This window comes from Staurois parvus, unplaced genomic scaffold, assembly GCF_062004578.1.
Source record: "Staurois parvus isolate SC_StPar_1 unplaced genomic scaffold, SC_StPar_1.0 ptg000355l, whole genome shotgun sequence".
In the NCBI taxonomy this organism is placed as follows: Eukaryota; Metazoa; Chordata; class Amphibia; order Anura; family Ranidae; genus Staurois; species Staurois parvus.
In genome coordinates, this window is record NW_028318151.1 from 221,585 (window position 1) to 293,673 (window position 72,089).

Sequence of the window (72,089 nt, forward strand, 5' to 3'; positions counted from 1 at the left end):
GTCACTAGGGATGTCAATGACAGTTAGTCAGTTCCCCCCATTGTCAGAATGCCCGCTGCAGTCCCACTATAAGTCACTGACCGCCATTATTAGTACAAAATAAAAAATTCCAGCATCTATACTGGAATGTGTAGACACTCTCTCTTTCACGCAAATCAATTAATTTACACGTATATGGATTTTTTTTAGCAAAGACATCTAGCAGAATACATTTTGGCCTAAATTTATGCCAAACTTTGATTTTTACATTTTTTTTACTGGACATGTTTAATTGGAAAAAGTAAAAAATATAGTTTCTTTTCTCCAAAAAGTCAGACTGTTTTTTTATAGCGGAAAAAATAACAAATGCAGAGGTGATCAAATACCACCGAAAGAAAGCTCTATTTGTGGGAAAACAAAGTACATAAATTTCATTTGGATGCAGTGTTGCATGACAGTGCAATTGTCAGTTAAAGTAACACAGCGCCGTATCGCAAAAAAAATGGCCTGGTCAGGAAGGGGGGTAAATTCTCTGGAGGGCAAGTGGTTAAATAACAAACGTGTCTATACTTATCTGCTGTGTGCAGTTATTTTGCACAGAACAGCCCCGATCCTCTTCTTTTTGAGTCCTTGTTGGTGCCCCTGGCTCTTCCCCCTCAAGCAGTGCCTCCAGGGAAAGTCACTCAACCTGGGGGCACCACTGCATGCTCATCACCGAGCCACTGCTCTATGCGTCCATAAGACACAGAGCAGTGGTTCAGCCCCGCCCCCCGTGCTCTCTCCTCATTGTCTCACTGGCTGTGATTGACTGTCTCAGCCAATGAGGAGGAAGAGTCCCCAGACAGCAGAGTCTGTCGAGAATGTCACTGGATCGGAGGGGGCTCAGGTAACGTTTGGTGGGGCTGGAGGCACTGCACAAAGCCTTTACAACCACTTTAATTTAATTAATTCTATTTTTATATATATATAATTTTTTTACCTCAGCATAAAATAGGATGCAAAGGGTCTTTTATATTGATGAGACAGCAGCAAGAAAGGTATGCTGCCCTCATATTAAGCACTAAGAAAAGTTAAATAAAGGCATGACAACCAATAAAAAGACCCCCCAAAAAAACTACAAAGGGGGTTGACAACTAGCAAGCAATGACAATTGGTGCTGATACATGTGTCTGTGAAGGTTCTCATTTTTCTAGGTGTAGGGAACTGTTATTTTAAACACTAGTTGTGGTTTGTTTACGTTCATATACAGCCACTACCATAGAGGTCCCATTACAGACAAGTCCCTAGGTGTGCTTCCTGCCCCTACAAGGAGGTCAAGAAACCCCAGGATGTTATATAGTTGTTTTCCAGGAAGTATCAGGCAGAGGGTACCAGCCTGCCATGTGCTATGTATCTGGGGAGAACTGTATGGGGATTCTGTGAGTAATGATCCAGATTAACAAGGCTGTTATCTATCTAGTTGTTACTGAAGCAGATTAGGTCTGCCTCTGTTATATTTCAACTTCTGTATAGGAACCCTAATATCTCTGTAGGAGAGAGATTTGTGGTTCATTATCATTATTCTATTTACACACTGCAGAATCCTTATAGTTGTCTATATAGATAGATAGATCAGTGTTTTCACCTGCATAAGACTGTCAGGTGAACTTTCTGTTAATTGCAGTGTATCTTTGCAGCCTTTTGCTTAAAGCTATAGCATCCTTATTGGTCTGGATCTCCTTTTAGCTAGAATTAGCATAGGGAGCGTTGGATAGATTAGGCTAGAGGTAGGTTAGGCATCCGACGGCCACTTAGACAGATAGAGGCCCGGTTGCAGTGATAGCCCAGTTTAGGGATAGGGACTAAGAGTAAGGATAGATAGGGCATTTTATCCTTTTAGGTGATGCATCGCTGATCTTCAGACAAGCCGTACAATCATCCGCATGTTACTTGGACGCCATCACAGCATCTAAAGTGGAAGCGTGCATCTTATTGACTCTCACCTCTCCAGGGGCCCCTGCAACCGGACTGCGCTATAACTCATGGTTGGAGGTATTCTGTATACTACATGCACATATACCCGGGTATAATTGCAACCTCCCAATTTATGGTAAATTGTAATTCCTGAATGTTATTCTTATGCATCCTGTTTTATATGGCTGCTTTATATAAACTTTGCATTAATCTCATACAGGTGTGGTGACATGTTTTCATGTTAGAAATATAAGCTGGGTGCATTAATACTGCTATGTATAGTTACTTTAAGTTGTCTACCTGTTACATTCCTAGAAAGGGGTGAGTCTCCTCAATTGCAGGATCCCTATTCTAGGTGGAGGCACTGCCATTTGTATTATCACAACCCCCTCTTCCATATAGCGAAGGTTCAGGATTGCCTACTCATATACAGGTTAGCGCCATAGCTTGTTTGGTGTGGGCCATTTCACATAACCCCCCCCAAAACAGGGCTACATAGGTAATAATACAGCTAGGTGTAGTTAGTCCCCAAGGAACACATGCACTCATCCACGATTGGGGTTGATGCGTAGTCTGCACACAAAGACATTTATTTCTTTGGGTTTGTTGTTAATGCCTGAATATTTAGCAGTGTTTGCATCAGTTAAAATTGTGTTTAGCATTAGATCAGTTGATTGTCATCTTCTAGTTCAGTGTTCACATTATCTAGTACAGCATCTTTAAACATGTTCAGTTGCCTGTTTTTGGATTCATGTGTTGTTTAACTGCCTTGTCATAATACATCTATTTAAAGGAGAAGTAGAGATAAAGCTTGTTTGGTTCTACTTCTCTTTTGGGTCACTTTGTTCTGCACTCGTGTGACCCGTTTTCCGCTGACAACAGGCTGAAGCCACTGTTGGCTGATGTCACAGAGCCTGTCTAGGCTCTGGAAAGATTCTGACTTTAATGTCAGGATCCACCCCGATTCCTGACAAGCAGCTGGCTCAGCCTCTCAGCCACAGAGAATGAGCCAGCCAATCCCACCCTCTTCACAGCCCAGCAATTAGCTCTGGAGGGTAACTGCTCTCTGCTCACTTAAGCTCGAGAAGTGAGTGATCAGAAGTGTTTGATTATTCATTTCTCAGTCTTAGAAGTGGCAGGGGACAGATGCAGCATTGGACTGATGCTGCATCCATCTAGGTGAGAGATATAGATATAGATACAGATATACACACACATATACACACACACAGAGTGGTGAAAATAATTATCTGATTTATCTGCTCCCCTGCAGATTTCGTAAGTTTGCCCACATACAAAGAAATGAAGGGTCTATAATTTTTATCATAAGTGTATTTTAAATGATAGAGACGGAATATCAATCAAAACTCCATAAAAAAAAAAAAACACATGATACAAATGTTATAAATTGATTTGCAGTTCAGTGAGTAAAATAAGTATTTGATTCCCAAGCAAAACATGACTTAGTACCAGGGGCGAACTGACCATTCGAGCACTGCCCGAGGGCCTGGGGTCAGTAGGGGGCCCCATGAGATGCTCCTGGTACCTTTCATTGGCTTTTTCATAGGCTTTTTTGGGTATGGGCAAGGACACAGAGGCCCCATGATCCCCTATTGCCCGGAGGCCCCATGAGTTGTCAGTCCGCTCCTGCTTAGTACTTAGTGGAGAAACCCTTGTTGGCAAGCACAGGGGTAAGACTTTTTTGCAGTTGGTTACCAGGTTTGCGCACATCTCAGGAGGGATTTTGGTCCACTTTTCTTTACAGATCTCTAAATTCTTAAGGTTTCTCAGCTGTTGCTTGGCAGCTCAAAGTTTCAGCTCCCTCCATACATTTTCTATGGGATTAAGGTCTAGAGACTGGCTAGGCCACTCCATGACCTTAATGTGCTTCTTCTTGAGCCACTCATTTGTTGCCTTGGTGGCATGTTTTTGGTCATTGTTATGCTGGAAGACCCATCCACGACCCATCTTCAGTGTTCTGGCTGAGGGAAGAAGGCTCGCATCCAAAATTTTACAACACATGGTCCCATGCATTGGCCCCTCAATGTGGCAAAGTCTGCCTGTACCTTTAGCAGAGAAACAGTGCCAAAGCATAATGTTTCCACCTCCGTGCTTGACTGTAAGGAGAGTGTTCTTAGGGTCATAGTCAGCATTTTTTTTCCTCCAAACATGGTAAGTCAAGTTAACGCCAAAAAAGTAAAATTTTAGTCTCATCTGACCACAGCACTTTCTTCCAGTCCTTCTCTGAATCATTTAGATGTTCATTGGCAAACTTCAGATGGGCCTGTACATGTGCCTTCTTGAGGAGGGGGATGGATTTCAATCCATATCGGCATATTGTTTTACCAATGGTTTGTTTGGCGACTGTGGTACCAACTGCCTTGAGATCATTCACAAGAACCTCCCATGTGGTTCTAGGCTGATCCCTCACTTTTCTCATAATCATCCTCACCCTATGAAGCAAAATTTTGCATGGAGCTCCAGATCGAGGGCGATTGATGGTTATTTTGTATTTTTTCCATTTGCAAATAATCGCTACAACAGTTGTCTCTTTCTCACCAAGCTTCTTGCTGATGGTCTTGTAGCTGATTCCAGCCTTGTACAGGTCTACAATCTAGTCCCTGATGTCCTTTGACAGCTCTTTGGTCTTGCCCATGGTGGTGCCAAGAAAGATTCTGTGGACAGGTGTCTTTTATACACATAACGAGTTGTCGTTAGTACCACATGAACACATAGCCAGTCTGTGGGAGCCAGAATTATTGTTGGTTGGTAGGGATGAAATACTTATTTTGCTCACTGAACTGCAACTCAATTTATAACATTTACATCACGTGTCATTTTTCTGGATTTTTGGTTGATATTATGTCTCTATCATTTAAAATACACCAATGATAAACATTATAGACCATTTCTTTTTAAGTGGGCAAACTAACAAAATCTGCGGGGGATCAAATAATTATTTTCCCAAATATATACATTTATATATTTATATTGTGGGAACTCGCTTCAAATGGTAGAGCTTGGTTAAACGCACACAGCAACTCGCTTTCTTTTTTAAGGCCTTTTTAGCCCACTTTTATTTAAAGAAAATGTTCCACAAAGCTTCCCACGCAGGGGTATCCACCATCAATATAAACAAAATTCAGCCTCCTGGCTCTCTCAGATATACACAATCTTCCACTGGCCTTCTTCTGCAGGCTTACGTCTGTCTCCTGCAGACTCTTTCAAAAACATGGCTCTCGCACACAGCTGGCCACTAGTACATAGCTAATCTCATATAGCCCCTTGCTGCTTTTGGCTTCCACCTCTCCTAGGTGGAGCCCTCCTGACTCCTATCTGCCGGGGTGGAGCCCTCCTGACTCCTATCTGCCGGGGTGGAGCCCAGAACCCTGGTCCTGACTCTATGAAAAGGCCTGCACACACCTGTGCAATCAGTCTCCTAGCCATTCCCAAAACCTGGTCCCAGGATTGGAGATTTCATCCCTCCCAGATCTCTTTGAAATCTTCAGGCTCCAGATCCCAAAACAGACCTTACAAACAAAGGAGGAAAGTGAAAAGCCACTTTCCTCCGTATCAAACACTTACCCTGGAGCCCCTCAACCTGCCTTGTTGAGAATCCTGGGTGACAGACCGCCACACTGTCACAATATATATTTCTACATGGCAAATAATTTACTAGCAGGTGTAGAAGAGTAATAGAAATCCAACAGACCCAACAGTCATGACATGAATGCTGCTGATTCTGTGTAATTGAATCACTATTTGAAAGGGGTATGTTAAAAATAATAGCAGTGTGGAGTTCTATTAGTGAGGTCATTCATTCTTTGAAAAACAGGTGGCAATTATTGCCCTTATTTAAGGAAGGAAGGAAGGAAGCAAATGTTGTACATGCTGGTTACAGTGCATTTCTCTCTGAAATTCTGAGGAAAATGGGTCGTTCCAGACATTGTTCAGAAGAACAGTGTACCTTGATTAAAAAGTTGATTGGAGAGGGGAAAACATATAAAGAAGTGCAGAAAATGATAGGCTGCTCAGCTAAAATGATCGCAAATGCTTTAAAATGGCAACCAAAACCTGAAAGACGTTGAAGAAAGCGAAAAACTACCATTCGAATGGATAGAAGAATAGCCAAAATGGCAAGGACTCAACCAACAATCAGCTCCAGGAAGATCAAAGAAGGTGTAAAGTTACCTGTGAGTACTGTTACAATTAGAAGAAGCCTATGTGAAGCCAAGCTATCTGCAAGAAGTCCCCACAAAGTCCCACTGTTGAAAAAAAGACGTGCTGAAGAGGTTACAATTTGCCAAAGAGCACATTGACTGGCCTAAAGAGAAATGGCGCAACATTTTGTGGACTGATGAAAGTAAGATTGTTCTTTTTGGGTCTAGTGGCCGGAGACAGTTTGTCAGACGACCCCCAAACACTGAATTCAAGCCACAGTACACTGTGAAGACAGTGAAGCATGGTTGTGCAAGCATCATGATATGGGGATGTTTCTCATACTACGGTGTTGTTCCTATTTATTGCATACCAGGGATCATGGATCAGTTTGAATACATCAGAATACGTGAAGAGGTCATGCTGCCTTATGCTGCAGAGGAAATGCCCTTGAAATGGGTGTTCCAACAAGACAACGATTTCAAACACACCAGTAAACATGCAACATCTTGGTTCCAGACCAACAAGATTGATGTTATGGAGAGGCCAGCCCAATCCCCGGATCTTAATCCAATAGAAAACTTGTGGGGTGACACCAAAAATGCAATTTCTGAGGCAAAACCAAGAAACAGAGAATAACTGTGGAATGTAGTCCAATCATCCTGGGCTGGAATACCTGTTCACAGGTGCCAGAAGTTGGTTGACTCCATGCAACACAGATGTACAGCAGTTCTCAGAAACAGTGCTTATACAACTAAATATTCATTAAGTGATTCAAAGGAAAGCAAAATCTTCAAACATTTTTCAGTTTATATAGTGAATGTTTGAGTTTGTAAAGATGAATACAAACACTGCTATTTTTTTGAACAGTCTAATATTCACTTTTCTTCAATTATTTTAGAGGAACAACACAAATTTGATATATTTTTCTTCATGTTTTGATTTGGAATAGAATGTGTAGTGTTCCCAATGCATTTGTGTGTATGGAAATAAAAGCTATTAGAAGGATTTTTAGCTTTATTCACTTTTTTCAACACACTGCTATTATTTTGAACACAACTGTACATATATAATGTATTATTTGCAGGCACAGGCACAGAATTACACAGATCACAGATTGTTGCAAGGTCAATAGCCTATTAAAAACAAGAAGCCACTCTTCATAAAAACTTAATCAAGCATGCTGTTGGTTCTACTCCCAACAATTTATCCTATTCAGATGCCAGAAAAGTATCTTATTGTCTCGAATTGATAACAGGTTGTTTTAGTGAGTGAAACTCCCTCCTTTCTATCACTCCTACATTGTGTACATGTGTATGTCTACCAGCGATAGAATGGAATGGAAAAATGGGTCACGTAACTATCCATATACTCCCCCCCCACACACACACACACTATTCACATATAAAGAAAGATTTCTTTTCAACCATACAATATTCTGGATCTACAGTAAGTAAAGGTATAATAGCTTGCAAAATAAGATACTGCTACATATTTATTATGTTTTTAAAGATTTATTGGTCCCTACTGCGTGGTCATTGCACTACATTTATACTTACATCTGAAATTTATGACGTGGCAACGGCAATGAAAGGGGTCTAGAAATGTAAGTGACCAATGGGACCACTTAAGGAAAGCTGATCAATGTGAAAGCAAAAAGATTTATGTGATTGTGGGTGTGGTTGCCACCATCCCTGTTACAATATACCGTATTTTCCGGCGTATAAGACGACTTTTTACCAATTGAAAATCTTCTCAAAAGTCGGGGGTCGTCTTATACGCCGGTATACGGCATACTGACACTTTTTAGGGGGGCGGCATGGTGCCGCCGCCGCCCCCCCTTCCAACGGAAGGGATACTAAGTACAGGGGTGGGCAGGGGCTGTTTCTTACCTGGCTCCGGTCCCACGACGATCCGGTCCAGGAAGCACGGCTGCTCCTTCAGTTCGGCCACTGGATGTTCGCATGGCTGCTCGGCTCCGCCTCCTCACCGGTGATTGGCCACTGGCTGCAGCAGCACCATACTAGAACAGGGTCAGCAAGTGTAATTGGTGTCAGTGGGAGGAATAGTGCCCCATCATTGGTGTCACTGATACTAATGATGAAGCACTATTCCTCCCACTGACACCAATGATGGGGCACTATTCCTCCCACTGACACCAACGATGGGGCACTATTCCTCCCCCCCGCTGACACCAACGATGGGGCACTATTCCTCCCCCCCGCTGACACCAACGATGGGGCACTATTCCACCCCCCACTGACAGCAATGATGGGGCACTATTCCACCCCCCACTGACACCAATGATGGGGCACTATTCCACCCCCCACTGACACCAATGATGGGACACCATTCCTCCCACTGACACCAACGTTGGGACACTATTCCCCCCACTGACACCAATGATGGGGCACTATTCCCCCCACTGATACTAATGATGGGGCACTATTCCTGCCACTGATACCAATGATGGGGCACTATTCCTCCCACTGATACCAATGATGGGGCACTATTCCTGCCACTGATACCAATGATGGGGCACCTATTCCCCCCACTGATACTAATGATGGGGCACTATTCCTGCCACTGATACCAATAATGGAGCACCTATTCCCCCCACTGATACTAATGATGGGGTACTATTCCTGCCACTAATGCCAATGATGGGGCACTATTCCTGCCACTATTACCATTTGAAAAATGCAGACTACAAAATTTCAAAATATCAAAGGCTTAAACTTAGTGGTATCCCCAGCTAAATCTGTTGTTCATATCCAAACTCTACAACCAGTTGGATCTTGATTGTTAGTTGGTCAGCTTGGAGTATCCAGTGTGTTTCAAAGTTCTTTATAATAACTCCTTCCTCAAGGATACAATACAACTATAGCCCATAATTTTGTTGAACATGAATGTCATCTTTCAGAGCTGGAGAACAGTGGATGATTGCCACGGCCACCCCTTTAGCCTCACAAGGACCATTAGGCCATCCTCACCCAAGTGAGTCATCTATGATGTTAGATTGGATAGTCCCTAGATCACCTATATCAGCTGTCTCTGCCTCCAATAAATGTCCAAGGTGACCAGCTAACAATCAAGATCCAACTGGTTGCAGAGTTTGGATATGTACAACAGGTCTAGCTAGGGATACCACTATGCATAAGCCTTGATATTTTGAAATAATATTGTAGTCTGCTTTTTTCAAATGAGGATGTACAATGTTATCTCTTTGGAGAATCAGGGTGTGCAGGAAACATGTATTGTACATTACCAGGCACCTTGTTATGGCTAGTACTCTTTAATGTTGATTAGTTTCTTTTAAAACAAAGAAAGAAGAATAAACTAATATTTTTACAATGTTATTTTTGAGTTTTTTGGTTGCCATTAAAATCCCATTAAGAGGGTGATTTAATTTGTATAGCTGATAAATGTGTACTGCATTATGTCCAAGCTTTAGATATCCTTGAAAGATTAAGTAGAACTCCAGTTATACAATTTTTTTACTTTCACCAGTGCCTCCACCCCTCTTTGAAGCGCTTCTGATCTTAAAAAAAAAAGAAAAAAACCTCCCTATATATATACATAAAGAAGTATCTTTATTGGTCCAGTGACATTATGGGAGCTTCCTCTTCTCCCTACACTGCAGCGGGCAGGGTGGGCCTTCTTCTTGGACTGAGCTGTGTCCATGTAATGACGTGTAAGCAGCACAACAGTTTGCAGATGCTGAATGTGGACAGAGAGTGTATTCTGCACTACCCATGCATATACTGAAAAAAAGATTTTGGGCAAGATAGACAAGCAAAGTCTCTTCTGCAAAAATATATTTTTTTATTCTTTATATCCACTTTAAAGTGGTTCTAAAACATAAACAATTTTTTTTATCTAAATGCATTCACTGCATTCAGGAAAGAAAAAATTTCCTCTAGCAGGAAAACCCCCTCACCCCCCCCCCCCATACCTACTCCCTCTCATTTGATTCAGCGTTGTGCCCATCTGCAGTGGCTCTTTCTTCTCTCGCCACCCTCCCACACTTTGCTGAGGCTCCTGCTGCTGTAAGTCAAATCCTGTGATGAGTAAGTGGGGCAGGGCAGAGCCACATTATGTGTGTCTATGGATCTACACAGCCTGGCTCAAGACATGTGCCCCCATAGGAAACAGCTTCCTGTGGTGGCACACTAAGAAGAGGAGGAGCTAGGAACACCAGCAGTGGACCCCAGTACAAGAGGATTAGGGCTACTCTGTGCAATAACATATTTGTTTGTAAAGTAATACATTTAAAAAAAAAAAATCACTTTAAGCTTCTAAATGCTTAAAATGAGCACATCACAATTAACAGTTATATTAATGATGATTCACCAAAAGTACTACTGTGGCTGAATGACAACCAGGTACAAAAGCGACTGAAGAAACTTAATGTGAACAAATCACCTGGTCCAGATGGCTTACACGCACATGTCCGTAGGGAACTTAGATCAGTTATAGCCAAGCTTTCTAATTTTTAAAGGCATCTTACTGACTGGAATGGTACCAACTGATTGTCATACAGCAAATGAGGTAGCAATTTACAAAAAAGGATGAAGATCAATACCAGTAAGCTGCAGACCAGTCAGCCTAACTTCATTAGTATGTAAGGTATTTGAGGGAATGGTAAGGGACTCGATTTAAAAATTTGTCTGCGATAAAGATATCATAAGTGACAGCCTGCATGGATTTATGAAAGACTGTTCTTGTCAGAGCGACCTGTTATCATTCTATGAGAAAGTAAGTGAGAAATTGTATGGTGGAAGTCTGGTGGATGCAATTTATCTAGCTTCTGCTAATACATTTAATATAGCACCTCATAAACTTTTAAAGTGGTTGTAAAGGCTGAAGGTTTTTACCTGCATTCATGAAGGAAAAAAATTATTCAGTGTGCTGCTCCCCCCACAGCCCCCAATACTTACCTGAGCCCAATCTCTATCCAGTGCTGTGCACAGGAGCTTCAAGTCTCCCGGGTTTCTCTCTCCTCATTGGCTGAAACACAGCAGTGAAAGCCATTGGTTTCTGCTGCTGTCAATAACAACAACTGAGGAGTGAGTGGGGCTGAGCCGCACTCTGTGTGTCTTATAGATACACAGATCTGGGCTCAGGAGCAAGCATGCATGAGTGCCCCCACAGCAAGCAGCTTTCTCTGGGGGCACTCAGCAGGGGGGAGGGGCCAGGAGCATCGGTAGGTGACCTGGGAAGAGGAGGATCAGGGCTACTCTGTGCAAAAATATTGCACAGAGCATGTAAGTACAGCGTTTGTTATATAAGATGCTTCCCGTTTGCCCTATAGCAGAAGTACTGCTACAGGGCGTCACTTGTGCGCAAACTCACATATATATGTGATTTTGCATTTCCGGGTAGGGGGCATGCACAAGGCGCGTGCACGCCCTATCCATGCCGCCATTTGCAGCCGCAGTTGTCAATCACCAGGTGTCAGTGTCAGTGTTTTTTTATTAGCACTGATCCCTGTATTGGTGTCACTGGGGATGTCAGTGACACCAAGTCAGTTCCCCCCAGTGTCTGAATGCCCACTGCAGTCCCGCTATAAGTCACTGATCGCCGCTATTACTAGTAAAAATAAAAATTGTTTTAAAAAAATCCCTGTATATCCCGCCATTTGTAAAAACTATAACTTTCACATAAACCAATTAATTTACACATATTGGGATTTTTTTTTCGCAAAGCAGAATACATTTTGGCCTAAATTTATGATGAAATTTGATTTTTTTTTATTTTTTTTCTGGACATGTTTAAGAGCAAAAAGTCAAAAATATTGTTTTCTTTTCTCAAAATTGTCGGTCTTTTTTTTATAGCGCAAAAAATAAAAAACGCACTGGTGATCAAATACCACTGAAAGAAAGCTGTATTCGTGGGAAAAAAAGGACGTAATTTTCATTTGGGTGCAGCATTGCATGACCGCGCAATTGTCAGTTAAAGTAACGCAGTGCCGTAACGCAAAAAATGACCTGGTCAGGAAGGGGGGTAAATCCTCTGGATGGCAAGTGGTTACAAAAATGTCTGTTGGAGGGGTTGAAATTGTAAATACATGAATAGGAAACTGATTATGTGAAATGTTAAAAGGGAGAAGTGATGAATGATTCATTGTCTAAAAGGTCTGTTGTGAGTGGTGTGCCCCAGGGCTCTGTGTTAGGTCCAATGCTGTTCAATTTGTTTATTAATGATACAGAGTTTGAAATTAAGAGCTTGATTTCAGTGTTTGCGGATGATAGCAAATTTTTACAGTAAATAACTTTACTTACTGTAAATTTTGTATTTTTTACAGTAAATAAGATGAGGTTCAAAACTGGGAGCTGTAAAGTTATGCATACAGGTGCCAAAATACTCCTGCAAAATACACATTAGGAAGGGCTCCCCTGGAAAAGGAAAACTGGGGTCTTTAACAATAGCATGCAACGCCAAGACACAGTTAGCAAAGCCAACAAAATACTGTCATGCATTAAAAAAGGTCAATCAAGGGCATGCAAGAGATATCAAGGGCAATCAAGAGATAAATGAATAATTCTACCTTTACATAACACTGGTTAGGCCTCATCTTGATTTGCAGTTCAGTTTTGGTCACAGGTCCTCAGGGAGGATGTTGCTGAATTAAAAAGAGTTCAGCAAAGGGCAACAAAATTAACGAAGGAGGATGGAGGACCTCAGGTTTGAGGGTCAATTACATAGATTACAGTTATTTACCTTGGAGAAGAGGAGCTTCAAAGGGGATATGATTAAATGTACAAATATATTAAAGGTGACTTCAGTAGCTGTGATAAATTGTTTAAGGTCCCCAAATAGGATGCATGGTCCTGATTTGAGGTTAGAAGAAAGGAGGTTTAACCTTGAGGAAAGTTTCTTTACTGTTAGAGCAGCAAAAATGTGGGATTCCCTCTCCCAGAAGGTGGTACAAGCTGAGATATTGACAACGCCAAGAAATGTTTAGATGTCTTCTTCAGGAATCAGAATATACAGGGCTTATGGGAATTGTTAGGGAATAAAAAATACACACATTCATAAACAGGGGTTTATTTATTAAAACTGGAAAGTGCAAAATCTGGTGCAGCTCTGCACAGAAACCAATCAACTACCAGATTTTATTGCCAAAGCTTAGCTGAACAAGTTGATGTTAAAAGATAATTGGCTACCATGCACAGCTGCACCAAGTTCTGAGTGCACCAGTTTTAGTAAATTTCCCCCCGTAGGTTGAACTAGATAGACCTGTGTAAACTATGTAACTTTGTAACATGCATACAACATACAGACTGCCAAAAATGCAGGATCTGCCAGAAGATCCTGTGTTTTACTTTGTAAAATAGTTATATTCATCTGATTGAGTCCACATATTGTAAAATTGCTTTGCATACATTTAAATTTGGTATATACTAAATCTACTTAGCGTTATAGTAAAATGAAAAGTGTATGAGAAATGTAAGATCGTTGTATATTATGTGTGCAGGCTGTTAGACTTTAACGAAAGCAACATTTATCTTGAAAATGGAACTAATAGCAAAAAGACCATTGAGCAAGGTTAATAGAAAAGGCGGTAACTTCTAGCCTTTGAAGCCATATCAGTATGTACACCTTTCCAAGCAGATTAGCTGTGTAAACTTTGTCACTGAACTTTTCTCTATGAATTCAGTAACATGAGATGAAATACTGTTATATAATGAGTAACTCTATCTTTTCCTAAAGCGGGGTACACATTATAAGTTTTTTTTTTTTATCTGTTGAGCCCAGTCTGCTGAATCGAAAAAAACGTTTAAAATCACTGTACTAACACAAGAGATGTTAGTACAGTGATCTCCCTCGATGCTCTATTGTGTTCTGGCAGGAGGACTGCCCCTACCCCCTCTAGCACACACTGATCAGCGCTTGCAGCCATTGGCTGCGAGCGCTGATTTGATGTCGGTCGGCTGCTGGTGTTCCAGCATGCTTGGTCAACAGATGGACAGGCTGCAGTACACACAGGCCAAATGTGGCTGGTTTTTGTTGAACCAGCTGATATTGGCTGATATTCAGTCAGTGTGTACCAGCATTAAAGCCCATTATCAAAGTTAGAGAAGCATTCAATCTATTGACCAGCCTGACCATGCCTGGTGGAACAATATTTTAATTATGCTAGGCAGATACATAATATTTATCTCAGCACTACAAAGAGTCTCTTTCCTACAGTCGGCACTTAGTATATAGCTGAAGCTAAATACTACTTACAGTTCATAGAGTGCTTAGAGCCAGTGCAGCACTTAGTAAAGGAAATAGTTTGTTTGGACCCAGGGGCGGACTGACAACTCATGGGGCCCCCGGGCAATCGGGGATCATGGGGCCCCTGTGTCCTTGCCAAAACTCAAAAAAGCCAATGAAAAAGGTACCAGGGGCATCTCATGGGGCCCCCTACTGACCCCGGGCCCTCGGGCGGTGCCCGAGTTTCCAAATGGTCAGTCCGCCCCTGTTTGGACCAGCTTGATCCAAACAAACTATTTAACCACCGTTTATGTACATGGGCCGCACAGGAACGGGGCTGAAGCGGGTCGCCATTTATAAATGGCCCCCCGCATTCCCTGCCTGTGCGCACCCCCTGGGAGTGTGCAGCACCGAGATCTGGTGCCTGCTGTGTCCGGAGGACAGAGCGGAACACCAATCGCTGTATGGGACCTCTGTGTGAGGTCCTGATCATGTGATCAGTGATTGGCCAATCAGTGATCACATGAATAGTAGTAAACAAGATGTCACTTCCTGACATCATTGCTTACTACTTGTTAAATCTGTGAATGATCAAGAATGCAGCCAGAGAGAAGGAGAAACAAAAGCAAACATCCCATAGTGTAAAACCATAAAAAACTTTAATGATGGGGAGAAATTATAAGAATAAAACTCACAAGCAAAGTGTCCATAACCTGGCACTCAGTGTATTCAGCCTTGCTTCCTGTGAATAGGAGAAAGTTTAAAAAGGCTCTTTTGAAACTATGCTGTCATTTATATCCACGCTGGTCATCATCCTATTGGTTACTATCAGCCAGATCACATGATTCTCAGGCATGAATTGATGCCATTCTTGCCATCATGCATTGGGCTAGTCCCAAACCAAGTGCTTAAGACCAACCTAGAGATAGGTGGTCCACGGCTAATGGTGAGTGCATATCCATGTGGGGCACTGATTGAGGAGCACCTGTCATTTTTTGCACAAAGTTCACAAATTAGTATTCAACACTTTATTTTTCTGAATTTGGACTGAATGTTACAATTATTCACTTTGTATATGTGAAGCATTATTACTCATGTATTGTCAAAATTAATGCACTGCACTAACATTGCTTATGTTAGGGCGATGTCTCAGTTTTGTTCGTTCAGCACGCTGAACACACAGAAAGTAATAATAACCCAAGAGAGGTGTTCTCTTCCCCATTTTACTGAAAAATGTGTTTTTTGCAGTCTGTGTCCTACCACTTTCTGTCCCTGAATGGAAATATCCACAGTGGGGACTACAAAAAAACTTTTGGCATTCTAACCATTTTCCACTCTGTCCAAAGCAAAAAAAGAAAAAGTTTTGGCTGAAGTTGGGATTTTAATATATTTTAAACAGTACCCCAGCCTGCCTTGTACTAGTGTCCTGAAATATGCAATACATCAGTATTTATACAGCAAGAGGAAGGAGCAGCCCTGTCAGCAAACCAAGCTTTACTACATCTCAAATTGACATGCACTTTGCATAGTACTTGGCAGGGGTGCCTGGACTATGAAACTATTGTAGCACTACCCCATAGGAGCCACTAAAAGGATCCGAGGGTTCTTTTCACAGAAGTTGCCCCACAGCCAGACACATAGTCATTCTTTGGATCAATGAACAGTCCAGGGGTATTCTCATTTTGCTGTTTTTATTTTGAGTAACTTGGATGGAGATAGGGATTTGAGAGGAATACCCAAAAGCTATGGACAAATAGATGGACACTTTCTCTTCTGTATGCGTCAAGTCCTTGCACAAATAAAGAGATGGACTGAGCATTGTAGACATTAACCTTCCTCTCTGGACAGTCCAAGCAAAGTCCTTTCAGTAAGAATGAAATAGAATGAGCTCCTCAGGACACTGGATACTTTGTCCACTTTACACACAACTGACTCTTTAACACCAAAGCAGTGGCAACAGTACACAGTCTCTAGGATTTTTCACACCTGTCTGTACTTACAATTGCCTTCAGACAATTGGCTCTCTCCTTCCAATGCCATCCAGACACTTTCTGAATGTGATACCAGATTAGATCTACAGATGACAGGCCCCGCAGTCAGCTTCAGCAACTTCCAACAAAACCCAGCCCCCAAGTTTGCCCAGCTGGGACCATGATGAACAGCAAACACATGGCAGGTGGGCATAGGGGACAATCAGCCCCCCTAGGCTGTGATTTCCTCTGCAGGAACAAGACAATTCTATTCCAAGTCTCAAACTATTTATACACTTTCCCAGCAACCATATGTGCAATCTTCCAAAGGGATTGGCTTAGACAGTATAAATATTCATGCTGTCTGTCACAGAGTGCCAGGGCCTCTCCCATCCCCCGCCATATTCCTCCACCCCTCCCTTCCCCCTTGCACATTCCGATGACAGCGTAGCTTCCATGGACAGGGCTGGGCCAGCCGTTGCTGAGGCAACCTAGCCTCCCACATGGTTTTCAAAAGACTCGCACAGGAAGCAGCCCTCCTCTCTTTGTTCCTGTCCATGCTGCTGGAATCATCTTGCTCCCAGAAAGATGCTGGGAGGCTCGGGTGAGGGGGACCGAGCCTCCCCAGCCATCCCCCCTGCGCACTCTTCAGACCCCCAAAAGGTCAGGACTGTAGCCCTCTGCAATACCCCAGGGTTGGGAGTCTCCACAGCTCTGCATGAGCCTTCTCCTCAAAGGTCAGACCCCACAGCTGAGACCCTGCCAGACCCTGCAAGTTTATAAGCCTGTCTACTGAGCACCCTTGCACCCTGTCTTCTGCTGTTTGCACCAACCACCCATGTCCTGAACTGTCCCTGTTGTGTGCACTGACCACCTGTGTCCTGAACTGTCCCTGTTGTGCACACCAACCACCCGTGTCCTGAACTGTCCCCGCTGTGTGCACTGACCACCCATGTTCTGAACTGTCCCTGCTGTGTGCACCGACCACCCATGTTCTGAACTGTCCCCGCTGTGTGCACCGACCACCAGTGTCCTGAACTGTCCCTGTTGTGTGCACCGACCACCTGTGTCCTGAACTGTCCCTGTTGTGTGCACTGACCACCTGTGTCTTGAACTGTCCCCGCTGTGTGCACCAACCACCCGTGTCCTGAACTGTCCCTGTTGTGTGTACTGACCACCTGTGTCCTGAACTGTGCCTGCTGTGTGCACTGACCATCCGTGCTCTGAACTGTCCCCGCTGTGTGCACCGACCACCCGTGTTCCAAACTGCTCCGCTGTGTGCACTGACCACCAGTGTCCTGAACTGTCCCTGTTGTGCGCACAGACCACCTGGGTTATGCACTGCCCTACTACACACCTAGACTACCCTTACTTGAACCGCCCTATGGCGTGCCCAGAGTATAGTTACCTGTGGTGCCCCTGAGTGCTTGAGCCATCGCTACCCGTTGAGTCTCCGTGAACCCAATGTCCATAGAAAGCTGGGTGGGAGCTGTGCTGAGGCCAGACTCCACAGCTAGAGTCCCGTTGAGTCCCCGAGACCCCTGCCCAGGGGTAGGTTGCCGCCTGTTGCCCGAGGCCCCTGCCCAGTGGTAGGTTGCCGCCTGTTTCCCGAGACCCCTGCCCAGGGGTAGATTGCCGCCTGTTGTCCGAGACCCCTGCCCAATGGTAGGTTGCCGCCTGTTGCCCGAGGCCCCTTCCCAGTGGTAAGTTGCCGCCTGTTGCCCGAGGCCCCTGCCCAGTGGTAGGTTGCCGCCTGTTGCCCGAGCCCCCTGCCCAGGGGTAGATTGCCGCCTGTTGCCCGAGGCCCCTGCCCAGTGGTAGGTTGCCACCTGTTGCCCGAGACCCCTGTCCAGGGGTAGATTGCCGCCTGTTTCCCGAGGCCCCTGCCCAGTGGTAGGTTGCCGCCTGTTGCTCAAGACCCCTGCCCAGGGGTAGATTGCCACCTGTTGCCCGAGGTCCCTGCGCAGTGGTAGGTTGCCGCCTGTTGCCCGAGACCCCTGCCCTGGGGTAGATTGCCGCCTGTTGCCCGAGGTCCCTACCCAGTGGTAGGTTGCCACCTGTTGCTCGAGATCCCTGGCCAGGGGTAGATTGCCGCCTGTTGTATGAGGTCGCTACCCAGTGGTAGGTTGCCGCCTGTTGCCCGAGACCCCTGCCCGGGGGTAGATTGCCGCCTGTTGCCCGAGGCCCCTGCCCAGTGGTAGATTGCCGCCTGTTGCCCGAGACCCCTGCCCAGGGGTAGATTCTCGCCTGTTGCCCGAGGCCCTGCCCAGGGGTAGATTGCCGCCTGTTGCCTGAGTCTCCAATCCGCTGTCTAGTCACGGAGGGAGCTCGGCTGAGGCCCCAAGCCTAGGGGGGAGATTGCCTGCCTGTCGCCGAAGACCCCCCGTTCCTGGAATCGTCCCTGGTTTGCGCACACATCACCCTCCCTGCCATTTTCCCATTGAGTGTCATTTTGTTGCTTCAATAAAGCTTTGTGTGTTCCCCATCTTCTCCGTGTGCTCTATCCTGCCTACGCTTCCGTTACACTGTCAATTTGCCTTAGTCCACAGCTATGTTTCAGAACCACCCAGAGAGTACTAGAGTGCTGAAGAAGGAGTAATCAAACCTGCAGCCTGCGAAACACAGAAAAGACCTAAACAATCACAAGCAGCCACACTGATTAAAGTGAGCCAAAACTAAATTTGCCTAACAATGAAATGCATATCCACTGGATAAGGTGAGCCAGAATTTACCTAAGCCAAGCACCTATCTAAACTATCTAAACAGATTTTTTTAATTACAAGAAATTAAAACTTAGGTATTACAACATTTGTATTTCAAATGTGTATTTAGACACTTGCCTTCACATAAATCATTTAAACTCCAAGAATAACTCTTTGTTTTTAAATTAAGTGTAAAAAAAGTTGTCTTTTTGTCTTGAGATCTTCTTTAAATTTTAGCAGAAATTGTCAGTCACCGGCTCTCTGCTCTGCCCCTCCAGCGCTCATTCACTGGAGCACTGAGCTGCAAAGGGAACAAGAGGGACTGGCTCAGGCTCTCAGCAGCTGCAAATCCAGGCATCTGGGTGAATTCTGACTTAGTGACACCATCACCTGCTGTTGGCTAAAATGGGTCACAGGACAAGTATAGTAAAAATGGCTATACTTTTCCTTTAATAATAATAGTAATGAGTAATAATAATCATATCTCAGTAAAATGCTTACATATTGATGTGTCCTGTAAAGAATATGATTAAAATGTTCCAGTCATATCTAAGAATTAATAATACTTTGTTATGGCAGTCACAATGATACAGTGAAGGTCGAAATCCATGAGGGAGTCAACTGCTTTGACTTCGAACATCAATGAAAAGAACTGATTCATTAAACAGTGCCAGCACAAACCTAGGAGTCGGACGTCACGAAAATAAACACTCGTGTTTAAAGGTGATATTCCCATCTGAATTCTAAAAGGACAGACTGTCAATGAGCTTTCTCACAGTTTATAACAAGAGCAGGCAATCTACAAAATCCCAGTCTACACCAATCAATATTTTACCAAATCCCTGGTAAATAAATCGCAAAAATGACACAAAGCAAAGAAATTATGTAATCATGCATGCAATCAATAGGACAACAAAATTTATCTGGATGGAGCTTTGAAAATAAATAGCTAAAAAGGGCAATGAAAAAAAAAAAAATATATATATATATACTGTATACAGTGGGGCAAAAAAGTATTTAGTCAGCCACCAATTGTGCAAGTTCTCCCACTTAAAAAGATGAGAGAGGCCTGTAATTGGTATCATAGGTAGACCTCAACTATGAGAGACAAAATGAGAAAAAAAAATCCAGACAATCACATTGGCTGATTTGGAAAGAATTTATTTGCAAATTATGGTGGAAAATAAGTATTTGGTCACCTACAAACAAGCAAGATTTCTGGCTCTCACAGACCTGTACCTTCTTCTTTAAGAGGCTCCTCTGTCCTGCACTCATTACCTGTATCAATGGCACTTGTTTGAACTTGTTATCAGTATAAAAGACACCTGTCCACAACCTCAAGCAGTCACACTCCAAACTCCACTATGGTGAAGACCAAAGAGCTGTCAAAGGACACCAGAAACAAAATTGTAGACCTGCACCAGGCTGGGAAGACTGAATCTGCAATAGGCAAGCAGCTTGGTGTGAACAAATCAACTGTGGGAGCAATAATTAGAAAATGGAAGACATACAAGACCACTGATCATCTCCCTCGATCTGGGGCTCCACGCAAGATCTCACCCCGTGGGGTCAAAATTATCACAAGAACGGTAAGCAAAAATTGGTTGCCTCAAGACTGTCCATAGTTTTAAAAGGGATCCCCATTCTAAAATGTGAAAACAATTCTAGTAGTTTTATATAAGGCAGCAACATCCACACATGTAGGACACCCAACGTTAGAGGCGATTTATTCTTTCAAAGCACATACACTTTTGCAAATTTGTACTGACTAGTATTCCAGTATTTCTCTTCTCCCTCAGTTTTTCTCCATCACTGAGCTAATGTGTCCCCAGCACTGATGGAGAGGGGCAGGGGAGGGTCAAACTAGGATGCTGTGCAGACAACTGATATCCTCCCTATCAACTGATGTAATTGGTTGTCAGAATGCCGGCAGCTTAGAAGGTCATAATGGTGAACAATGAAAACCTGTGGCTTTGTGTAACTAAAAGTCAGGCTTGTTCCACCCGCTGGCTTGTATACACATTTTGGACAATTTTTAGACATTTTGCCAAGGCACCCCTGAAGAAACCTCAAGGCACCCCATGGTGCCTGGGCACCCTGGTTGAGAATGGCTGCAATAGACTAGCCATTGTCAACCACGGTTCTGTGGAACCCTAAGATTCCTCCAGAGGTTGCTAGGGCTTCCTTGGGCTGTGGCTGATTGACCTCCCAGATAGTACCTGCATAGTTTTAATGCTTACACTATATGACAAAACTTGAAACATGATACACTTATCTTTTTAACTGTAAGGGTTCTATTTTCCTACAGACAATGTAAAGGGCATTTTCCCCATTAGGCTCCAAATAACTGGTTTAAGTAAGGGAACCTGAAAATGTTATTAGGGGTTCCTCTGGGGTAAGAAGTTTGAGAAACGCTGCACTAGACTTGACGGTGGCCAACAAACCTAAAAGAGCTGCATTATCACGTATCTGGTAGCAGAGCCTGAAACGATGAGAAAGCCTCTTTTGCACCTCTGCTTTCGGGCCTCTGATACTGTGAATAAAAGGTGCAGGAGTGTAGAGTGGACCAAGTGCCTGTAAGTCTTGATTGTAGCAGAGCAGGTGTCATTGCCAGGCAGGAGAAGTCGCTAGTGATCCTCAGTGAAGCAGACGAGCTGGTAGACAGCTGATGGTCAGCAGACTGAAGCAGACTGGTACTGTCGAAAGCAGGCAGGCAAGGCATGTACAGAAGACTGTAGAACAGCAGGTACTGCAGGATGGTAGATAGATACCAGTGGCCGGAGGAAAAATAGAAGTGTCAGGCAGGCAGGGTCATACAGTGGCAGGGCACAGGCAAAAGCATGGCCAGGGTACAAGCCATGTCAAGAGCCAATCACTTGAACAGTAGCAGATGGAGCAGGCAGAAGCAGAGGTCAGAAGACAAGCCAAGGTCAATGCAGGCAGAGTTCAGGAAGTAGTCAGGCCAAGCCAGGTCAGTAACTAGAGTCAGGACACAGAATCACAGGTTCTCAGGATACACAGAAGGCTGAAGGCAAAGCAGCGCTGATCCTGAGCACTGGCACGTTTTACATAGCCCGTTTGGTGCCAACATCTGTCACAAGTGCATGTGAGCATGTCAGTGCGCAAATATATGCGCACATGTACGTTCACCATTGTCCACAAGAAGGACCATGGATTAACCTGTGGTACACAGAAGTCTGTCCAGAGGAGACATCTTGTCTATGGGCATACCTTTCCTGACATGCATGCAGTTTGGCTTAAATGGCTCTATAATATTGGCTTATATTTATTTTAAGCACTTCAATACTGGGCACTCTTACCCTCTTCCTGCCCGGGCCAATTTTAAGATTTCAGCGCTCTCACACTTCGAATGACAATTGCGCGGTCATGCAACACTGTACCCAAACTAGAGCTTTCTTTTGGTGGTATTTAATCACCACTGGGTTTTTAATTTTTTTGCTAAATTAATGAAAAAAGACCAAAAGTATAAAAAAAAAAAAGTTTTTCTTATTTTCTGTTATAAAATTTTGCAAATAAATAATTGTTCTTCATAAATGTAGGCCAAGATGTCTTCTGCTACTTTTCTTTGGTGAAAATAACCCAAATAAGTATGTATTATTTAGTCTGTAGGAAAGTTATAGAGTCCACAAACAATGGTACAAAAAATGGCTACTGCCCCAGTCTATAACTGGCCTTCACAGCAAGGAGCACATAGAAGGGCGTTGCATGTCAAACAACAAAAAAGAAAAAAATCCTAACTTGCCAGCCAGCCTGCAAAGAAACAGAATTAACCTGTCTAACAGTATGCGTTAAAAGCAGAGGTTTAGTTAGCACACATTTGCAAATCCATGCGTAAGCTATAGAGCCTCGTCACGGCACCGGAGTATTCTGTAGTTCCTAACTCTACAATTTTAAGAGCCCCCATAGTAGAGGCACATGTAATTAATGGATAGACCAAGGGCAGATGGACCTGAGGGAGCCCACCCCTCCTTAAAAGAGTGTACTGGACACCCAGCATGTAGCACAAGGGTAGCTAAGGTGTCAAATGGGTTGCACTTTCGCCCACTGTTTTTTTGGGCGGAAGTGACATTTGTGCGCATGTGCGATGCACGATTACCGTTGGGAGGGGCAGTTTGCTTCTGCCCTATGAGTCACCTGGACGGAATTGCGGTCCCTGATTTATGATATCATTTAAGCGCCCCGCCACATGCCGCTTTTGTCGCCATTGAGGAGACACATACAGTGGGCGGTTTCACGTGACATAGTGGATGGAAAAGTATGAGATATGGTGTTTGATTTTTTTCAATAGATACAGCAGCATTGAGGGATTACTAAGCATGGCTATGTGTTATGTGATTTCAGGAGCAACATTTAGAAGACTTTGTGCACTAACACATATGAGACACTGGATATTGAAAGGAATGTATTTACACTATACAATAATTGTCCGGAATTGCATGTTCCTTATACCTCTTTTGTGGAGGGGATTATCGGGTAATGGTTTGGAAATGAGTTGTTGAATACTATTATGATTTTTTAAAATGTGGACATTTCCAAATTGATTTTCATTGTCGTATCTAGATTATCTTTTGGAACGCATCCAGGGAATGGTTAACACTTGTATATGGATATTTCCGCTGATTGTCTCTTGAGTCAGTGAGTGACTTACTATTAGCTATGCTTGGGATATATTATACCCCTTGCTTTTTTCATTTCCTGTTTCCCCTGCCCCCCCTCTCTCTCTCTATAGTGGGATTGTTTTTGTTTTTCTTCCTGCAGGGTTTCACCTGATTGGGGATGAGGGGGAGGGGGCTCTGGATGTGGATGCTCTCCCAAGACCACAGTTTGACCCTCTATGTGAGTGCTGTCACCCCACATCACCGTCTATGTTGGCATGTGAGTCTGCGGAGAATGATTTTTCGTAGGGTTTATGATGTTTTTATGATATTGCATTTATATTATTAATGGCTGATATGTACTGTATACACATCTTCCAGCTATGGCATTAGATCTCCTTGCCTCCAGTTTGGGGTCCTGAAGAAGCTAATAGGCGAAACGCGTCAACCTCTGGACATTTATGCAATGAAACATAATGCTGTGATTTCTTGGGCTTAGTATCCAAGTATTGATTTTATACTATGTGTTTGGAAGATGCATTTCAATAAATATGTTTAATGTACAACATGAGGTTGTCCACTTTTTGTACCAGTAAAGTCCCATCAGGTTTTGTTTTTCTCTTATTGTATGGTATAATAGGGATGAGGTACACATGCAGTCTGATATAATATATTAATGGAAAACAAATTAAAATATTAATTGTATTCCATATATACTCACTATCTAAAAGTCTATTCACATTTGTTTATTGCTTGTATAGCCCTGAAGTATATATAAAAAAACCTACACTTATTAAGGGTCTCTGATCTTATTAAGGGTCCCTTTTTTGGGAGTATATTTTTCAGTATTGCACAACATGATAATGCATGAAATTGAAGCGAAAAACGCCTTCTGTTATTTGCAAATAACTTTCATGTTATGTACCAGAAAAAACTCACTTTAGTGTTATTTGAAACGGGGCAAATTATAGAATAAAATGTATACACTGAATCTTGGTGTACGCAGGATGCGAGTCAGAAAGGGGGGATTTTTCTCATTTACAGGCCATTGCTTGACATAGCAGACAGCAGGCATAACTGTTTCCACCTTGCATAAAAGGGTATAATAAATGTGTCTCTGGTGGAAGCAAGCGTGAAGATTATGACCAGATGGTATATGGCTCCTCTTCATCTCTCAAAACTATATCCAACTCCTCACCACTGTGTTTTCACAGCTGTCATTTCTTTGGTACCACGTAAATTGCTTGGTGGGAATGCTCTAAGTTATGAGGCTTCTTAATCCCTTGACGCCGACCGTACGCAAGTATGCAGATTCTCGGGGGCTGGGCCATGACGCCGAGCGGCCGCATATTTGCGCACCATTTGAAAACACATATATGCTACTCCCAGCGCATGTTTTCAAATGGTATGTAAATATGCGGCCGCTCGTCGTCAAGGCCCAGCCCCCGAGAATCTGCATATTTGCATACGGTCAGCGTCAAGGCCCAGCCACCCTGCGCGCTCCCAGCACATATGTTGGTGTGTCACAGTAAGGTCCCCTTGCGATCAGGACCTTTTCCGATCATGTGACCGCCGTGACAGCGAATCACGGTGGTCACATGACCCTAAAACCCTGCCCCACCTCCCGGCATCTGAAACCCCTTAAAGGGCCGGGAGGCGCCAGCGTGAAGAGGTTAAAGAAGGTTTTTGCCCTAAAAAGAAGGGTTTCAAGGGTACCAGTTCCTCAACTGCCTTTTATTGCCTCATTGAACGAAATCCTAAAAAAGGTTTCCCAGTCCATGCAAAAACTGCTCTTATTTATGTTCTTGGCGGCCAAGTTCACCATAGCTCATTTGTGGAAGATGCCTACAGTACCTATTTCTATGTATAAGCATAAGGTATCTTGTATTATGCTCAATGAAAAGCTCGCCAATACAATTAAAGGATAAGTTCACCTTTCATAACATGTTACATGTTACACTTATATTCAGGATATAACATGTAGCATGTAACATGTTATGAAAGGACGGACCCCCCATCCCCTGCTAGCTGTCACAATTTTTAAAAAACCGTGTTTGTGTGGGGCTACACCCGCTTGGCCACGTCACTCACTCATAATGTCTTCTGAATGGGAAATTAAAAGTCCCGACAGCCTTTGCAGCTGTCGATTTGTAGCTCTCAATGAACTACCACAACGCTGCTGAGCGCTGTGGTAGTTCATTGATTCTTCCCGTTACAGTGTATCTGCTTACTCGTACGAGGTACGAGCACACAGATACACTGACAGGTCTGCAGGAGTTCTGCATGGCACCAGCGATCTGTTGATCACTGGTGCAATGTTTTCCAGACTCCAAAAACAAAAAATAGCAAATGCACATTTGTTTACCTGCAAAAAAAATGTGCATTTATTATTTTTTGTTTAAAGGTGAACTTTTCCTTTATTGATATTACCAAATGATTTGAAAAGGTCTGGAGCTCATAAGCCAGCTATGTTCATATTGAGCTGTATTCTCTCTTGAGAAGAGGAGATTAAGGGGGGATATGATCAACATGTATAAATACATCAGTGGTTCATACAGTGAACTCGGTGTAGAGTAATTCACCCTGAGGTCATCACAGAGGACAAGGGGGAAAATAAATTTAATCTCCAAATACGGAAAGGTTTCTTTACAGTGAGAGCTGTGAAAATGTGGAACAGACTCCCTCAAGAGTTGGTCCTGGACAGCTCAGTGGATTGCTACAAAAAAGGCCTGGATTCTTTCTTAGATACACAGAATATAACTGGATACTAACATTTATAGGTAAAGTTGATCCAGGGAATATCCAATTGCCTCTCGGGGGATCAGGAAGGAATTTTTTTCCCTACAGGAGCAAATTGGATCAAGCTTTGCTGGGGTTTTTTTGCCTTCCTCTTGATCAACTGTGGGTAGAGATGAGCGAATTATTCAAAAATTTGATTCGGCTGATTCGCCGAATTTGAGGAAGAAATTCGATTCGATGCGAATTTATTCGCTACGAATTCAACTTATAAAAAGGCTTTCTAGGCTTCAGAGAGCCTTTATATTAGTGCAGAACACTGTACTTTTAATTTAAATGCCCTTGGAGATGAGGAAGGAGAAGGAGAAGGATGAGAAGAAGGAGAAGGATGAGAAAAAGGAGAAGGATGAGAAAAAGGAGAAGGATGAGAAAAAGGAGAAGGATGAGAAAAAGGAGAAGGATGAGAAGAAGGAGAAGGATGAGAAGAAGGAGAAGGAGAAGGATGAGAAGAAGAAGAAGGATGAGAAGAAGGAGAAGGATGAGAAGAAGGAGAAGGATGAGAAGAAGGAGAAGGAGAAGGATGAGAAGAAGAAGGATGAGAAGAAGAAGAAGGATGAGAAGAAGGAGAAGGAGAAGGATGAGAAAAAGGAGAAGGAGAAGGATGAGAAGAAGGAGAAGGATGAGAAGAAGGAGAAGGATGAGAAGAAGGAGAAGGATGAGAAGAAGGAGAAGGATGAGAAGAAGGAGAAGGATGAGAAGAAGAAGGATGAGAAGAAGAAGGATGAGAAGAAGAAGGATGAGAAGAAGAAGAAGGATGAGAAGAAGAAGAAGGATGAGAAGAAGAAGAAGGAGAAGAAGAAGGAGAAGGATGAGAAGAAGGAGAAGGAGAAGGATGAGAAGAAGGAGAAGGATGAGAAGAAGGAGAAGGATGAGAAGAAGGAGAAGGATGAGAAGAAGGAGAAGGAGAAGGATGAGAAGAAGGAGAAGGATGAGAAGAAGAAGGAGAAGGATGAGAAGAAGGAGAAGGAGAAGGATGAGAAGAAGAAGGATGAGAAGAAGGAGAAGGATGAGAAGAAGGATGAGAAGAAGGAGAAGGATGAGAAGAAGGAGAAGGAGAAGGATGAGAAGAAGGAGAAGGATGAGAAGAAGGAGAAGGATGAGAAGAAGAAGAAGGATGAGAAGAAGGAGAAGGAGAAGGATGAGAAGAAGGAGAAGGATGAGAAGAAGGAGAAGGATGAGAAGAAGGAGAAGGAGAAGGATGAGAAGAAGGAGAAGGATGAGAAGAAGGAGAAGGATGAGAAGAAGGATGAGAAGAAGGAGAAGGATGAGAAGAAGGATGAGAAGAAGGAGAAGGATGAGAAGAAGAAGGATGAGAAGAAGAAGAAGGATGAGAAGAAGGAGAAGGATGAGAAGAAGAAGAAGGATGAGAAGAAGAAGAAGGATGAGAAGAAGAAGAAGGAGAAGAAGAAGGAGAAGGATGAGAAGAAGGAGAAGGATGAGAAGAAGGAGAAGGATGAGAAGAAGGAGAAGGAGAAGGATGAGAAGAAGGAGAAGGATAAATGGAATAAATGGAAGCATAAATGGAAACAAATACTGTAGATACAATGTTTCAACCGCTGTATGGAGTGAATGTCAGAGAACTGTCAGAAATAGGCTATTTCTGACAGTTCTCTGACATTCACTCCCTACAGCGGTTGAAACATTGTATCTATTTGTTTCCATAAATGGAAACAAATAGATACAATGTTTCAACCGCTGTATGGAGTGAATGTCAGAAATAGCGGAGCTCTGCAGATACACTTAGCGGAGCTCTGCAGATACACTTTTTGCCGGCTTGGAATTCTTCTTATTTTCATCCTACTTCTTCTTCTTCTTCTTCTTCATCCTCATCCTCAGAAGAAGAAGAAGAGGATGAGGATGAAGAAGAAGAAGAAGAAGAAGAAGAAGAGGAAGAAGTAGGATGAAAATAAGAAGAATTCCAAGCCGGCAAAAAGTGTATCTGCAGAGCTCCGCTAAGTGTATCTGCAGAGCTCCGCTATTTCTGACAGTTCTCTGACATTCACTCCATACAGCGGTTGAAACATTGTATCTATTATGGAAACAAATAGATACAATGTTTCAACCGCTGTATGGAGTGAATGTCAGAGAACTGTCAGAAATAGCCTATTTCTGACAGTTCTCTGACATTCACTCCATACAGCGGTTGAAACATTGTATCTATTTGTTTCCATTTCTGACAGTTCTCTGACATTCACTCTATACAGCGGTTGAAACATTGTATCTATTTGTTTCCATAAATGGAAACAAATAGATACAATGTTTCAACCGCTGTATGGAGTGAATGTCAGAGAACTGTCAGAAATAGCGGAGCTCTGCAGATACACTTAGCGGAGCTCTGCAGATACACTTTTTGCCGGCTTGGAATTCTTCTTATTTTCATCCTACTTCTTCTTCTTCTTCATCCTCATCCTCAGAAGAAGAAGAAGAGGATGAGGATGAAGAAGAAGAAGTAGGATGAAAATAAGAAGAATTCCAAGCCGGCAAAAAGTGTATCTGCAGAGCTCCGCTAAGTGTATCTGCAGAGCTCCGCTATTTCTGACAGTTCTCTGACATTCACTCCATACAGCGGTTGAAACATTGTATCTATTTGTTTCCATTTATGGAAACAAATAGATACAATGTTTCAACCGCTGTATGGAGTGAATGTCAGAGAACTGTCAGAAATAGCGGAGCTCTGCAGATACACTTAGCGGAGCTCTGCAGATACACTTTTTGCCGGCTTGGAATTCTTCTTATTTTCATCCTACTTCTTCTTCTTCTTCTTCTTCATCCTCATCCTCTTCTTCTTCTTCTGAGGATGAGGATGAAGAAGAAGAAGAAGAAGTAGGATGAAAATAAGAAGAATTCCAAGCCGGCAAAAAGTGTATCTGCAGAGCTCCGCTAAGTGTATCTGCAGAGCTCCGCTATTTCTGACAGTTCTCTGACATTCACTCCATACAGCGGTTGAAACATTGTATCTATTTGTTTCCATTTATGGAAACAAATAGATACAATGTTTCAACCGCTGTATGGAGTGAATGTCAGAGAACTGTCAGAAATAGCCTATTTCTGACAGTTCTCTGACATTCACTCCATACAGCGGTTGAAACATTGTATCTATTTGTTTCCATTTATGGAATTTTCCTGAAATTCGAAACGAATTCCACTTCGCCTGGTTCGATTCGCTCATCTCTAACTGTGGGTATGGGATTATAACTTTTTTTTTTCTCTATGGTTGAACTGGATGAACTTTTGTTTTTTTTCAGCCAGACTAACTATGTAACTATGTACTGACCACAGCTGCCTTTTGATCAGATTATGCACGACTTGGCCTTCATCCTCTGGGTTTCCTCTTGTCCTTTTATTCCTCTCCCCTCTTTTTCCTTGGCTGCTTGCTCTCCTCTTCTGTTTACCTGCTTTCCTCTACTTCTTTCATCTTCTACTTTTTGGGCATTGCCCTGAACTTTGTACACTGTGGGACTCATGGAGCTCTGGGTCGCAGCTTTTTCATAACCACTTTAGCTATGTGTGGTGAACTTTTTGCAATGATTTTGATGTTAGAATCATATTGTTCCCTACAATAGGCCGATGTTATTCGTAATAACCATTTGATTTTGGACTGTATCCTACTGTTATGACTCTTGACCACTGTTTTGCTCTTTGTCCATGACTTGCCAGTTCCTTGGCTACTATTTGGGTTAATGTTTTGTACCTCAACTTTGATGATGATAATAATAATACAAATATTGAAAATAAAATGTACTGTATGTAGCACACCCTTGGGTGATGCTTGGCTAGATATATAGGTTCAACTCCCACCTGAATCTGGTGATACCTCCGATTATACCCAGAACACTTCGACACTCTGAGAATATTTTTTATGGGTTTTATTGAGGAAGACAAACCCTGAAAAAGAACTAGCTGATTTAACACAAGTAATGTACATAAAATACAGATACCACTTTGCATAACACAGTTAGTAAGAAGTCACAATTCACTCGCCAAAGACTCCAAAAACTGACTAGTATCACACTGACTAGAGTGACATATGAGAGTGACATTGACACATGAAACAATAACTGTTAATGAGGTTTAGCAGCTTATTGACATTTGCTATAGCAGTACGTACCTAGAGCAGAAATGTCCTACCTAACCACTGGCCAGTGAGATGAAACTTAAAGTCTCTCAACGTTGGGGCCCTTTAATCAATGGAAGAGCGCTCACTCTCTGCAAGGGAGAGTATTTGTAATCCAGGGGTAGTAGGATAGCACAGTCCCCTTTAAGCAGAATCTTCCAGTGAACATTGAATTGGAAAAAACAACCTTTCAACAAAATCTTTACCATACATGTGAAATCCTGATATACTGACACTTGCTCAGTATATTCAAAGTAGCAAGCTTCTGTGGGGATTTGGAACTAAAACACACTCTTCAGCCACAGCACAAGTTTTGAGGAGACAATCACTAGTAATATACAGAGACAGAGTTCTCTCATCAATCAGCAGCAGGAATAGCTAATTCTGAGCAGCTTGGGCTTTCCAAGATCTGTGTCACTCTGAGAATTAGAGAGCAGGCTTTCTCATGACCATTCTCCAGAGATGAACAGCAAATGCAGCAATATCAAAATCCCCTTTCATCACAGAGCACTCACTGTTTCTGGATTGTCCTCTAGATAGCATTAGACTGTAGTAGAAATCCTCTCTCTTACAGCAGCTCCAAACTCTGAGAGACACATGCACTTGTGTGGCTGTAATCCTGAGTGTCAGGCAGGACAATCCTTGGTTTGCACACTGTCCTTCTGCAACAATTCCTCTGCTACACACTCCCAGCCCAGCCCATGGGCTCTAGCAGCACAGAGAGTGAGACTTCTGTCACTTTACCCCAGGAGCCCTTGCTCCATGCGGTCCCCTGAAAATGTCTCCTTCCCCACATGTGCTTCTTCCTTTTTCCTCTCTCCTTTCCTCCACAGCCAACCATAAGTCCAGCTGCAACAGTGCTGCTATGGGTGGATCCTTCTCAGCTGTAGTAACAACCAATCAGAGCACAGTCCTGCTTTCCCTGTCTGTCACTCACAAAGAGGCAAACGAAAAAAAAATGCTTTGCAACTGCTGTTTAAGATTTAAAGCAACCAGCACATCTCTACATGTATATATTTTATTAACAGTAAAACTAATGTTTTAACAATTACACTGGTTAAAACAGAAAAACATTTTTTTTTCTTTTTTACATTTTACATTATTTTTTTGTCTTTAGATTCCAAAGCAAATGGCAACATCATTTTGGCTTGCAAAGCAGTTGAAAAGCTATTGTTGCGTAAACAGCTGCATACTACAACAAAATATATTTTTGATTACCCCAGGACATGAAAGTGTTAAAGCAAAATCATTCATGCATTGTACTATTCAGACCTTTAACTGGCTTCCTTATCACATCCAGTGCAATGGTAATAACATTTCTTGTAAGGTCATATTGACTGTATTTTGTTGCCCCACTGTATGTTAAATGACAATAAAAAAATTCTAATATTTTTTTCCTATAATAATATTCATTAAAAATTTCAACTTGGTAATAACTACAACAGAGATTAGAAGAGTATGTCCAAAATCACGTGTGTAGGCTTATTGTACGGTATAATAAACTTTTATAGCATTTCACAGAAAAATACAAAGTTGTCATCAAAAAGAATAAAAAAAGTATAAAAAAAAAGAGGTAGTGGTGGTAGGGGGACAAGAGAGGGGAGTATAATATGTAAATATTAAAAATGTTTTTGTAAAGAAAGCCTAATGAGTTTTTTTAACATATTTATAAATGTCAATCACTGAAGCTAGTTGCAGTTATTAGATGGATCAACAAATAGTTTCTGCAGACACATTTGGGCATTGTGAATTTTGGTTAAAAAAAAAGCCTGTTATAATGTTGCCATCATTGGCATACAATAACACATTTATTGTGATACAATTCTTTGCAATATAAGTGTTAAGATTCCATTTACTTTAGCTTTAAGATTATATTTGTATTTGTTGATGGGATTAAATTAGGTTTAGTGATAGTAATGAGCCAAGCACACTTGGAATCAGTTCGAGCAGGATTCCTTTGGCAGGAGCAATGATTTAATTAATGCTTAAAGTGAAATATTAAATATCAAACCTCTATTAAATAAGGGGGGATGCCCTGACCCTGCCTGTAAAGTGATGCATCTATACAACCTACTACAGCAACACTGACATTTGCAAAGAAAAAATGCCTCTTTGTTCAGTTTACTGATCTATTCCAGGCCTAGATGAGGGTCTCCTATAGTTGGTAATGGGAGAACCCCCCAAGAAATTGGCAGGGGGTTCCCCTCCCAATTCATACCAAGCCCTTTTGTCTACCCCACAAATCAATACCAGACCCTCATCCGAGCATGCAGCCTAAACAAGCCAGGAAGGTATGGGGACATGTGCGCCCCACTCCTGAAACATAACAGGCCACATGTCTTCAACATATGGGGTATCTTGCCTGAGGGAATCCCCTGGCAAAGCACCTCGTCCCTTTGTTGATTAGTACAACGGCCTCTTCTCCACAACCCTGGTCCAGTGTTTGTAGGGATCTGCAGGCAGGGGGCTTATTGGCATCTGAAAGCCCCCTTTAACAGATAACTCCCCCATGTGATGAGCACAAACTACCCCTGCTAATTCTCAGAAAATGTAAACAGTAAAAAAAGTACACATGGTTTTTGACAAACCCTTTAATAATAATAATTTTAAGTCCCGTGATGTACATCCACCATCAATCACTTTTGTTTAGAGATATAGATCTACATCAATCATGATGCCTTCTGCCCACTGACCCACTGAAGGGAAAAATGCTGCTCTGTAGCGCACATTTTGTCCCTTCACTTCACTCCCAGCTAATAACAGGTCCAGTGGATGACAAAGGGGCGGGGTCTCCATGTTGATGTCATTGATATGGACATAACCATATTTGGTCAATGACATCACTGTGTGTGTGGGGGGGGGGGGAATCTAAATCCATTCTCACGCTAATCTAATGGCTTCAATGCTTTATGAGACCCTAATATAGAACAAATCACTTAAGTCAGAACTTCAGTCCGATTTCACTTGCTGCATGCTTGCCTTAGACCTAATCTGCAGTATGTGCAGGTCAAACCAAACTCACAACATGACTAATGATTAACACTGTATGACACCTATGGTTTAAATAACCTTTATACCTTTTGTTGTCTGCAGTCATTATTCAAACTCCTCTGTTGTCCCTAAATTTCTGGATTTGTCAAATTTGGTCATATCTAGCAGTCAAATTTCGCACATGCTTGACTGGTTGGCTAAAACTAGCCATACACATAGATTTCTCCTTCCATGCTATTTCCTCTTGTATCTCTCCTGCCAACTATTGTATTCTGACAGCTGGCATCTGTGACTGTCAGAATACCTGAACAGTGGCAGCATCTGATTGGATATATCGTTCAGGTCCCTTGAGAAAAGTGGAGTGAAAAATCAACTTTTGTTCACCTGGGAGGTATCCACCCATGACTTAAATTTCAGCTGATTCAGTAGGAATCAGTCAAATTTCAATTTTTTTTTTTTTTTTTTTTTTTTTCATATTGTGTTGCGCTCCTATTAAGAATCTCTACTCTACTACTTATTCCTTAATATACCCAAAGTGGACAATGTGTAATCGAGTGATTACAAAAATATATAAAAATGAAAAAACGAAAAAAACATGTGTATACAGTGATTCAAAAGAAATCTAAATATAATAAACACTTGTGTAAAGAATATCTGAATGTAAAAATGATTCTCCTAAAGAATGCGTGATACAATAATCTGTACGTGAAAATAAAAATAAATAAATCAACCAATATTACACCATAGTTTGTGAATAATCAAAAAATATGAAATATATATAAATAAAATATATAATAAATATATATATATACTGCAAATAAATGAATCAATAATTTGTGATAATAATGTCCTTTAAATTCAGTGACTTTGTGCTTGATTAAATCTTGATTTGGTGACTTATTGTGAATCCGTGACTCGGTGTGAATCCTCTAATTAGTGAAGATGTAAGCTCACCTCCTTATCAGCCTGCAATTAGGCTATATACACTTGTGGTTCACCTCCTATGGAACCTGCTTAGATGGAATTCCTCCTTTATAGACTGTGAAATGTGGATATCCTTTATCCTTAATTAGCCCATTAGGGATTGATCACTCTTTGCGAAACTCAGATCCCCTTATGGTCTCCTCTCCATGCGTTTCTCCATATGTGGGGACAAATTACCAAACATAGTGTTTTATCCTTATAAAAGATTTCTGCTTTATTGCTTCCAGAAGGTACACTCACATTTGTTGTATGAAGTATAAGACAATTTGTATAGCACGAGTGGTCCGCCAGCCGTTGAGTCATGCACCCGCCGTCTGTCAAACAATCCGGCTTTCTCCGAGTGACATTCCAGCCCCACCCCTACGCGTTACGCCACTGGTCACGTGGCTTCATCAGGGGGTTGTGATAGGTTAGTCACTCTTCCCTTGCCGGCTTAAATAGCACAGCCGCGCCATTTTGTTGTCTATCCAAAGGGAGCAGCCATGTTTTTGGGGGCACTTTCATAGCTATAATATTATTGCCAATTGATACATATGTTTATCTTACTGCTATGTCTACCCGGAGAAATACATTGTAACATGACTCTGCGGCTTGACAGGATACAAAACGATCTTTTTGACATATAACAATCATGACACCCTCTACATATATAACAATCCAATACCTAAAAAATGCATGTCTGGTATACATAAAGATGTTTGTGTGTGACCACCTATATCCATATAAATGAAAAAAAAATTTATTTAAATATAAAATATGTATATCGATAAAAATATACACAGAGGGAGCTGTATATATATGGATTAAAGAAAAAATATATAAAAATAAATTAAAATAGGACAATTTCATGCAAAAAATATAAAAAAATATATCTCCTATATAACATATATGGAATCTACCATGCCTATGAACTATAAAAAATATATATATAAATAATATATATATATATAAGAAAATATAAAATAAAGAATAATAAATGCACGGTTACTCCCACATGGATATTAATCTCCCATCACACCTTAATGAATGGGCACGGAGTCTACCTCTCACCATACATCAAAAAATGTGTAATTAAGAATAAGAATGTAAGTCCTCCTCTATCGTAATTATTGCCTATATTAAAGTAACCCTATAAATACACAATCCATCTAACATATAGATGTGTATTTGTGTGGCAAATGAGAGACGAGTCGGTCCCAATGTACTATTAATCACCCCACATTCACCACACAAACACACATACATCCCCAGGTCACGGCAAAGAAACCATGTAGAATGATAACTCATATACCATGCTAGAATCTAAACATCACTAATAAAGCATGATAAATCCAATTCCTTATTTAACCCCCCTGGTGCTAAACTACCCAACTCATAAATCCAAAATGACTCTTTTTTACTTATTTCTCGCACTAAGTTATCTCCCCTCCAATGTGGATTATGTTTAGTAATACCCCAAAATTCTACTTTCTCCGCGTCCTGGTTGTGATATTTTTTAAAATGTACTGATAAATGGTGATATTTGTAGCCTATATTAATATTGTGTATATGTTCTTTCACACGTTCTTTGAGACTTCTTTTTGTGCGTCCTATATATAAATAATTACATGGGCATTTTAGGGCGTATACTACACCCTTACTATCACATGTAATAAATTGGTCGATCTCATATTGTTTCCCATTTTTGGGGTTGATAAATGATTGTCTACGTCTTGGATTCCCATGCGTTCTTCTACAGCTATAGCATCGACCACATCTATAAAACCCTGTCTCATTGAAAAAACTCAAAGTACCAGTGGATTTGCGGGGAGGTTCTAATACGTTTTTCACTACTCGATCTCGAACATTAGATGCCCTTTTGTAAATAAACCTGGGTTTATCTTTAATAATGGGTTTTAGGGTCTTATCTAATTTCAGTATGTTCCAATGCTTGGATATAATTTTCTGTATATCTCTGTGTTGTTTGTTATAAGGTAATATTATCGATATATCTTGTTCATCTGCTTTATGTTGTATTTTCTTTTCTAATAGTGTTGTTCTATCTATAACTTCTATTCTCCTACTTTCTTCTAATATAGTTTCTCTCTTATACCCTTTATCCACAAACCTTTGGGTCAGTATTTTGCTCTGCTCTCTATAGTCTTCTACATTGGTGCAATTGCGTCGCAGTCTTAGGAACTGTCCCCTAGGGACATTCTTAATCCATGGTCTGTGGTGACAACTGTTGACAGGAATATATGAATTGCGATCTGTTTTCTTAAAATAATTTGTTGTTATTATACCGTCCCCTGTGTTTATTAGTTTGAGGTCTAGAAAATTTATCTCTTTCTCGTTAATATTCCAGCTTAATGTAATATTTTTAGTGTTCTGATTCAAATTCTGGTAATAATTAATCAATGATGGAACATCTCCTCTCCATAATAGTATGATATCATCAATAAATCGGCCATATTTAATTATATTACTACTGATATCATTAAATATTACTTCCTCCTCCCATTTCGCCATATATAGGTTGGCAATGCTGGGTGCGAAACGGGCACCCATCGCCACGCCCCTTACTTGTAAGTAATACTCTCCTTTATACCAGAAATAATTATGGTTGAGAGAAAATTGTATGCATTTAATCAAAAATTTAATTTGTTTTTTACAAAGAGAGGAATATTTATTTAAAGCCCATAATGCTGCATCCAATGCTCCTGTGTGATCTATAATGGTGTATAATGAGGAGACGTCTGCTGTACTTAGAATCAGGTCACTATTTACCTCGGTTGTTTGTATGATATTGATAACATGTGTGGTATCTTTAATATGTGCTTTAGTTTTTTCTACCAGGGGTTGAAGGAACTGGTCTATGTACTGTCCAATCCTAGATGTTAGTCCGTCTATACCATTAACTATTGGTCTCATGGGGGGATCCTTCAAATCCTTGTGTATTTTTGGTATAGAGTAAATTATTGGTATTTTACTCACCGATGGCACCAAATATTTCGCTTCTTTATCATCTAAAATATCTTTTTTCTTTCCATATTCTATTAATTTATTTAATTCCTTTTTATACATCTTCGTAGGATTATTAGTCAATTTACGATATGTTTCTGTATCTTCTAACATTTTACTCATAGATGTTTCATATGAATCTTTTGATAATATTACTATTCCTCCCCCCTTATCGGCCGGTCTTACCACTATGTTGTCTCTATCTTTCAAGGACTTTATACCTTTATTAATGTCAGATTCTCCTTTGAACGTTTTGATCTGTAATGTTTCTATATCTTCCATTACCAATTTTTTGAAACTATTAATGTATATATTATCTTGATTTTTTGGATTAAATATAGATTTATTTTTCAACGTGCTATGTTGTGTGTTACTAATATTCTATTCGATAATATTACCTTATAACAAACAACACAGAGATATACAGAAAATTATATCCAAGCATTGGAACATACTGAAATTAGATAAGACCCTAAAACCCATTATTAAAGATAAACCCAGGTTTATTTACAAAAGGGCATCTAATGTTCGAGATCGAGTAGTGAAAAACGTATTAGAACCTCCCCGCAAATCCACTAGTACTTTGAGTTTTTTCAATGAGACAGGGTTTTATAGATGTGGTCGATGCTATAGCTGTAGAAGAACGCATGGGAATCCAAGACGTAGACAATCATTTATCAACCCCAAAAATGGGAAACAATATGAGATCGACCAATTTATTACATGTGATAGTAAGGGTGTAGTATACGCCCTAAAATGCCCATGTAATTATTTATATATAGGACGCACAAAAAGAAGTCTCAAAGAACGTGTGAAAGAACATATACACAATATTAATATAGGCTACAAATATCACCATTTATCAGTACATTTTAAAAAATATCACAACCAGGACGCGGAGAAAGTAGAATTTTGGGGTATTACTAAACATAATCCACATTGGAGGGGAGATAACTTAGTGCGAGAAATAAGTAAAAAAGAGTCATTTTGGATTTATGAGTTGGGTAGTTTAGCACCAGGGGGGTTAAATAAGGAATTGGATTTATCATGCTTTATTAGTGATGTTTAGATTCTAGCATGGTATATGAGTTATCATTCTACATGGTTTCTTTGCCGTGACCTGGGGATGTATGTGTGTTTGTGTGGTGAATGTGGGGTGATTAATAGTACATTGGGACCGACTCGTCTCTCATTTGCCACACAAATACACATCTATATGTTAGATGGATTGTGTATTTATAGGGTTACTTTAATATAGGCAATAATTACGATAGAGGAGGACTTACATTCTTATTCTTAATTACACATTTTTTGATGTATGGTGAGAGGTAGACTCCGTGCCCATTCATTAAGGTGTGATGGGAGATTAATATCCATGTGGGAGTAACCGTGCATTTATTATTCTTTATTTTATATTTTCTTATATATATATATATTATTTATATATATATTTTTTATAGTTCATAGGCATGGTAGATTCCATATATGTTATATAGGAGATATATTTTTTTATATTTTTTGCATGAAATTGTCCTATTTTAATTTATTTTTATATATTTTTTCTTTAATCCATATATATACAGCTCCCTCTGTGTATATTTTTATCGATATACATATTTTATATTTAAATAAATTTTTTTTTCATTTATATGGATATAGGTGGTCACACACAAACATCTTTATGTATACCAGACATGCATTTTTTAGGTATTGGATTGTTATATATGTAGAGGGTGTCATGATTGTTATATGTCAAAAAGATCGTTTTGTATCCTGTCAAGCCGCAGAGTCATGTTACAATGTATTTCTCCGGGTAGACATAGCAGTAAGATAAACATATGTATCAATTGGCAATAATATTATAGCTATGAAAGTGCCCCCAAAAACATGGCTGCTCCCTTTGGATAGACAACAAAATGGCGCGGCTGTGCTATTTAAGCCGGCAAGGGAAGAGTGACTAACCTATCACAACCCCCTGATGAAGCCACGTGACCAGTGGCGTAACGCGTAGGGGTGGGGCTGGAATGTCACTCGGAGAAAGCCGGATTGTTTGACAGACGGCGGGTGCATGACTCAACGGCTGGCGGACCACTCGTGCTATACAAATTGTCTTATACTTCATACAACAAATGTGAGTGTACCTTCTGGAAGCAATAAAGCGGAAATCTTTTATAAGGATAAAACACTATGTTTGGTAATTTGTCCCCACATATGGAGAAACGCATGGAGAGGAGACCATAAGGGGATCTGAGTTTCGCAAAGAGTGATCAATCCCTAATGGGCTAATTAAGGATAAAGGATATCCACATTTCACAGTCTATAAAGGAGGAATTCCATCTAAGCAGGTTCCATAGGAGGTGAACCACAAGTGTATATAGCCTAATTGCAGGCTGATAAGGAGGTGAGCATACATCTTCACTAATTAGAGGATTCACACCGAGTCACGGATTCACAATAAGTCACCAAATCAAGATTTAATCAAGCACAAAGTCACTGAATTTAAAGGACATTATTATCACAAATTATTGATTCATTTATTTGCAGTATATATATATTTATTATATATTTTATTTATATATATTTCACATTTTTTGATTATTCACAAACTATGGTGTAATATTGGTTGATTTATTTATTTTTATTTTCACGTAGAGATTATTGTATCACGCATTCTTTAGGAGAATCATTTTTACATTCAGATATTCTTTACACAAGTGTTTATTATATTTAGATTTCTTTTGAATCACTGTATACACATGTTTTTTTCGTTTTTTCATTTTTATATATTTTTGTAATCACTCGATTACACATTGTCCACTTTGGGTATATTAAGGAATAAGTAGTAGAGTAGAGATTCTTAATAGGAGCGCAACACAATATGAAAAATTAACTTTATGGACACAGTGGTAGTTGTGTGTTGAGTGTTTGCGATCCAATTATACTTGGGACATATTGGCCCTGATTCACTAAGATGTGAGTGTAATAGCAGAGACTGACCATTCAGGCAGACTCCGGTCAATCAATCAGTCGTCTGACCAGCGTCTAGCAAGCTCATTGACGAGCGTCTATTGACTACTTTGCTATCACTGGCACATTTTTAGGTGCAATACCGGATATGTTCGCTAGATGGCGCACAAGCGCGGGCTTTATTTACATTGGCGTTTTCATGATGGCAAAAGAATTCTTAGAATGTTATAAATACACCTGTACACCTGTATTAGAATTTTCTATTTTCTTCTATTTATTTTCTTGCTGTGTCTCCAAAATGATCAGGAAACTAATGCATTTACTAATGAATGTCAAACATTCTGTACTCAAATGTTAAACATTTACACACTTATATCTCAAATAATTTATATACTTCTAATTTCCCAATATAATTATATATCTTCATTCTCTTTAATCACGTAACTATTCTATGGTAAAGACAAGTGCAGCGCTATAAATGCATGTGATCAATAATGAACGCATGTAAAAACCAAAAAGTGCAAAGAATTGCAACAATGATGTAATATTGTAAATGGTGCTAAAATAAGTTCATAGAATCATTCCTGAATAATGGAATGTCCTTCGTGTGAGAGTACCAACTCAGAGAGTGCCTATGAATGGCACGTGTGGTCTCTCCGTGACGGACAGTAGTGCATGAACTCGTGAAAGGTAAACCACCCTTGGGACTGGTCTACACTCACCAGAACAAAAGTATTAATGTGTATGGGTTATACACATCACACATCTGGGGGTGCAGCGGTATGCTGGCAGTTATGGGTTAGTCATCCAGCTCCATCCATCCATCCATCAGGGTGGGTGCCCAAATGGTCCTGGGGAGGAATTAGCTCAGCCACAGGAGCCAGAAAGGTGCTCAATAGTGTAGTACACTGTCACAGGGGTGGATGACCTTTCACGAGTTCATGCACTACTGTTCGTGGTTATATTTATCTTGTGTAATACCATTTTAGTAGTCTATATAATTTGACCAGAGCTCGCTCTATCATTTTCAAACAATGGAACTATTCTACATTATAACTCAAACTGTGTCTCCCACAGTGGTTTAGTGGTTAGAGCTCAGAACTTACAGCACTTGGGTCATGGGTTCTAATCCCGGTCATGGCTACATCCTAAAAAATGGAGATCAATTTTCTGGGTTGTGTCAGTGCCAGGAATATTGATCAAACAATTATGATTTTGCCTAATGACTAGAAAGTGGATGAATGTACTCTTCTGCCAATTAGGAAATGTGCAAGTTTCATGCCGTGTATATTTCATTGTAACATTTTTCTCTTTTAAATCTGTCTCCTTATACAACTTGACCCCCTCCCCCACCCCGCCATCACCTGTCCCATATGCAAATCTATGGATCACCGCCCCACTCTTTAACGATCTATTTACTGATCAAGTGAATGTGTCTCATTTTCTATCAGCTACAGCTCAGATCTCACATTATTATACAATTGCTGATTGTATCTCACCACTAGTCTGATTGAATTCACAATTCCTGGTCAGTCCCGTTCCCTGACCTCTAATAAACTTTAGGGCCAGTTCACACTACATGTGTTTCAGTTGCTTTTTCGGCATCACAAACGCACAGAAAGAAGGTTATATGGTTGTCAATGTCATAGTTCACATCAGCACTTGCATTTTCAGTGCATTGCAGGTGCTGTAAACAAAGTTGACCACGCTGCATTGTTTCTGCACAGAACTGTACTGGAACACATTGAAACGTCCTTGAATGTACTAAAACGCACATGTCCCTAACTACATTGAATACAAAGAAAATAGAAAAAAATAAGTGGAAGGGATATAAAAATGCAATGTAAACATGTCCAAAACGCATTCAAAATGTACTGGAACACACTAAACATGCATGCCAAAAGGGCATGAAAAAACCCCATCAGGAACACATCTAGACTGTTTCTATAGTGTGAACCAGCCCTTAGGACTTGTTCACACCATTGGTGGTGCAGAAACGCATGCAAGAACACACATTTTCCAGCACAGCAAAGAAATGCAATGCCCTATGTAGATGTGCGCAGGTACCATGATGAAAACGTTGTTGCACCTACACACGTCTATTAAAAACAGCCCCATTCACAGCCACAAATACGCATGGCACCACACTACTGTGCGGTTAGGTGCGACACACTTGGAAAATAACATAAAAATAAGCCAACATGGCTAAAACATATCTTGAAAATATGGGGACTCTGATATCCGGCGACAGTCCGTTCACGAACGAGAAGCAATTCTGCACCCCTAAAACCAACATAGAGGAAAGGGATGGTCAAATTGCTGTGCTGCTTCCAAACCACCTCTGGCATGCCAGGGTCATTATGCAGGTCCTCGATGCCAGTTCTTGCCTGCGGCCACAAAATATCCACTGGCCACGAGTGAAGGTGAGTGGAGGACGTGAAGGTGGATTTCTACCAGCTTCAACCGCAAGCAGTACCACTCCTGAAAAATGAGAGCAAATAATCATTGACACGTCATCATGACAGTCAATTCTCAGTGCAGGCTATCTAGAGTGTCTTTCCTTTTTAACCATTTCAAGAGTTCAAGGAAACATTCTTGGAGCATCTACTGTGTTTGGAAAGGCCAAAGGTCCCCCCCTCCACCAGGCACACTAATGCTTATGCAGGCCATAGACGGGGAGAAAAACGGCCGATTTTTCTTTTAAAAAATGAAAAATTGGTTGTTCAAGCGGCCGACGTTGCCAGCAATGGTAAAAAAAAAATCGGCCGATTTTCATCCCGTCTACAGCCGGCAAAAAGTGTCTCTGGAGAGAGCTCCGCTATTTCTTTGACAGTTCCTTGACATTTACAGCGGTTGCAACAATGTATCTATTTGTATCCATTTAGGATACAGATGTTTTTATTCGGAAACAAATAGATACAATGTTGCAACCGCTGTAAATGTCAAGGAACTGTCAAAGAAATAGCGGAGCTCTCTGCAGGGACACTTTTTGCCATACTGGAATTCCTCTCATTTTTCATCCTCTTCTTCTTCTTCATCATCATCCTCTTCTTCTTTTTCATCATCATCCTCTTCTTCTTCATCCTCTTCTTCTTCATCATCTTCATCCTCTTCTTCTTCATCCTCTTCTTCTTCATCATCTTGATCATCATCATCCTCTTCTTCTTCTTCTTCTTCATCATCATCCTCTTATTCTTCTTCATCATCATCCTCCTCTTCATCATCATCTTCTTCTTCTTCTTCTTCATCATCATCCTCTTCTTCTTCATCATCATCCTCTTCTTCTTCATCATCATCCTCTTCATCATCATCATCATCCTCTTCTTCTTCATCATCCTCTTCTTCTTCTTCTTCTTCGTCATCATCATCCTCTTCTTCTTCATCATCATCATCATCCTCTTCTTCTTCATCATCTTCTTCATCATCATCCTCTTCATCATCATCCTCTTCTTCATCTTCTTCTTCTTCTTCATCATCATCATCATCATCCTCTTCTTCTTCTTCATCATCATCATCCTCTTCTTCTTCTTCTTCATCATCATCATCATCCTCTTCTTCTTCATCATCATCATCCTCTTCTTCTTCTTCTTCATCCTCTTCTTCTTCATCATCATCATCATCCTCTTCTTCTTCTTCATCATCATCCTCTTCTTCATCCTCTTCTTCTTTTTCTTCTTTTTGTCTTCCTCTTGCAGGTCACTGCTCATGTGCAGATTTTTTATCAGTAAAAAATCGGCCAATTTGCCCATCATTGCCGCGAAAATCGGCCGATCGGCAAATTCGGCCGTTTTTTTTTCCAACTTTACCGAAAAAAAAATCTGCCAAAATACCGAAAAACGGCCGAACAAATAGCCCACTAACGATCCGAAAATCGGCCGATTTTATTTTCGGACGAAAAATCGGCCAATTTTCGACCCATCTATGGCCTGCATAAGATATGGTGTGGCCCTAGGGTCAATGTGTGTTTAGAATACTTCCAAAATGCACATACAAAAACACTCCATCCAAATGCATGTTGCATTTCTATAGCATGTTAAACAGAAAAAAAATGCACTTCCATAATGTTAACATGCGCAAGTAAAAGTAGACAAAATCCACATCCTTTTATTCTGGCTTCACATACATGCATTGTTGTCTAACACCGCACTCCTGGGCAAATCACATGCAATTTGTGTGCGTTGCAATTAGAGACAAACATTTTGCACACCTCAAATTGCACCGCATCCGGGCCAAAAATGTGCAGGACCCTTTTTCAGGGTATGCACATGTATTGTACTGTCCAAGGCATTGCACACTAACGCATTGCACACTTAAAATGACAAATACGTTAGTGTGTACAGTGCATGAGTGTAACATGTGTTAGTGTGTACAGTGCATGAGTGTAAAATGCTTTAGTGCACACTGCAGTGTACAACGCATTGCACACTGTAATACACTGTAATACCGTGTACACCCACACATTGTAGACTGTAATGCACTGTACACTATCATGCAGGATGGAGCAACGCATTGCACACTGTAATACCGTGTACACCCACACATTGTAGACTGTAATGCACTGTACACTATCATGCAGGATGGAGCAACGCATTGCACACTGTAATACCGTGTACACCCACACATTGTAGACTGTAATGCACTGTACACTGTCATGCAGGATGGAGCTACGCATTGCACACTGTGATACGCTGTCCACTGTCATGCAGAATCCAGCAACGCATTGCACACTGTAATACCATGTACACCAACACATTGTAGAATGTAATGCATTATACGCAGTATACATGTCCAGATATTCAAAGATTAGCCATGAAGGCCTAGCTGGTTACCTATTGGGCGACCGCAGATAGCCGAATAACGCTACACTGCATCCAGGCAGCTCTGGGAGGGTGTCATATGACATCCTGGCAGAACGCGCTCTCCGTGATTGCTGTGTCCTAAGGACACAGCTGATCACGTGATGTGGTAAAGGCCAATCACAGCGGCTTTTTACCATGTGATCAGCCATGTCCAATGACACGCTGATCACCGGGAAATGCATTTGCCGGGTCTTGGCTGCACTTTCATCACGCTATCAGAATGTGTGGAAAGTACTGCCGAGAACCAGCAGTTATCAAAGCAGGGGTCGGCCCCGATGATCAGTGCCCACCAGTGCCACCCAACAGTTACGCCCACCTGTGGCCAGCAGTGTCACCCACCAGTGCTGCCTCATCAACGCACATCAGTGTTGCTAAATTACCAGTTTACCAAATGTTATAATATAAACAGACTTTTATTCATTATGAGCTATTTTGTGGTTTATCGAGCAAAAAGTAAAACACACAGCAGCAAGTCAATACCACCCAAAGAAAGCTCTATTTGTCTGAAAAAACTGATATAAATTTAAGATGGGTACAATGTGGCATGACCGCACAATTGTCATTCAAAGGGTAACAGTGCAGAAAGATGAAAATTGGCCAGGACAGGAAGGGGGTAGGAGTACCCAGTAGGCAAGTGGTTAATATCATTGACCCATCAATACCCAGGAGCTAATGTACAGATAAGTAGCATGTGCACCAAGTGAGATTCTGCTAGGCCCCACCCACAAAATTACAATTACCTGTCCCTCACATGTTATAAACATGTTTGCAATGGCCACACTTACTTTACATATAAGGATCATCTCCTCAGTTGAGAGCTGGGCTCTCGCCATGTCCAAATGCCAATACGGTTATCAAAATTTTCAACCAACACAAAACCTCCAACCACTTCTCATCCACTTACACTCCCCACAACCACTTCCGGGTGCGCGCGCACGTGATGACGGACTTCCAAGATAGCCGTTCATGCTCCATGCGGACACCTGTTTGGTGCTTATTTGTTTGCAATCGCGCATTTTTATGTGCGGCTATGATAGCTTTCGCAAATGTGTGTTTCTTATTGATTTGTTTTTTTTAACCTTGGCTAATATTTGTTGCCAAAGGCCAAAAATCAACAAAGTGGGGACTATTTTATTACTGTAAATCGAATTGTAGAAAACCTGTAGCTGGCTGCACAGTGAATGTGACATTCATTAGTACATAACAATATTGTGGTGCAAGTGGGTTTTTTTTTTTGGTTTTGAAAAAGCCAGTTTGCACCCACTTGCATATTCACGCTCTTACAAGCTACATTTGAGCAGATTATATAAGTATACAAAGTAACTATTAAGGTTGTTCATATATTGAACATAAAATAAACACAAAACCATCGGTCAAATATTTATTGATCAAATATATCGTCATTTATTTGGTCAGCAGGAACAAGTAGGTACAGTCAATATCTTGGTGAGTCACAAAAATAGGATTGATGTGGCAAAAATAAAACACTCCTGCTCATAAGAGCTTACAATCTAAAGATACTTCTAGTGAACTGTGTGTGCTCAGGTTATAGCAGGAAACAAAGGGGAAGATGAATCAAGTAACATTTTCATGCACATAGGATTTACTTACACAATCACGTAGTATAAAGATCCATTCAAAAAAAAAAGTCTTCAGATCAAAATATCAAGAAAACAAAGCATGTGAAAAAAAACCCTCCCACCTCTACAAATCCCCTCCCACCTCTACAAATCCCCTCCCACCTCTACAAATCCCCTACACATACATTTGTCAGCAGGTTTGTCAGAAAAATGCATTGGAGTCTAAATAAGCAAACAAAATTAAAACAAGAGCAGATTTTAAACAAAACGATTGACATGTGTGAGGCTTTCAATGCAAAGAGAAAAAACACAATCATTGTGCAATAACACACAAACACTTTACAAGGCCAAAAATATGCAAACATTTCCAGCCCACTTCCAAACACAGCCTGAGTGGTGTCTGGGGCAATTCAGCACAAAATCTCTTCTTCCCCCAAACCACTACAAGCAAGGACTTAGTCACAAACCACCCGGCCTAGTAACAGGCCAAATCACTCCCTACTGCACGTCTTTATATAAGCTAGGTTGTATTTGGAGCACGCCAAACAAGGCCCCACACCCAATGAAGCCACACCCACCACTGACCTTAGTTTGGTCAGTGAAAGTGTTTTCACCTGATGAATCCGCTTCCTACCTGCATTAACCCTTGGTATACAGGCCCCACAAATCAGAAAGAACTATACAGTGAAATGTACGTGTGCAGCATACAACAGAACATTGAGCAGGGATGTGAAAGGGAACCCCAATTGGAACCGTTATTGATACTATGGTCACAATTCCCTCCAGATTCTCGCATGAGTTAAGACAGTCACATGACCACATCTTGTATGCAATACTGAAAATGACAAATCGATTTGACTAGTATGGTGAATTTCCCATCAATTGGTAAAACACTCCAGAAATCAAACATCACCAAACATTACACTCTGGGCAAAGCTGATTTACAAATCATGCGACTTACAGTAAAGTTGACCATTTCAATGCAATTTTCAAGACATCTGACACAGATCTCTATGCAAATTGCCACTAAAGTAGTACATGTACTACTATAGAAATCAGTGTTTGAAACGCACCGATGTGGTCACTCTAATAGCAGACAATAGGGTGCGACTTTGCAGACGATTTACAACTTGCATGTTGTGCAAATCACATGCCAAGTCCCACTCAATGTGCACGCTATTGGAGCGTTCATATTGTTGTGGTTCAAACTTGGTTGGAGCCGCATGTAATAATAGAGTAATGAATACACTACTTTTCATGCAATTTGCTGAGAGATCGGTGTCGATTGTCTTGCAAATTGCACTTGAAATCACCATGTACCCCAACTTTGAAATCATGCAACTTCTATGCAAGTCACATGATGTGACTGTGGTGTCAATAACACCACTTAGAAATCTGCTTTAATGTGACCGGGTAGCCCCCAGTAACATTGTTTGCGATTGCCATGCAATTGGCATTACAGGCGACTTGCAAATCGTAGACCAAGTCGCACCCTATTGGCCACTGTAGGCTCTGTTCACATCCAATTGGATTGTGAACTTGTGCAACTTCACTGTAAGTTGGGCAATTGCCGCATCGGATTAGATGTGACAGTGGTGTTAGCCCCCAGTAACATTGGGTGCAATTTGCCATGCAAAGGGCAAGTTGATGGCCATGCCAATCACATGACAAGTCACATCCAGGGTGTGCAATTTCAGGTGCGATTTGTGAATTGACATGGTACCTGATATTGGATATAATGAATGTGAATGTGAGTGTATTAACGTACGCCATTTGTTGCAGTGAGAGTTCAAAGGTATTTGAAGATTTTGGCCATTTATTAGCAATTTAACATCTAGACTCAAATAGAAATCGCAATGCTACACACAATTGAAAACACAACTAGTTAGTATTTCTCTAGAAAACACAGTAAAATTGGCAACTTAAACAGTAATTTTCAATTGCATATAGTGTGAACGAAGCAGGAAAATGAACAAAGGAAATAAATCTTTGAAGGCGTGCGGTCTGCTTTGCATTTGGTGGAAAAATCCATACCAGTATTTGTGACAAGTTTGATGTGTGGATTCACCAACCAAGTCTTTTCTCTCTCGCTCACTCTTCTTTGTCTCACTGGCTCGCTCTTCTCTCTCGCTCACTCTTCTGTATGTCTCTCTTTATCACTCTTCAGTATGTTTTTCTCGCTCACTCTTCTTCATCTCACTGGCTCGCTCTTCTCTCTCTCTGTCAGCTCTTTGCTTGCCAAATCCTTCACAAAAGTGGGTGGAGTGTAAACCATCATTATCAAATCTATTAGTGATTCAGGCCCTTATCTTATCCCATTGTATGACATTCACATAAGGTGCAGCTTTGAAGGTGTTTCAACAGACAAGGTCTCATTCTAATTCACATTTTAGGGATCATTTAGACAGAAAGCAAAGATGTTGCCAGAATATGTATGTGAAGACAGCCACACACGGAGATCATGCTACTACCTCGCCGGGGTTGGGATTCAAACCGACAACCCTAGAGTTGTGAGGCAGTAGTGCTAACCACTAACCCACGGAGCTACATTGCTAATCCAGCCTGTATTTCTGTGCTGTGAATCAATCCTAGGTCCCTGGGCATGGTCAGTATAACTAGCCAGATGTGACACAAATGTTGTGCTATGTTGCCAATTCACATGTATGATGGTTCTATGTATCCCAATACAAAGGATTGCAATACTAATACAGGCGTACCTCGGTTTACCAATGCCTCAGGGAACGTCATATTTGGGGTACAAATGCCAAACCATTTCAGTTAATTGGTCTGTTTACAAATGTTTGAATAATTTGGTATAGGCATGTGGCCTGGTATGGTTCAGGAGGGGGGGAGGCGCTCGCTTGCCCCCCCCCCTTCCCTGACCTGCTGGGCTGCATGCTCAGATAAGTATCTGTTATGGATTTTGGGGGGTACCCCATGCTGTTTTTTATTTAATTTCAGCGTGGAGTTACCCCTTAACATCCATACGAGACCCGAAGGGCTTAGTATGGATGGGAGGGGGGACCCCACGCCGGGTTTTTTACAAATTGTTTATAATTCCCTGCAATACTTTTACATCAACTGTCAGTGGGGAACTCCGCCGACAGCTGAAACATGAGCGCTGCATTGGTTTTCGCTACTAAAATGCTGCATGAGTTGATAACATAACTCATGCGGGATTGTAGGAGCGACAGCCATGTGTTAATGTTTCAACTGTCAGCGGGGTTCCCCACTGACAGCTGAATGTAAAAAAAAAAAAAAAAAGCATGGGGTCCCCCCTTCCATCCATACCAAGCCCTTCGGATCTGGTATGGATATTAAGGGGGAACTCCAAGCTGAAATAAAAAAAAACAGCTTGGGGATCCCCCCAAAATCCATACCAGACCCTTATCCGAGCATGCAGCCCGGCAGGTCAGGAAAGGGGGGGGGGCGAGCGAGCGCCCCCCCTCCTGAACTATACCAGGCCACCTGCCCTCAACATGGGGGGGTGCTTTGGGGAAGGGGGGCTCCCCCCCAAAGCACCTTGTCCCCATGTTAATGGGGACAAGGGCCTCTTCCGTTATTGGGATAATTGGTCAGCCATTTTTTGGGATTTTAGCATATTTTGTTTACCAGTAAAGTTGAAAATTTTTTGTTCCAAATTTACTGATAAAAAAAATGTGCCAAAATCCCGAAAAACAGCTGACCAATTAACCCACTAACGGCCCGAAAATCGTTCGATTTTCTTTTCGGCAGAAAAATCGGCCGATTTTAGACCCATCTATGGCCTGCTTTACATGGGTCTAAAATCGTCCGCAAAAAAAATCGGCTGATTTTCAGCCCGTTAGTGGGTTAATTGGTCAGCCATTTTTGGGGATTTTGCAACTTTTTTTAATTGGTAAATTTGGATAAAAATTGGCCGATTTTGCAGATCGGCCGATTTTAGCTGCAATGATCGGCAAATTGGCTGATCTTTTAACAGATAAATAATCTGCACATGAGCCATGACCTGCAAGAAAAAGAATAAAAAAAAAGAATAAGAAAAAGAAAAATGCAGGCCTTAGATGGGGCGAAAACTGACCGTTTTAAAAAAAAAAAATCGGTTGTTCAATGGGCCGACGTTACCACCAATGGCAAAAAAATTGTTTGATTTTCGCCCCATCTACGGCCTGCAAATATAATAGCGAAGTAATTACTTCTGTCCCTGCAGAGAGCTGCGCTATTATATTTGACATTAAAAAGTATAAAGGTTGCAACATTGTATCTATTTGTATCCGAATAAAAACATCTATATCCGGAATGGATACAAATGGATACAATGTTGCAGTCTCTATACTTTTTAATGTCAAATATAATAGCGGAGCTCTCTGCAGGGACAGAAGGAATGTTTCAGCTGTCATCGGGGTTTCCCACTGACAGCTGAATTTTAAATTATTTCCGTGAATTAAATAAATAATTAAAAAAACAGCGTGGGTCCCCCCTCTCATCCATACCAAGCCCTTCAGGTCTGGTATGGATATTAAGGGGGAACTCCACGCTGAAATTTAAAAAAAAAACAGCGTGGGTCCCCCTCAATATCCATACCAGACCCTTATCCGAGCATGCAGCCCGGCAGGTCAGGAAAGGGGGGGGACGAGCGAGCGCCCCCACCCCTCCTGAACCATACCAGGCCACATGCCCTCAACATGGGGGGGTGCTTTGAGGCAGGGGGGGCTCCCCCCCCCAAAGCACCTTGTCCCCATGTTGATGAGGACAAGGGCCTCTTCCCCACAACCCTGGCCGGTGGTTGTGGGGGTCTGCGGGCGGGGGGCTTATCAGAATCTGGAAGCCCCCTTTAACAAGGGGGCCCCCAGATCCCGGCCCCCCCCCTACGTGAACGAGTCTGCTGTAGATGCTCCCGCAGACTCCTTCACAAAAAAAAAAAGTGTGGTGTAAAAAAAACACAGTACAGGGTCTTTGACAAGTCCTTTATTAAAACAATGTCCCCCGAAGTAGATCCAACGTCAATCACGGCGGCGGCGGCAGGGACCCGAAAAAAGAAAAAAAAAAAAAGGTTCCGCTCCCGTCGGAGGCTTCCAGCCATGTGAAGAAGAGGCTAGCTGACAGTTCTTATATAGGTATGGGGCGGGGCCAGCCGGGCACATCATCCCCGCCCCTTACCTATTTGAGAAATGTCACCCTGTCTCTCCGCTGAGGCTAACTAGCTGAATGCAGGAGACAGTCTGACATTTCTTATATAGCTATGGGGCGGGGCCAGCCGGGAACAGCAAGCATGTGACATGGGGCGGGTCACTCGGATGATGTCCCCGGCTGGCCCCGCCCCATAGCTATATAAGAAATGTCAGACTGTCTCCTGCATTCAGCTAGTTAGCCTCAGCGGAGAGACAGGGTGACATTTCTCAAATAGGTAAGGGGCGGGGATGATGTGCCCGGCTGGCCCCGCCCCATACCTATATAAGAACTGTCAGCTAGCCTCTTCTTCACATGGCTGGAAGCCTCCGACGGGAGCGGAACCTTTTTTTTTTTTCTTTTTTCGGGTCCCTGCCGCCGCCGCCGTGATTGACGTTGGATCTACTTCGGGGGACATTGTTTTAATAAAGGACTTGTCAAAGACCCTGTACTGTGTTTTTTTTACACCACACTTTTTTTTTTTTGTGAAGGAGTCTGCGGGAGCATCTACAGCAGACTCGTTCACGTAGGGGGGGGGCCGGGATCTGGGGGCCCCCTTGTTAAAGGGGGCTTCCAGATTCTGATAAGCCCCCCACCCGCAGACCCCCACAACCACCGGCCAGGGTTGTGGGGAAGAGGCCCTTGTCCTCATCAACATGGGGACAAGGTGCTTTGGGGGGGGAGCCCCCCTGCCTCAAAGCACCCCCCCATGTTGAGGGCATGTGGCCTGGTATGGTTCAGGAGGGGGGGGGCGCTCGCTCGTCCCCCCCCTTTCCTGACCTGCCGGGCTGCATGCTCGGATAAGGGTCTGGTATGGATATTGAGGGGGACCCACGCTGTTTTTTTTTTTAAATTTCAGCGTGGAGTTCCCCCTTAATATCCATACCAGACCTGAAGGGCTTGGTATGGATGAGAGGGGGGACCCACGCTGTTTTTTTTTTTTTTTTTTTTATTGTGGACCTTTATTTTTACATTCAGCTGTCAAAATATATATTATCTAGACCTTTGAAATAAGTAAAATCATTACAGAAATAATTATAAAGGATAAGAAACAAAAATAGAATCACTAGAACTAAGGAAATCTAGTTAGATTACATGAAGATATGCCGAGTGCTGTTTATTAAACACAATAGTCGCGAGCGAGTGCCGGCTCTCAGAGGAATCCACAATCAGATTCACTATTAGTCAGTGGCTAAAAAGCAAACGCCCATGGCAGAAGTCTAAAATGTGTTCTGCACATGCTCAGTTGTATCTGCCAAAGACACTGCACGGGCTTCTAGATTTTTACTGTGTCGATTTCCTTGAAAAAAACGATTTTTAACACATTTTTAATTTTTTTGGAAATAGCAGATATTGTTTAAAGTGAAGTCCTGATATTTGGCAAAGCAAATTTCTAAGTGAACATGTCTCTACAGTGATTTTTCATGGTTTTAGACGTGCTTCTTAGCAAGTCTGTTTTGTGAGTCTGATTTCGGGCGTGTGTCTCTTTGTGAATTAGATTGGGCATCTGCTTATGGGCTCTGCTCAATAGTGAATTAGGTTGCAGGGTAAAAAATGACGGACGCCCATGAAAATTGGGCTTAAGCCCATAAATATGCGCCCACGCCCAATAGTGAATCAGGGCCCTTGTGTCCATTTTTGGCGTTTTTTGGTGGATACAGCTTGGCTCGCAAGTTATACAGATATCTGCTTATATTGATTATTAACATACCAAACTTGCTAGAGACAATATGGAAGTATTTACCTATTTGGAAGATAGAAATATAGATATTGAAGCTATTTTTAAGGCAGATGATAAAAATGATGTGAATATTCATAATGTGTTCAGACGGGCAGGACATCTAATGGAGAAAAAAATTAATACATGGTGGGACATCATAACCATGGAAAAATATATAAAAGAAAAATTAATACCTAGGAAATTGAGATGGGATTTACCCATAGCGGATGGACTAACGGAGGAGGAGGATAAAATCGAATGGTATAATTTCTTTAGCGAGAAAAGTTTAGAATTGTTGGTATTCCTTACTAAGAGAAAACAAAGGAAAATGAGGAAGATTGAAACAAATGTAAAAGAACAAGCAGAAAAAATAGATTCATTTAAAGATCACTCCGATTTTGGTAAATATATGAGTGAATTGAATAGGTATGTAAAGAATAAAGATCAGGAAAATAAAAATAAGAAGAAAAGGAAATATCAAAGAGTGGTACAAGATTACAGTTCAAAACAGGTGTATAAGTGGCAAAGCAAAATTAACAACACAGGCACTACATCCACAGAAAGTACACCTACCAAATCTGTGCCAAATAGTGAAGTAGCAGTGAAAAAATCTATAGCATTTACAACACCTAAAAATGCAAGCCTAACCCAGAAAACACCCATATCTAAAAAAGAGATGGGACCATCCCATTATGGCCATAACAGAGATAATTGGAGACAATATGATCAGTATCCACCTCAAAATAGAGATTCTTATTGATTCCCTCATCCGGGTTATAAACCATATTTCAATCAAGGATATAGAGGGGGAGGTTATAGAAGACCTTATGGTCACCCACCTAGGAATATACAGGGATACGGACCTAACTATCATAGATCCCCAGGATATAAACAACAAGGCTATCATCCACCACCTAACCATGTGTATAACGTTCCTATTCACAACAGTTATTCACCTTTGGAGCAGATACAACACGAGAACCCTATTCCTAACCCTTTTATAGGGTGGGACTACAATCCCACACACAATACAGAAAGATCAGAAAGAGGGGAAAGAGAGGAGGAAGAAATAGGAAACAAGAAAAGGAGAAGAGATCCATAGGTCAGGGTATATATAATCTCAGTGGAATACCATTAACCAAAGAAGAGATCAAAGTACTAGACAGAGGCTTGAAGTTTGCACCGACTAACAAATTGAATAAATTTGAAACTTATGTTAGTGTGCAAAAATTTGTGAGAAAATTAAATTTGAAAAAGTATTTCATACAAAATCCGATTAAAACAAGTAGCCAGAATATTAGTAACACACAACATAGCACGTTGAAAAATAAATCTATATTTAATCCAAAAAATCAAGATAATATATACATTAATAGTTTCAAAAAATTGGTAATGGAAGATATAGAAACATTACAGATCAAAACGTTCAAAGGAGAATCTGACATTAATAAAGGTATAAAGTCCTTGAAAGATAGAGACAACATAGTGGTAAGACCGGCCGATAAGGGGGGAGGAATAGTAATATTATCAAAAGATTCATATGAAACATCTATGAGTAAAATGTTAGAAGATACAGAAACATATCGTAAATTGACTAATAATCCTACGAAGATGTATAAAAAGGAATTAAATAAATTAATAGAATATGGAAAGAAAAAAGATATTTTAGATGATAAAGAAGCGAAATATTTGGTGCCATGGGTGAGTAAAATACCAATAATTTACTCTATACCAAAAATACACAAGGATTTGAAGGATCCCCCCATGAGACCAATAGTTAATGGTATAGACGGACTAACATCTAGGATTGGACAGTACATAGACCAGTTCCTTCAACCCCTGGTAGAAAAAACTAAAGCACATATTAAAGATACCACACATGTTATCAATATCATAAAAACAACCGAGGTAAATAGTGACCTGATTCTAAGTACAGCAGACGTCTCCTCATTATACACCATTATAGATCACACAGGAGCATTGGATGCAGCATTATGGGCTTTAAATAAATATTCCTCTCTTTGTAAAAAACAAATTAAATTTTTGATTAAATGCATACAATTTTCTCTCAACCATAATTATTTCTGGTATAAAGGAGAGTATTACTTACAAGTAAGGGGCGTGGCGATGGGTGCCCGTTTCGCACCCAGCATTGCCAACCTATATATGGCGAAATGGGAGGAGGAAGTAATATTTAATGATATCAGTAGTAATATAATTAAATATGGCCGATTTATTGATGATATCATACTATTATGGAGAGGAGATGTTCCATCATTGATTAATTATTACCAGAATTTGAATCAGAACACTAAAAATATTACATTAAGCTGGAATATTAACGAGAAAGAGATAAATTTTCTAGACCTCAAACTAATAAACACAGGGGACGGTATAATAACAACAAATTATTTTAAGAAAACAGATCGCAATTCATATATTCCTGTCAACAGTTGTCACCACAGACCATGGATTAAGAATGTCCCTAGGGGACAGTTCCTAAGACTGCGACGCAATTGCACCAATGTAGAAGACTATAGAGAGCAGAGCAAAATACTGACCCAAAGGTTTGTGGATAAAGGGTATAAGAGAGAAACTATATTAGAAGAAAGTAGGAGAATAGAAGTTATAGATAGAACAACACTATTAGAAAAGAAAATACAACATAAAGCAGATGAACAAGATATATCGATAATATTACCTTATAACAAACAACACAGAGATATACAGAAAATTATATCCAAGCATTGGAACATACTGAAATTAGATAAGACCCTAAAACCCATTATTAAAGATAAACCCAGGTTTATTTACAAAAGGGCATCTAATGTTCGAGATCGAGTAGTGAAAAACGTATTAGAACCTCCCCGCAAATCCACTAGTACTTTGAGTTTTTTCAATGAGACAGGGTTTTATAGATGTGGTCGATGCTATAGCTGTAGAAGAACGCATGGGAATCCAAGACGTAGACAATCATTTATCAACCCCAAAAATGGGAAACAATATGAGATCGACCAATTTATTACATGTGATAGTAAGGGTGTAGTATACGCCCTAAAATGCCCATGTAATTATTTATATATAGGACGCACAAAAAGAAGTCTCAAAGAACGTGTGAAAGAACATATACACAATATTAATATAGGCTACAAATATCACCATTTATCAGTACATTTTAAAAAATATCACAACCAGGACGCGGAGAAAGTAGAATTTTGGGGTATTACTAAACATAATCCACATTGGAGGGGAGATAACTTAGTGCGAGAAATAAGTAAAAAAGAGTCATTTTGGATTTATGAGTTGGGTAGTTTAGCACCAGGGGGGTTAAATAAGGAATTGGATTTATCATGCTTTATTAGTGATGTTTAGATTCTAGCATGGTATATGAGTTATCATTCTACATGGTTTCTTTGCCGTGACCTGGGGATGTATGTGTGTTTGTGTGGTGAATGTGGGGTGATTAATAGTACATTGGGACCGACTCGTCTCTCATTTGCCACACAAATACACATCTATATGTTAGATGGATTGTGTATTTATAGGGTTACTTTAATATAGGCAATAATTACGATAGAGGAGGACTTACATTCTTATTCTTAATTACACATTTTTTGATGTATGGTGAGAGGTAGACTCCGTGCCCATTCATTAAGGTGTGATGGGAGATTAATATCCATGTGGGAGTAACCGTGCATTTATTATTCTTTATTTTATATTTTCTTATATATATATATATTATTTATATATATATTTTTTATAGTTCATAGGCATGGTAGATTCCATATATGTTATATAGGAGATATATTTTTTTATATTTTTTGCATGAAATTGTCCTATTTTAATTTATTTTTATATATTTTTTCTTTAATCCATATATATACAGCTCCCTCTGTGTATATTTTTATCGATATACATATTTTATATTTAAATAAATTTTTTTTTCATTTATATGGATATAGGTGGTCACACACAAACATCTTTATGTATACCAGACATGCATTTTTTAGGTATTGGATTGTTATATATGTAGAGGGTGTCATGATTGTTATATGTCAAAAAGATCGTTTTGTATCCTGTCAAGCCGCAGAGTCATGTTACAATGTATTTCTCCGGGTAGACATAGCAGTAAGATAAACATATGTATCAATTGGCAATAATATTATAGCTATGAAAGTGCCCCCAAAAACATGGCTGCTCCCTTTGGATAGACAACAAAATGGCGCGGCTGTGCTATTTAAGCCGGCAAGGGAAGAGTGACTAACCTATCACAACCCCCTGATGAAGCCACGTGACCAGTGGCGTAACGCGTAGGGGTGGGGCTGGAATGTCACTCGGAGAAAGCCGGATTGTTTGACAGACGGCGGGTGCATGACTCAACGGCTGGCGGACCACTCGTGCTATACAAATTGTCTTATACTTCATACAACAAATGTGAGTGTACCTTCTGGAAGCAATAAAGCGGAAATCTTTTATAAGGATAAAACACTATGTTTGGTAATTTGTCCCCACATATGGAGAAACGCATGGAGAGGAGACCATAAGGGGATCTGAGTTTCGCAAAGAGTGATCAATCCCTAATGGGCTAATTAAGGATAAAGGATATCCACATTTCACAGTCTATAAAGGAGGAATTCCATCTAAGCAGGTTCCATAGGAGGTGAACCACAAGTGTATATAGCCTAATTGCAGGCTGATAAGGAGGTGAGCATACATCTTCACTAATTAGAGGATTCACACCGAGTCACGGATTCACAATAAGTCACCAAATCAAGATTTAATCAAGCACAAAGTCACTGAATTTAAAGGACATTATTATCACAAATTATTGATTCATTTATTTGCAGTATATATATATTTATTATATATTTTATTTATATATATTTCACATTTTTTGATTATTCACAAACTATGGTGTAATATTGGTTGATTTATTTATTTTTATTTTCACGTAGAGATTATTGTATCACGCATTCTTTAGGAGAATCATTTTTACATTCAGATATTCTTTACACAAGTGTTTATTATATTTAGATTTCTTTTGAATCACTGTATACACATGTTTTTTTCGTTTTTTCATTTTTATATATTTTTGTAATCACTCGATTACACATTGTCCACTTTGGGTATATTAAGGAATAAGTAGTAGAGTAGAGATTCTTAATAGGAGCGCAACACAATATGAAAAATTAACTTTATGGACACAGTGGTAGTTGTGTGTTGAGTGTTTGCGATCCAATTATACTTGGGACATATTGTGTCCATTTTTGGCGTTTTTTGGTGGATACAGCTTGGCTCGCAAGTTATACAGATATCTGCTTATAGTCAAATTTCAAGCCATCTATTGCAGCCATTAGTCCTCATGCACACTGGACGTTTTTACAGCTGCCGTTTTTGGCTTTTGGCGTTTTTTTCTACAGCCAGTAAACTCCCCAGCATGTTAACCTATGTGTCCATGCACACTATAATCAGCATTTTTTGGCAGGGGTGTTTTTTGGCTGGAAAAAAACCCCAGAACTAGTGGGTTTCTAGAGGAGGTTTTTAGCTGTAAAAATGCTGTAATGCTGAAAAATGTGGCAAAACATGGTAAAACGTGGCAATTCGGCATTTGTGGACTTTTTTTGAGTAAATAAAAAAATGTTTTTGGGTAAATAAACGCTAGAAAATGCAGCAAAACGCCGCTAAATGCTGAAAACCCCACATTTTTAACGTGACTTTACACAGCTAACGTTACCAGCATTTTTAAAACACACAGTGTGCATGGAGCCTCAGAGTGAATGAGAATCTGAAAAGCAGGAGATACCTCTAATTGACATAGATTAGTCCTTTGCTCTCATGACATGGAATAAATTGTACCACCTGGAACGGTTACTGTTTTTACATAAACACAAGATGCAATCAATTAAACTTTGGCAGTAAACGATAACCGCATGTGACATGTCACTGCTTCCATAATTAAAGAATGCATGGAAACATGTCCTCTTCCCTAGTATTTGTGTCATCTGCATCTTACACATAGCAGTGATATTATCATAGAAAATTGCTTAATTATTTGTGTCCTGATAAGTGCTGTTGTTTAAATTCATTGCATTTGTAGTAAATAAAATTAGTTTTTTTTTTTGTAAAACTACATTAACTACGTATAATAAAATATACAACATATTTTATTGTTCACATAAATAAATTATAGAGAACATACATCCATATAGACAGTATATTATCCATCATGTTGTCACTTTATAGATACAAGGCTTTTAGCAACTCAGTAAAAAAAAAAAAAAAATTAAAATATGTGCATAATATCAGATTGTGCGGAATATGTGTTAATCATTTTTTAATATAAACAGCAGCACCCGCAGTGGAAGTTGCAATCAGTTCTCAGCAGTTGAGCTGGCTTCCCATGAAGTCTTTCAGTGAATGTGCGTGTTTGGACGGATTGTCCATTAGATTGATTTGCAATGTATTCTAACTACTTTGGGGTTGTTAATGCATGGAAGTAGCAAAATGTCACTGAAATGCTCCACTTTCTGCTACATGTAAGCATTACTTTATTTCTTTAAAAAACTGCATGGAAAAGCAGAAACAGGTAACTAACTAATCCCTGAAAGTAAATTATGAATGGATTTTTAATTTATCCATACCATTATTTTAGCTAACCTCAATGCAATCATGCCAATTAATTCTCCCATTCATGCAGGTATCTGCCTGAATAATATTGCAGCTTACCAATTCTTTGATGTGATGGCTGCACCAGTTTTCTTTTTAGGCTTCCTTTTCCTTATTTTTATCTAGTGTAGCACCCTCCTAGGTAGCTAAGGGGAGCTAGACTCCAATGGTTAGAGAGGGGATGAGTAGCAGCCCAGATGTAATAGCTAGACTGGGGTCAAATTATGATCAGAGCTGGGAGGCTCTGCAGGCCAGCCCCTCTGGATTTTGCCCCTGCTCTAGGGCTTTGGTGCTTTGGTGGAAGGCAGTGAGTGAATCTGAGGAGTGGCTGGCTGCACTCTTGAGGAACCCCAGCCAATCCCCAACAGAAGGCAAGAGGCTGGGACACCCTTAAAAGTGTTTACCCTTACAAGACTCATAGTCAGGGCTTCTCTTCTAGGAGAGCTTTCCAGCATCTGATGGTGTACTACCCCAGACCCCATATAAATCCTTTTCTTTATCCAGCTGTCTGGAGGAATCCAAGGGCAAGGGAGTCCAAAGCTGCCACTTAAAATGTAACAATCCTGGGTAGAGCTAGCTAGGTTCCCCACCCAAATTCTCTTTCCCCTTTCTGGCCCAGAGGGTGTAGGAGCCTGCTGAGTAGGGAAGGGGGGTGGAAGGTGGAGAGGTGAGTCCTTAGATGCAGGAGCCTGGGGAAAAGCCCAGGCTGGAAGGAACTCACCTCCAGGCAGAGGGACCTTGAAAGGAAGAAAACTGTAGACTTCATTGGAGGCAGGGAAGGAGCGGCCCAGCTGATAGGTCTGGTAGCAGCCACCTACCCAGCAGCAGCACAGCAGAAGGACTCATTGAGTACTCCTACACCCTCTGGGCCAGAAAGGGGAAAGAGCATTTGGGTGGGGAACCTAGCTAGCTCTACCCAGGACTGTTACATTTTAAGTGGCAGCTTTGGACCAGCTTGCCCTTGGATTCCTCCAGACAGATGGATAAAGAAAAGGATTTATCTGGGGTCTGGGGTAGTACACCATCAGATGCTGGAAAGCTCTCCTAGAAGAGAAGCCTGACTATGAGTCTTGTAATATAGGTCAGAAATGTTGTCCTAAGTTGCCATTCCCTTGGGCATCCCATACACCCCTTACCCCATCCAAGTTCTACATCCCTAATAAAACTTCAAAACAAAGCTCAATGACTGTTTTTCTATCTCCTGATGCAAGTCTGAAAGGAAAACGTGTGATGCCTGGCTGTGCAGGATTATAGTGGGACCCAATTTTCTTGCAACTCCTGAGGGGGTAGTGCTACCTGTGGGGCTTTGTCTGCGATTTTCTTATAGCAACCTGCCTGCCTTTACCCCTAGCAACAAACAAGCCAAGAAAGTGACATTGTAACTGTTGTTGCCTGTAGCAATCATGCCGAGCTTATTCAGATCTCACTGCTGCTCTGCAGGTGGCTAGTGAAAAAGACTACTAATCTGGACTAATCTACCTAAATCAGAACAATGTGCTTTGTTGTCATTATTGTGATTGCCTGGAGCAACAGGAATGGCCCATAAACTTGCATGAGTCTTTTTGCTGCTCTACAGGTGGCCTCGACGAAAGACTATGCTTTAAATTTACTCACGGTGAAGCGCCTGCTATTACTGTCAGCCTGTATGCCATTGCCCGGAACAACCGGGGCAGCCTACCTGTTTACACAAGTCCCTTTGCTGCTCAACAGGTGGCTCCTGCAAGAGACTATGTACACTGTGTGTTTGCAAATACCAATGAACTGTTTGTCGCTTCCCTGCATGCCATTGCTCGGAGCAACCAGGGTGGTCAATTAGTGCCCTCAAGTCTTTCAGCTGCTCAACAGATGGCTGCTAAACCAGACTTTGCCCTACCAAGCTTATCGTTGCCTCACCTTACGTTCTATCCTGACAGAATAATCCAAAAACCCCAAGACTGCTTCTATCCATAAGGTGTCTTTCTCCTTCCACTTTAACCAGGAACTAAATTTACCATCTTTCTTTGGTGAAGCAAAGAACCACATCCCCTGGATGTTGGTCTAACTCTGATGGCTTGCTTGGCAGCTACTTTTTTTATGCAGGAAAGCTGAAATCTGTGCCTGGTCCTTAAGGCAGGGCCGGTCAGCATCAACAGATACAATCCCCCTAGGTTGGTAAGACAAGTAACCACTTGCCTTCCAGAGGATTTACCCCCCTCCTGACCAGGCCATTTTTTGCGTTACTGCGCTGCGTTACTTTAACTGACAATTGCGCGGTCATGCAGTGCTGCACCCAAATGAAATTTTTGTCCTTTTTTCCTCACGAATTGAGCTTTCCTTTGGTGGTATTTTATTGCCTCTGCAGTTTTTATTTTTTGTGCTATAAAAAAAAAAAAGACCGCCAATTTTGAGAAAAAAACTATATTTTTGACTTTTTGCTATTAAACATATCCAATAAAAAACTTTTTAAAAAATGAAATTTTCTCATAACTTTAGACCAAAATGTACTCTGCTACATGTCTTTGCTAAAAAAAATCCCAATACATGTAAATTAATTGGTTTATGTGAAAGTTATAGCGTTTACAAATGGCGGTATAGATACTGGGATTCTTTTTTGCTAATAAAAAGCACTGACACTGTGCTAATGACACTGGGCAGGAAGGGGTTAACATCTCAGGCGATCAAAGGGTTAACTGTGTGCTGTGTGCTGTTTCACTGTGTGTTGTGTGTGTGCTTTACACTTTAAGCACACAGCTTTGTATGGCTGTTCTATGCAGAGCCATACAAAGCAGTATGCAAGAGCTGACAGGGGAGAGATCTGTATTGTTTACATACAGGTCTCTCCCCCGTTGGTGATGAATGGCAATTGCGTGGTGGCAGCAGGGAATCACTGGTCGGGACCCGGTGATCAACAGGTGAGGCTGCCAATGGCGGGTTCCCCCTACCCGGAAATGCAAACTCACGTATATATACGTGATTTTACACATCCCTGCAGCCATGTAGCAGTATTTCTGCTATAGGGTGTCAGGAAAGAGGTTAAAAGAGCCTACTATTCACACAACCTTTCTATTCTGTAAGACTTACGAGAACATTTTACCAGGGCAGTGACAGCTCCATGGACAGCACAATGCTGAGTATCTCCTGAGGCTATTTGCAAGTCAGCAATATGGTCCTCCCAGAACACCTTCATTGTGCTTTATTAGGTGAACTCAGCTCCGCTTATGACAGTAATATTTGGAAAATGTGTTGTGCAGGAGCATACTTATGCTACTGACCATTACAATTTTTTTTATGTGCCCTCACTTATGGCGAGTTAGTTCCTATTGTATGCTGCCGTGATGCGCCAGGAAAATGAAAAATTGTTTACTTACCTTTCCGGAATTTTCCTTTCCTGGTGCATCTTTATGACAGCATACAGATTCCTACCCAAACGGTTAGAGTTACAGTTTAGAGAATGCTTCGAGCCGGATCTGCCTTTAATTTATAGTTAACCAGTCCTATCAGGTTGTGGGGGCGGAGCCACAACCCATATATGCTGCCATGAAGATGCACCAGGAAAGGAAAGATATGGAAAGGTAAGTATATAATTTTCCATTTTGGCGCTGCTCAAAGTAAAGCTAAAAGTATATTCCTGTGTCCCAGAGCATGGGGTGCAGGCTTGTCCTGATACCAATCCAGGAAGCTAGTAAATGTAAAGAGGAAAGGATTGCTTCTACTCCCGACTAGCCCAGGTGAATAAAAGATAAAGAGTGGCCTCAGCCCATCTGTCTCCATGTTTGGTGGTGACACATGTGCTTTAGGGCACGGCACAGATATGTATGGGGCCTTAAAATTGCCTCATCAGCTGTCTCGTTTTTTGTTAGGCCTCACCTGGTTGACCAGGCCTAAAGAAGTATCCAAAGGACCTAGTTAAGCTTGAGCAGTGGTACAAATAGTTTGGTGTATATATACAGATACCAACTGTACAATAATATAAATACACTTGTCTTGATTTCATGTGGTAAAACCAAAGTTTGGTTCCAACTCTAAGGTCTGCAATGTCATAATTGTGAGAAATGGAATTAACTGACCTCCAAAAACATTTGATGAGAATTGAGTTAACATCTTCATTATAGTTGAAGCTCTAAAACACATTGTTGAAAACTTTGAAAACAAAGCATCAACATATCAATTAAGGTCTGGTAAGCACAACTACTGCGACAGAACATATCCAGTGATTCCTGTTCTCTGTGGTCTAATCGCAGAAACAGAAGAACAAAGCACCTCTATTCAAATCTGGCCATCTATGAAATATTGCAAAATGGGAGTGAATGGAGAAGTTGGCAAAGTACAACTGATAAAGTAACAAGGATCCAACTGACAAAGTGTATCACACCAATCTTGCTACTTCCTGGTGTAACTCGTAGACTGTCTCGAATAATTTTGAAAACTCTGTGACAATACACTAGTCATGCAACAAGGGGCCACCATCTACTTTCTCATGTCACATAATATTACTGTCCATTAACGGAAGCTGATGACAAACAAATTCAGCAACTTAATGGTAGATATTTGTAAAAATACATTTAAGATATTTTAATGAGTACATAACAGAAATAGGTTGTATTGGTGTTTTTTTTTTATTCTACCTTTGACTCTGGAGTTCATCCACTAACAGAATGTAATTTTTCTTCTTAAGATCTTCCAGATTTCTTTATTAATGTTGTTATTCACCTTGCCATTCAGCTCAAAGCTGTAAACAATACCATATTATAATTATTACGTCAAGCATTTATTCGGTCAAAATGTAAAATCATACATTCATAGATCTGTAAACTGACTTTGTGAAGATCCCCATACATTTACTTCCTTGAATTCCTTGATATGTATTCACTATGACCTGTGAGTAGGGATGTCCTTGATGTTCGAGATGAATATAAGTTTGAATCAAACATCGGACGTTAGTGTGTTCTGCAAACATACGATTGGTTAGGGCGTTCAGTTCGCTGTTTGTCGGCTGCACCCCACAATTAACTGTACTCTGACAGTGTATTGTGATTGGCCAAAGCAATGCACCTGACCACAGGAAAGGTGCATTGTTTTGGCCAATCACAGCACAATGCACTGAGAGAGCCATGATTGGCCAAAGTCTCAGTGACTTTGACCAATCATGGCTCACGGGCTAAGTCCACTATAGAAGGCTGTTACACAGCAGGAGACAGTGTAGAGTAGTCAGTGACGGTGTAGTGAAGTGTTGAGAAGATCAGTGTAGCGGTGTCATTGAAGTGTCAGTGTTTTTTTACAGCACTTCTGCATCCCCGCTGCTGTTCCCATTTATTTATTTTTTTCTTTGTTAATTTTTTTGTTTGGTTAGGTTTTCCTCCTTCTGCTTTTTTTTTCCTTTATTTTTTTTAAATGTTATTTATTTATGGCCACAGCAGCACTAAAACATAATTGCTGTTCCCCCTTCTGCATCGCAGGTGTTCCTCCTTCTGCATCAGCGGTGGTTCTCTTTTTTTGGCTTTCTTAATTTTTTTTTTTACATTAATTTTAATTTTTTTTGCAGCAGCAGCAGCAGCATCCATAATTGCTGTACCCCCTATTTGTCTTTATTAAAAAATAAATAAATAATGCATCAAGCACAAAAGTATTTAAAAAATAAAAATAAAACAAAAAATACATAATTAAAACAACAGCGTGGAGTTCCCCCCTCCCCCAATCCTTACCATGCCCTTTAGGTCTGGTAGGAAGGTTAGGAGGGACCCCACAGTAAAAAAAAAAGTGCGTGGGGTTCCCCCTAAAAGCCAAAGACTTTTAAGGTGAACCCCACCCCAAAAAATGGGAGGTAAAAGCGTGGGGTCCCCCCCTAAATTCCTAAAAGACCCTTGATCCGAGCACAGGCCAGGTCAGGAAAGAGGGGGGACAAATGAGCACCCCCCTGCGGCTTACCAGGCCACGTGCCCTCGGCATGGGGACAGAGTTCCCATGCCGATGGGAACAAGGGCCTCTTCCCTACAGCCCTTGCCCAGTGGCTGTGGGGGTCTGTGGGCAGGGGGGCTCATAAGCATCAGGGTACATCTTAATATAAGGGCCCCCCCTTGTGAATGAGTAAGGGGGTGCCCATTCACTGAAGGGTTAAACTGAGTAAAAAATAGAGACCAGGCTTTTGAAAAAATCCTTTATTGAAAAAAAAAAGCCATCATTAATCATGGTATGCAACGTTGTCACAATGACGACAACTCGCCGAAATGTAAAAAAAAACAAAAACCGACACCCGCCTACCTGTCCCCATCCAACAAGCACTCCCCACAACACTTGTGGGTCAGCTGTAAACAATTGGGCAGAGCTAATGATGACATCACTGCTAACTCCGCCCAGTTGCTTATGTTTGACCAGCAACTGTCATCAACAACTGGGCGAAGCTAGCAGTGATGTCAAGTGTCAGTTCTGCTGCAGCAGGCTCTATACATTGTACAGACGTGCAACTTTGCAGTTAGTTTAAGGGGACCCAGGCATGATATTTAAAGAATTCTTTTTTTTTACTTTAAGCAATGAAAAATGACTGCGCCTTTAAAAATGGTACTTTTTGAAATTTTTAATTTCACTGATTCATGTTCCTCAGGGCAGTACCCGAGTTCCCATACCGCTTTTATGGCCAATAACTTGCATATAAGCCTTCAAAATAGGCACTTTTGAATTTACAAGTTTGAGTCATATAGACTTGCATTATGTTGAAAGTTCGCAATCAAACTTTTGTTAAGTTAGAATGTTAGACCGCAAACTGAACAGGGGGGTGTTCGGCCCATCACTACCTGTGAGTAGGCACTGTTGTGTCACACGTTTCAAAAAGCTTTCCTCCTGAACTACAGATGCGAAGAGAGGAGGAGTTTCAGGAGGTGAAGTCAGTATAGGAATCACTGCTTGCTGACAGCAAGGTACCATGGGATATGTAGTCCTTAAAAATGGAAAGCAAACATCAGAGGAGAAGCTGCAATGCATGCAGAGAAACCAGAAGGTTGAAGAAAGAGATGGCCAGAAGATAGGCAGAACATGTAAATCAAAAAGCACTGCACTATAAAATAATCTGTATAAATGTGTCTACCTTAAAATGCGAATAACAAATAATCTTTAGATAATATGCCAATGATATCAATATTCATAAATATTGTGTACACTTGAAATAAATAGCTTCCAGAGTCAGTGCAAAAATAAAAATAAATTGTAAAAAGCAGGTGCACAGTGAAAGTAGTGACTGTTTGAACTAAAGTCCTGTGTGGAGTGAAGCCACATCCAACTGTGAAAAGGCCATCCATGAAATCCTTCACCAATATGCAAAAACTGAACAAAGGGACAGCGAGAGCTCAAAAATCTGATAAGATCAGCAGCAAATGCACTAAAAAGGAATCGTAAACCTTATATGAAATACAAACAAAATTGGTGCAGCGCTGAAAAAAATTATTATAATACAGTGCAAAACTAAAAATATTAATGATAATATGGAAATAATAAATGTAAGCGATATCACAAAAGTGAATGAAGCGCTGCAATGAAACAAGTGCGGCTGTGAAAGTCTTAAACAAATTAAGTGTTCATATGATGGTGAGGGTCTGACAAACACCGGTCAGAAAGTCGTGCTGCAAACGGATCCTATACGCATAGTAAAAGCACAATGCGTTGAATCATATAATGACCAAGGATCTGCAGGAAGCCCCCTTTAGATGGACCAGACAGGCAGCATGGGAAGAGACTCCCTCCTCTGGATATGAGACTGCTCTGCAACTGTAATCCTACTGGAGTCCTGGAAATCATTTAGCTCAATAGAGAGCCAAAAAAGAAGGTGCTCATAGTGTAGTATTAATCTGATTTATTGAGTAAAAAAGTTACATCTTCCACGTGGAAATAGAGCCAAAAATGACAGTTTAAAAGCAGTGGAACTGGCCAGCCCAAAAAAATGGCACTCCAAGGCATTCAGTACTCCTCCTCTTGGTCTTGGGGCTGGTTAGGAGCTATCAGAAATGTACCCTGTAGGGAGAGCTCATCACACAGAGCCCAAAATGGAGGTACATAGCGTAGTATTTTATTAAGAGCAAAAACAAACATAAAATCCATGTGGAAATAAAACTGCGGCCAAACTTACAAAGATGGCCACTGGACCAAGCATGGACCCGGCGGCGTGACCAGGTAGGCTCCTCGCTGACGTGTTTTGTGCACATGTGCGTTCTCAAAGGGACCCGCCTCCTGCAGACGCCATCCATTTATCTCCTTAAATAGCCCATGTTCACGCTATTCAACATACACCATTTTGTTGTGGATTACAGCGACATGAAAGCGTGGACCAAAACTTGCGCGTGCGTGATTTAACATGCGCCATTTTGTTGTGGATTACAGCACCATGAAAGCGTGGACCTAAGCTCACAACATGAAAGGAGAGTTTCCATGTCAGCTTATATTGTCTTGTCAGATATATCGACAGCCCATGCTTGATGAGGGGGGAAGGAAAAGGGGAAGAGGGGGGGAGAAAAAAAAGGGAGGGGGGGTTATCCCGGGAAGGGAGAAGAAGGTGGGGGATATGGGTAAGGATGGTGGAGCCAGGAGGGCCCTCCAGTGAGATGTCCCTCCAGCCCCAATCATCCTGTGTTAGGTTAGGCCAGGGAACGTTGTTTTACTATGCAGGGTAAGACATCAGGTTCCCTTCCCTTCACCCTCACTGCTATGTTTAGCTGCAGGAACCGCACAGGAAATAGGAAAGCATGTGATTCACTTCCCTTCCTCCCATGTGACAGAGCCAGTGCTGCCAGTTGGCTACTTAGGTACAAACAGCATTGCATGGCAGAGGAGCGTCCTCAGTCCTGTGACTTCGACTGACTTGGAGCTTTCACAGGGTTTTTCCTCCTATCTACTGGCAGTAACTGGAATGGTCAGGGCAGTGAATGGCATATAAACCGCTACAGAGGTTCACTTTATAATATTTCTTTGTCCTGCATAGCCTATCTGGAATATGCAGTTCAGTTTTGGGCACCAATTCACAAAAAGAACATTGGGGAAATGGAGAAAGTACAGAGAAGGGCAACCAAACTGATAAGAGGCATGGAGGAGCTCAGCTATGAGGAAAGATTAGAGGAACTGAATTTATTCTCTCTTGAGAAGAGGAGATTAAGGGGGGATATGATCAACATGTATAAATACATCAGTGGTTCATATAGTGAACTCGGTGTACAGCTATTCACCCTGAGGTCATCACAGAGGACAAGGGAGCACTCTTTACGTCTGGAAGAAAATAAATTTAATCTCCAAACACGGAAAGGTTTCTTCACAGTAAGAGCTGTAAAAATGTGGAAAGACTCCCTCAAGAGTTGGTTCTGGCCAGCTCAGTGGATTGCTGTAAAAAAGTCCTGGATTTTTTCTTGGATACACAGAATATAACTGGATACTAACATTTATAGGTAAAGTTGATCCAGGGAATATCGGATTGCCTCTCGGGGGATCAGGAAGGAATTTTTTTCCCTGCAAGAGCAAATTGGATCATGCTTTACTGGGTTTATTTGCCTTCCCCTGGATCAACTATGGGTATAGGATTATAACTTTTTTTTTTTTCTTTAATGGCTGAACTGGATGGACTTTTGTCTTTTTTCAGCCAGACTAACTATGTAACACATAGCCAAAGCAGAAATTCAAAGCTTATTTTTGTCCGTTATATATATTTTTTTAATCCTCATATAGTTTCTCGTGTATGTAGAATTGAAGTAATCTTCATGCAGCCAAGCATTACAGGAAGATGATTACACAAATTACAAAATAGGTGCTTTTTATATCTAAAGTGTAATGGAAGGAAAAAAAAGAGTTGCTGCTTTTGTTCTTTTTTTTTCCAACTAGCAGAAAGCAGCTCTGTGAAATAGCCTGAAATTCCTCCTGTTTCTTAACTTGTGTACAGCAAGACAGAATCTTTATTTCCCAATCAAAAGCCTTTGAAGTTCTATAATATCCATAGGACTTGTTTGAGAGGAAAAACAAGCCCACACAGTGGCCACAGCGGGCCCTGTCATTGTTCATTCATGACCTGCTGATATTATGTTCTCAACACAAAAGGTCTGCGGAGTTCTTAAACAAAACTTCTATTGAAAAACATGAAAAAAGTCAATTGATGTAAATTTATTTTAACTAATTTTAATAAAAATAAATGGATGTAGTTTACTAATATCCCTGTTATTGAGGTTTAGAGTTTAGACATGCAGACATTTCCCAATATATTTTCACTCAAGTAGTGCTTAGGTAATATGAAGTTTATTTAGGGCCATGTCAAATCCTTCTATGCAACATCCAGGCAGGGAGAGATATTGCTTTGTATGACTCACTTTAAGACCCCCAGTCACATCAAAGCCGATTTTGAAATCATGCGACTTACAGTGAAGTTGCACGATTTAAAAATCGGGTGACCTGCCAATTTCAGATGCAATTTGCAAGACATCTGACACAGATGTCTATGCAAATCGCAACAAAAGTAATGCATGCACTACTTTAGAAATCCGTGCGGCTCAGACCAAGTCAGAACCACACTGATATGACCGCTGTAATAGTGGACAACAGGGTGCGACTTGGCAAGCAATTTGCAAGTCACAGGCATGCAAATTGCATGCCAAATCGCACCCGATATGACCCGATATGGTTTGTTTTGTTTTTTTTTAATCTTTATTAATCACTTGCCTTCCTGAGGATTTACCCCCCTTCCTGGCCAGGCCATTTTTTGCTGCGGTAATTTAACTGACAATTGTGCGTCATGCAATGCTACACCCAAATGAAATTACGTTGTTTTTTCCCATGAATTGAGCTTTCTTTTGGTGGTATTTGATTGCCTGCGTGTTTTTTTAGTTTTTGTGCTATGAAAAAATAAAAGATTGACAATTTAGAAAAAAAAAAAATTGTTTTTGACTTTTTGCTATTAAACATGTCCAGTAAAAAAATGTAAAAAAATCAAATTTCATTATAAATTTATGCCAAAGTATATTCTGCTACATGTCTTTCCTAAAAAAAATCCCAATACATGTAAATTGACTGGTTTACATGAAAGTTATAGCATTTACAAATGGCGGTATATATACTGGAATTTTTTTTTTCATTTTTACTAGTAATGGCGGGACTAGTTATAGCGGGACTGCGGCGGGCATTCTGACACTGGGGGGAACTGAGTTGGTGTCAAGGACATCCTCAGTGACACCAATGCAGTGATCAGTACTAAAAAAAACCACTGACACTGTACTAATGGCACTGGGCAGGAAGGGGTTAACATAAGGGGCCATCAAAGGGTTAACTGTGTGCTGGGAGTGTTTTACTATGGGGTCCTGTGTTTATGCTTCACTATAAGCACGCTGCTTTGTATAGCTGTGCTGTGCACAGCCATGCAAAGCAGTGTGTATGAGCTGACAAGGAGGAGAACTGTTTTGTTTACAAACCATTCTGCTTCCCGTCAGAGATCCTCGGCAATCACCAGGACCCAGTGATTGACAGCCACAAATGGCAGCGCAGATAGGGCACGCGCCCCCTACCTGGACATGCAAAATCATGTATATATATATATATGTGATTTTGTGCACCTGTAGCAGTATTTCTGCTACAGGGCAGTCGGGAAGCAGTTAAACCTGACAGCCTGAGAGAGTTAAAGTGATTGTAAACCCTTACCTTCTAAAACAACTCCTTCAGTTTAAAATAGAGATGAAAGTCAAAACATTTGT